The sequence below is a fragment of the Cyanistes caeruleus genome, chromosome 2, assembly GCF_971803275.1.
Source record: "Cyanistes caeruleus chromosome 2, bCyaCae1.hap1.1, whole genome shotgun sequence".
NCBI classification, from domain to species: Eukaryota; Metazoa; Chordata; class Aves; order Passeriformes; family Paridae; genus Cyanistes; species Cyanistes caeruleus.
In genome coordinates, this window is record NC_141702.1 from 13,216,329 (window position 1) to 13,288,417 (window position 72,089).

The window sequence follows — 72,089 nt, forward strand, 5'->3', positions numbered from 1 at the left end:
ATCTGATGTTAGAATATGATTCTCCATTTTGATTACACTTGTTATATGCTACTTCTTTCTCTCTAGGTGTTCTTGTTCTAAATTGAAAACAATGAGCAAAAATTCCTTCCCTTTGGGTTGTACATATGCCTGTTAATATATATTTTGACCCAGTTTTGGAGGGTTTTGTGCAGTTTAATAATATTAATTTATTTAAGTATATTTAGGAATGAGAAAATTCTTACATGAATATATGAAACTTTAAAAATTGAATAATTACTTTCAATGTTATTTATATCTGAAATAATCTTATTTTTTTATGAACAAGGCAGTAGTGCACACTTTTAATTCAGGTGTCTAATCCTTATTTTGGGAATCGGGACTTGACAACTGAAATTGTAGTAAGATATGTTTTATTCCATCAGCTGGGGGGATATCTCCTCCAAACCATGTGGACCTGGTCAAGGCTGGTTCCAGGTACAAACACACACTGATCCCACAAGTCCACACCTCCCTGCCCCCCCATCTTCACCTTCTCTTGCTTCATATTATAATTAGCTCCCTGGTGGTCATGGGCTGGGGTCTCTGGGATGAAGGCCAAATGTCTTCCTCAGTGATTGCTGTTTGGCCTTCACCTCTGGGCAGCACAGTGGAGGTTTGGCTCTCCCTCAAATCAGCTTGTCCTGCTCAAAACCCCCTGTCTGGTCTTGGCTGGTTTCTGGAGCCACGGGTTTCTGCTTTGCTGGATTTTCACAATACCTAGATCTTGCTTTGCTGAGTCTTCACAATATATCTTATCTTAATGGTTTTCCCTGGCAATTAAGTTCTTATGTGGTTACAAACTTTCTGTTATGTGTTCTGTTTCTCCTCCACTTGCTTAAGCACATTATAGGCCTCTAAAATTCCAAATTTTCAAAACCATATATGTTCCCCATCTCATTCCTATGTGTCAATGTTCACTCCATGACTCTTAAGCTGTCCCCAAGAGTCCTCTTAAAGTATCAGCTGACCCTTGTGCACCCTCTTCAGGCATAGCAGACTTTCAAGAGAATGGAAAAGGGTTTTAATTGCTAACTACTACATGGTAGAATTGCTAATAGTATTGCAAACTCCTTTTAAGTTATGCTACAGCATCAGGCAAGGCAGCATTTTCCATCTATGAAGCACGTATATACACAAAGTCATATATAACAACTAGTTTGAAAGCAAGATTGTGACTACATCAAGGCAAATAAAGTGTGACACTAGCACAAGTATCTGGAAGTAGAATTGGCTCTAGTAAATACATTTTTCCTTTGTCCTCTTGTTTTCCTTGTTTCCTTTGCACCATTGTCACCCACTGAACAGCAGTAATAAGTTTTTAACTTCTACTGTTTCATAAGAGCACATCTCATTTTCCTGTGGGGTACCCTGTGCTGCAGCACTTACTGACAGTCACTGATGTATATTGTTTGCATGATCTGATGTTACAGCAATTTGGCAAAACATACATCAGACCAACTTAATGTAACAGGCAAAGAAGCTGTTGCCAGATATTTTCCATTTATTCTGATGAAGATTAATAAAGAAAATTAAAAGATTTTTCAATCTGAGACAACTACAAGAGTTGTTTTGGTAGGACAGTTTTATTACCATGAGGTAATTTCAGTTAAGTGAGATTTCCTCCCAATATCAGCTTTGTTTCTAGACATCTGCAAATGAACAGGCTGTGCTGAGAAAGGGGAAGGTCAGTTGTTTGTGCTGGAGAAAAGCTGAACATGCAAGCTGATGCTGAGTTAGAGACACATCAGCAGTGTGTCAGCCAATGATGACACCTTTGCTAGAATAAACAAAATCAAGACAAAAAACTGTTAAAATCAAAGCAATTGTTTTAAAGTTTGCAAAAATAATTCAAGTAGCTGTTACTATATTGTTTTTCATGTGACCTAACACTCGCTCAGAAGCACTTAATACAAAATCCTCCTTGTCATGGACATGTGATAGTTTAGCACTATCTACCTAACTCTCATATAACTAATTTTCAAACATACAGTGGTTCTTAAAAATGTTTTAATTAGCTGTGATAAGCTTTGTGCATGGTGGCATGTTCTTGTGAGACAAACCTTTTGTCCTGTTTTAGACTTACTAGACAGTGATCAGATTATCAACATCATGTATACCAGGGTCTATTAACAGAACTGGATGGATTAGCATTTGATCCTGAAAAAGATTTGGAGGCTGATACAGTTTCTAATGCAACATTTAGTGGAGGATATAGTGACTCCTAGGGGCTGCCCAGAAGAATAAATATTCTGAGGTCTTAATTAAATTCTTTTTCCCTTAAAAGGAAATAAATTTCTAGTTTTGTAAAGGATGATTAAAACTTACGTGAATCCCACCACCTGGGAGATTACAAGTAGGAAGATGCAAGACACCATTCAGTAATTTCACATTCTTTAGGATGGTGAGTACTATTTAATTCCCCTTTTCTCTGGTCAATCAATATAGCATTTTCAGCCATAGTGTCACCATGAAGGAAATATAATCTAGATTCATCAAATAGAAATATGGGATATAGCTCTAGCCAAATACCATATACATTATTTAAAACTCTAGTGAACTGCTTGCAGACATTATAAGGGCATTTTAAAGATTAATAAGTCATTTTCAGTAAACAAGGAGATAAACCAAAATCACAGTGGTTGTCTTGGGTATTTGGAAGGTTTGTCTTTTTCTCTCAATTCCTTATACATGTCTCTTTCTTTTCTCTCTAACAAAGAAGAATGGTTTACACTTAAATACAAATGTAGTTTCAGATTTTGTTCTCTACAATAACACTGTCTACCCAGGAGAACATCCAGATCATGCCATTCCTCTTACATCCTTTCCACAATGAATTTTTAGAAACTGTGGAGTAACACTCACAGGAAAAAACATTTATTATTTTATTTGGTACTGGGATAACTGCAATCTGTCTCTTTTTTATTTTTTTTATTTTTTAAGGCAAGGTTGATAAGAATTGGTAAGTATTCTGTTGAGAATAGGACTGGATAAAGACATTCTTTATCACATGTTTAGAAAGGAAGAAGGAAATACAGTTCAGCTATAATGTGTGGCTGCAGCAAGTCATGGGAAACTCTGGGCTGTAGCATGCAGATTAAACTGAAGGGTGTTGGATTTTATTTTTAGATATACCAAATGTTGCTCTGATTTGGTGAATAAGTAGAGGTAGGAATTAAAACTCACAGAAGCATGACTAATGAAAGGACAGCGTACAAGATTAGTGAAAGGAATTGCTGGTGTGACATGTGAAGGCACAGTCAAAAGGCTGCACAACCATATCACTGTTGTCATGTCACATAACAGGGAAATCTAGGTGGTGACTCTGGTTGGACTCCAGGTGCCCAGCAAAGATGCTCCATTGCTCCCCTCATGGACAGGGTGGGATAGAGAGAATAGAAAAGGCTTGTGGGTCAAGATAATGACAGGGAGAGATGAATCACCAGTGACTGTCACAAGCAAAACAGACTCCACTTGGGGAAAAATATTTGATTTATGACCAGTCAAATCAGTGTACTCTAATGAGAAATAATCTTAAATCATCTTGTCTCCACTCCTCCCTTCATTCCCAGATTCTCTCCTTTCTCCCCTCCAATGACACAAGAGGATGGGGAATGATGTCTGTGATCAGTTCATTGCACTTTATCTCTGTTGCTCCTTCTTCCTCAGGGGCAGGATTTTTCACACTCTTCCCCTGCTCCAGTTTGGGGTTTCTGCTATGGGGGATAGTCTTCCATTAACTTTTCCACATGACACAGGCTGCAGGGTATGAACTGCTCCAGTGTGGATCCCTTACCATGGGGTGCAATCCTTCAGGAACAGATTGTTCCAGTGTGGGTCCCCCATGGGGTCACAAGTGCTGGCAGCACAAACCTGCTCCAGTGTGGCTCCTCTCTCCATAGGCCACAGGTCCTCCAGGAGCCTGTTCCAGGGTAGGCTTCCCACAGGGTCACAGCCCCCTTCAGGCACCCACCAGCTCCACTGTGGGTCCTCCATGGGCTGCAGGAGGATCTCTGCTCCCCCATGGTCCTTCCTGGGCTGCAGGGGCACAGCTGCCTCCCCATGGGCTGCCCCAGGGCTGCAGGGGAATCTCTGTCTGAAGCACCTCCTGCCCCCCCTCTGCACTGACCCGGGCTCTGCAGGGCTGTTCTTACATATTCTCACTCTTCTCTTCAGCTGCAGCTGCCATTGTTCAGGGTTTTTCCCCCTCCTTCTTAACATTGTTATCCCTGCAGCATTACCCCCATCTCTGATGGGTTCTGCCTTGGTCAGTGCATGTCCATCCTGGCGCCAGCTGGCGTTGACTTTGTCAGATGTGGGGGAAGCTTCTGGCAGCTACTCAGAGAAGCCCTCCTTCCCTGCATTACCAAACCCTAACCCTGCCAAACCAATACAGCTGCCCCATTTGCAGATGCTAAAAAAATGCTACACACAGAGCGTCCTTAACACTGTCCCTCATTTTATCTCTGTGATCTTATGTCTACTTTTAACAGCAAGAATTGCTTCTTATCCTCACAATTAATGAAATCCAACTGTCATCTTTTAAATCCATCTACTTAGCCAGATTATTTTCCCTGTAATTCATCTGAGTTAATTCTTTCAACTAAAGTCTTCAAAAGCATGACTAATTTTTCTTAGTGCTTTCATGGTGTTTTTCATGTTGAAAAAATTAAACAAATGTTAATTAATTAACAAATATACAGAGCTACAAATATGCAAGTCAGTCATCAACACTGTATTTTAGTTTATTAATTAAGATTTCATCATTTTTATTTTCATCACAAGCCAGTCTAAATGAATTTTTTGTTAATTTTTTGAAGGAAAATTTCAAATGTAATCATGAAGAAAAAGGAAATTGTTTCAGAGTATCGTAAAGTCAAGTGAAATTATAACATCTAAAAATGTTGAAATTATAACTACTCTATCTGGTTGTTCTATTTTTCCAGCTGATGTATCCTTCCATGCTCCTTCATGATACAATAATCCAAGCAATGAATACCATTGCATGTACAACTCACAGCTGCTGTATTTATCCCCACATTTATCTTTTTGACCTGAGTAAATATCAGTTCTTCACCTGCAGGATGGCACTGAAGCATACTGGTACTAAAAATGCAAAGCATTTCATGCAATTATAAGGGCTTTCTCATCTGTCTAAGAAAAATTACTGTGTGTGTAATTAAAAAAATGCATCAATATCTGCTCCAGTGGAGCTTCACTGCATATCTCAAGTATAGTTTGTACTTCATGGCAATTATTTGGATGAGCATTTCAGCCATATAGAGATAAGATGCTTTTTCTTTAATGGGTATAGTCTGCGTGTATCTTCGAGGTGAGCAAAGAGTTCTTAATGAAAATACCTACCCTAGGAGGTACAAATCATTCTCTATATATGTAAAGGTTTTTTTGATGGAGATTTCTGGTAACTGATAGAGATTTCTTGTAACTGACTCTTTGATGATATATTCTCAAAGTGTGAACATTAGGAGTCTTTCCAGGTTCAATTGTCTTTTCCCACCTCTTTATTATTTTGGTCCATCAGATGGAGGAGAAAAGTTATCTGACTCAGGCATGCTTTTCTGTTTATTTTTTAGGATGAAATAAGAATTTGGAACCTTGCCTTTGGGTTTGAAAATCACAATTGTGGTGTTTTCTAGTGTATGAAGCAATGTAAAATAAATAACAACTTTCTAATTAATGGCTAGTTTAGCTGTAATATTGGGAGAAGTTGTTTGCTAAGAAACATGTCTGTGTTCTGTGTGACTCTATATTAGGGTCTGATTTAGATTATTCCATCTGATCTGTATCTTGTCTAAATAAATTTCCCACCTTAACCACACTTGTTCAGAGAAATTATATTTTGATATATGAACAAAACCTGCTTGCAAAACCTTCAATTTTTTATTTTTACACCTAAATCTGTTTTGTCAAAGAGACTTCTGGATCTTGTTAGGTTAAATAACATGTAATACATGTATGACTCTTACCCAATATTGTACCAGATAACCAGCCCTCTGTAGTGGTCTCCCTGGTGTAAGCACTCCAGTGGAGGAGTTGATGGTCTTGGTCAAGTCACCCCTGCTGTATTTGGGGTTCATTAGGCTTCATTCAGGCTTGGGAAGGCTGAATTCCCCTTAGCAGAGTAGCTGGTGTATCCCCAAGCCCCAGAATGCAGCACTATAGGGCAGGTGCTGGCATGCCCCAGGCTGCTCAGTGACACTCTGGTGGACATTGCCCCACCTTTCCAGAAGATAAACACTTGTTTTAACACATAACAAAGTTTGTGAGGAATACTGAACCTCTCCACAGGTGGCCTCTGTGGAGAAAGCTGTGGGACTTCCCTTGTGCTTCACACAACTGGGGTTCCCAGCATCTGAAGGGACATAAGATTTATGTGCTAATTATATTTCTCTTATTTCTATATTTTCTTAAATCAATTTTATTACGTATTTGCTGTTGCACCTTTCTGAATAAAATACTGACAGAATTCTGCACCCTTCATTCCATTGCTTCAGAGCATCTTGTGAGTCTTTGCTTTCCTATATGTAGGTATATGGATACCTACATATAGATGCCATATAGATGGTAAACTGGCATATGTGGATTACTGCAACTTGCAAAACAGCAATTTGCATGAGGCCAGGCAAGCCAAAGAGAGACAAGTATAACTGCATTCCATATTGGTACAAACTGGCAGAGTTTCACTTAGTTTATCCTGTCTAGGGATTCTGATTATGAATATTTGAATCTGCTTAAATAAACAAGCAAACCACAAAATGCTCCTAAGCCCATATTTTGATATTTTGGAATATAAAGAAGTGTTCTCCTCAAGAAATGTCCCCTTCTAAAATAGGATTAAAGTAACCTTGCAGTTCAGAGAATCATAGAGTCATGAAATATTCTGACCTGAATATAATTCTTGAAGCCAAACTTCTGGCCCTGTACAGGACCACCCCAGAAATCACACCATTTGCCTGAGAGTTTTGCCCAAATACTCCTTGAACTTGACAGATGTGGTGCTGTGACCACTTCCCTGGGGACCCTGTTTCAATGCCTAACCACTCTCTGTTCAATGGACCTTTCCCTCTGCGGATTCTCCAGTCTCCAGACCAACCACCCCGGCTTTTTTCATTAAAGTCTTTGAAAGCCAGGAACAGGAAGGGGCAGAGGATTCTTATGTATTTTCAAGTCTTGGAAATTCCATAGCTAATTGAGTTTTTCTTCCTGCCTGCTCTCTAAAATGCAGCTCCCACAGAAGATATAACAGGATCTAAATCTAACAGGAACATTTCACTTCAGAACAATTATTTCCTGCACAAAGAACTGTGATTTCATAATACCAAGCTAGTGTGGGAGACTATATTTGAAAGCCCTTATTATATACCATCTATCAAGATTAATTATTGCACTTAGCCTAAAGCACATCAGGTTAGTCTCTGTTTTCATTTAATTATCTTCCTAGTTATCTTTTAATTATCTTGTTTCCCTACCAGTGCTAATATATGTAGCTGCTATCCTGCATATATTTCCTTTACACAGGAGAACACACATGGTTTTTGAACAGCAGCACGGCTTCTGCCAATGTTTTGTAAATGTTACCTATGTTAGGAGACCTTTTCTTTGAAACCACAGATTCCACATCGTGGTGGAATACCACCAGCACAACCACTGATTAGAATAAATAGGGTGTTTAATTATTTAGTGAGAATTATTTTGATCTGAAATGTTATCCTGATAATTGCTTTCTCTTTCATTATGTACCTTTGCATGCATTAAACAGAATATCAGTACATGGAGCAGTTGGGATTGACTTTTCAGTAACCACTCATTTCTTTGCCAGTGAATAAAAGATCATACCATCATGGATTAGCTTAGGTTGGAGGGGACCTTAAAGATCACCTAGTTGAAAACCCCTTGAACAGGGTAGGGAACCTTCAACTAGACTGGGTCCTCTCAGAGCCCTTTCCAATCTGACCTTGAACACTTTCAGGGAGGGGTACCCACAACTTCTCTGTTCAACCTGTTCCAGTGCCTCACATTAAAGAATTTCTTTCTAATATCTAATGTAAACCTACTCTCTTTTGGTTTGAAGCCATTCCTCCTTGTCCTGTCATTGTACGCTCATACAAGAATTTTCCCTTCAGCCTTCTTGTAAGCTCCTTTCAGGTACTAGAAGGCCACAATTAGGTCCCCCTGAAGCCTTATCTTCTCCAGGCTGAAAAGTCTCAACTCTCTGAGCCTTTCCTCACAAGAGAGGTGCTCCATCCCTCAGATCATCTTGGTGGCCTCCTCTGGACTCACTCCAGCAGGTCCCTGTCCTTCCTGTGCTGGGACTCCAGGGCTGGATGCAGCCCTGCAGGTGGGGCAGAGCAGAGGGGCAGAATCCCCTCCCTCACCTGCTGCCCACGCTGCTTTGGGTGCAGTCCAGGGCACATTTGGCTTTCTGGGCTGCAAGGGCACATGGCTGGGTCATGTCTAGCCTCTCACCCACAGCACCCCCAGGTCCTTCTCAGCAGGGCTGCTCTGGATCTGTTCATCCCCCAGCCTGGAGTGATACTAGGGATCAGCCCAACTCAGGTGCAGCACCTTAAACCTGGCCTTGCTGAACTTCATGTGTCTCCCATGAGCTCATTTCTTGAGCTTGTCCAGGTTCCTCTGGATGCCATCCCATCCTTCAGGTGTGTCTAACCACTGCTCAGCTTGGTGGCATCTGCAAATTTGCTGAGGGGGCACTCAATCACTTCACCTGTGCCATTAATGAAGCTATTAAATAACACTGGTCTCCATATAAACCCCTAAGGGACAACACTGGTCACTGGTGTCCATTGGGAGTCTGACCTATGGACCACTACTCTCCAGATGCAACCATTCAATAAATTTCTAATCCATCTAACAGTCTTCTCATTGAATCCATCTCTCTGATTTAGAAAGAAGAATATTGTGGGAGAGCATGTCAAAGGCCTTGCAGAAGTTCAGGTAAATGTCTGCAGCCCTTCCCTTGCTCATTGATGCATTCACTTAGGTGATCACTTCTATAAGGGCAACCCACATATTTGAGTTGTGATTGAGTGAGATGTATTGTCTTAGCACTTTTTCTTTTTTTCAACAAGAACATTCACAAACAATAAAACAAAAGAAGTCCAATTTCATAGTGAACTGCAAGAGATGGCTTCTTGGGCAGTACATGTTAAATTTTACCATTCTCTGCTACAGAAATAAATAATAATAAATAATATAAATTAGAGAAATAGGGGAAAGCTGGATAATGTTACAAAGGCTTAAACATTGGTGACTATTCAGTATGAATTATGCTAAAATAGAAATTGCAAGGAAATCAAATGTCATGCTTCATTGGACAGCTTGATAATGGAGTGTAGTGTATTGTTTGTTTACTGTTAATTTATCAAGAAAGATATGCTTCATGTAACAAAGGGAATAAAATATAAAAAATCCTCAACCCAGAAAGCTTGCATAAAGCTCAGCTAGAGCTAGAAACTTTGCTGAAGGTACATCTGTACAAAATGTGCCAGCCTGATAAACAGCAACTGTCAAAAATCTGTCAAATGTCACCCACGGACAATGAGATGATTACTATCCCCAGTTTCAACTCTCAATGTCTTGTACCAAAGCTGGAGACATTTAAGGAAAGGTGAGGCTGAAGGGACTTTGGAAAACAAAGGAGAAGAGCATTCATCTTTATGTTTTCCCATATATATACAACTTCTATGTATGGTGAGCATGTCAAAAAATGGAACATAACAAAGATATTTTTTCATTTGCCCAGAGTTTCTGAGTGTTTGGTACACTGCTGAGAACAGAAGAACTAGTGTCAATGAAGTGGGTTCATTCCCAAATGTCCACATTGATGTTGCCACACACATAAACACTGTGCTTTGCTGAGCATTCACACAGAATATAGAAGAGATGGCAAGATTTCTTCCTTTTTTTAACTTAAAGCAGTGATTTGAACTTAGGTCTTCTTACCAAAACGTGCTTGTAGTGCTAACAAAATAATTTATCAGAGACTTCTTTCTCTTGCCAGTTAAAGCAATGCTGCTCTGCTTGAAAGAATAAAATGCTCATGTTGGCTACAAGCAGCCCCATGAACAGCCCTAATCCCCCTGCCTCACCCTGCCTTTGACTATTTTGTTGCTCGTTCAGCACAGAACATCTTCAGAGCAGCCCCTGGTCAGGAGCCCTGAGCCACCTCTGGAAGAGGATGTTGTTCCCTGCTACCTGCACAGAGACCCTGGAGCAAACGACTTTGGCCTAAGGGCCCTGTGTCCTCTGTCCCACCTCGCTCTGTGGCACTGAACCCAGCACACTGGTGTCTCTGCCAGCATGCTGAGATCATTTCACACTCCCTCCTGAGAAGCGTTTACACTCTTTGTCTGCACAGCTGCCCACAGCTATGAAGGGAAAGGATCTCATTTGACCTTTTGCTCTAGAAAGGGGAAGATACCACCAAAGGATATACTGCACAGTAGTACAGTATACAAAAAGAAAACTCTGCTTCCTGCAGACATTGGTTTGGGAAGAACTTGACATCAAAACATGAGGAGAAACTTGTAGTTCAGAATGTTTTCACTTGTCCCTCTAATCATAATTGTAGATGAAATGTGTGCAGCAGTGACACTGCTTTTTGTCAATTAGTATGAGATGAAAATGTTTGTTGATTCCAATCCTGCATGTATCTATGCTAATTTCATGGTGTGTTTCCAGATTATATCCTTCAGTTTGACAGATATGTGAAATGTTATGTGGCAACATCTGATTTATTTTGTTAGAGATGCTGCCTAATGAGAAAAGTAATCAGTCCCACTAGCCTTTGCTTTCAAATATCAGTTCCCATTAGAGACATTCCTATAAAGCCTTACTGCTCTTCTTCAGTCAATTAAGTGGAGATTTTCTGACTGAGAAAACTTTCCAAATCCACACATCATAATTTAACTGAAATACAGTTATTTTCTGCGGTATATGTATTTCCTCTACTATATTTTGCTAATAGCTTTCTTTTGCTGAGATTTGAGAAAAGATTTTTTTTTCTCCCACCAGACAATTATTCTCATTTGTTTAAAGTGGCAGTGAAAGCACAATTAATCCACAATCTGTAATGATGCAGCCATTGCCATGACAATACCTTGTCACACTTCTATTATGGAATGAGCTGTTGAGCTTTGTCATAACCCAGAAAATTCTTCCATAAAATTTAATACTTTTAACAGAAATTTACAGATATTAAATAAAAAAAATCTTTCAAGCAGATTGATAGCTTATGTTCCTTTTCCTATAGATAAGTGCTATAGTACAATTTCCAGTATTATTCTTCAGTCAGCTGGAGAACTATGTAAAAAAGTAGACTCCTACTTCCTAAATTTATGTTAAATATATTATCTTTCTCATTCTTTCACTACTTGCACATTACTTATGAATGTAAACCCATTGGTGACTTAGTCTAATATTACGAGAACAAATTATTGTGTCAGTTTTCAAAGGATATTTCCCACTAGTACTACTCCTAGTGGTATGACTTTGATTCTTTTTGTTGTATTTTACCAAAGATGAGAAGTTAAGGTTTTAGCAAAAAAATACCAAAACTCACAGTGTTTAAATCCCAGAGCATCTACAAATTAAGAAATTTGCTTTCATATGAAGAGAAAATATAGAAATACACTAAAACCTAATTTATAATCTTATCTATATGGTTCACAAAGTCCAGATTACTAATTAGTACGTATCTACTGATAAGTGCAACAAATGTCTTCATTGTAGAGCAATAAAGCTTTTAGCATGAATAATTTTCAGGAGTCCTATGAAATGCCACATAGTTTTAAGACAGTTTCTTCTCAGTTCCTTAATGGAATTTTTAACATCTAGCAAAAATATCTCATTCATTTATCTGACATTTTTAACAGACTTTTGTAAATAAACTGCAGTGTTGTTTTCTTTTACAAAAAGCTCTGTAGCAGCTCATAACTTTAATTAACACTGCCTCACAAATGTCAAAAGAACCAAATGCAATGAACCTGTTATAATGTACATGACATACCTGGTATTATTAATGAAAAGTTCCTGTAATAAAATGAGACCATTTATCTTTGTTCAAATCAGATCCGCATGTCCAGATTCTAGAGGTAAACCAGCTTCTTAAGTGTACTCTTGTATATTGAATCATTAAATTTTGTGTTAAAAATGACAGAAAAATGCATTGTATAAAAAGACTATATTAAGAAAACAATAAAAAATGACTCATAGAATGTAAAAAGATCTTGAATCATCTTATATTCCAATATTGTGCAGATTAATAAAAGCTATAAATTCTAATCTAGGCAATCCAAATGTTGAGCAACTCGGAATCATAATTCTTAAAATTATTTTTCTCCTCATCTGTACTCCCTATCCTTTTAAATGAGAATTTTTTTTTTTTGTGTGAGGAGTTGAACATCTCAGTTTCTTCTAGAGCCCCCCAGCATGTGAACTCAGAGCAGAGGAAAATTTAATCCACAAGGGCATTGCTCCAAGAATTTCAGCTGCTTATTCTGCAGGAGATTTTCTTTCCCTCTCCCTTTAGAAATAATGCACAGCGGAACTTGATTTTTCAGAGCCTTGGGCTCTTGGACAGCCATAGGCCCTCTGGACCCTTACCAGGATGATTATCTAATCATCCAAGAGGAGAGCTATCTATCCTGCTGTATTTTAAGCACTTACCTGAGGTGCCTGATTTAGGAATAATATCATTAGAAGGTATCCCATCATCCCTGAAGTGCTCTTCATGACTGGTCTAGAGAAAATTTAAGACATGATCCCTCTCTGCAAAGGACTTGCTTCCTCCATCGTTACAGAAAAGTGCAGGCATCTAAGTGCTCAGTGTGAGCCTTACCTGCCTACCCAGGCACATGCTCAAGAATTAACTACTCTTTTACTTCTAAGGCTCACTCTCTAAAGAGTTACTTCTTCCACAGAACTACCATGTGAATACATAGCAGAAAGGTGGCTAATTCCTCATTGTGAAAGGGCAGATTTCAAGTAGGGAAACATTGGACATAAAACTTACATGAAAATTTCAGCAATCATGACCAATTTAATGTTCGCTTGCTAGTATATGTGTTCCTAGGAAGTTATAGTGGCACAACATCAAAAATCCAGATAAGATTTGGAAGTGGAGGAAAACTGTTTTAGAAATAAGTCACACTGTGTAAATGAATCCTTCTGGAGTGCCATGTCACCACAGGACTCTCTTTACAAGACCCAAGGTGGTGTTCTGTGCAATGGTGTGAGGCATGGGGTACATCTTCAACCATCCAGTGGTTGTTTCCACCATTGTCAGCACAGGGTTCTTACCTTGGCAGGTCTGTAAGTGTGATGCAATGGATCTGCCAGGCCCCCCCATATTTCAGTTTTGAGCATTGTCCCCCATAGCACAGCAACTTTACCTGCTTGGCCTGCTTGACTGCAGCACACGTTTCACAGTTACAATAACTTTGGAATATAGTGTCCATGGTTAGGTTCACCTCTTAATCACAAACCATCTGTATGTCACATCTCCTCCCAGGTGACCTGAGGCATCACGAGCCCACTAAGCCAGAAATTATTACCCTGGTATTTCCAGTCAAGGTCTATCTGAGACACTTTATTCTTGGCAGCTTGACCCACCTGTCCATTGTTGCAATGCCTGTTGGTAACTCAACCCTTGGCTATGTTCTCATCCTCAAGATGGACTTTTACAGCCAGCTTCTCTACCATGGCAGTGATGTCTCACCAGTCTTAGCCAGATGGGTTTTCATCTGCTGCCAATTGATTTTATGCGTCTTTCCAGACAGGCCAAAAGAGCATTTGCTACCTACACAAGTCAGATTAGAGGTTGAGTCTTGGCCACAGAGTCTTGGCCACTTCTCTCATTTGGTGATATCTAAAGCCAAGTGGACAACTTTAAGCTCTGCAACCTGATTTGATCCAATTTTTCCCTAAATAGCTTCTGTGATTCACCACAGAGGACTCTCTCCATACAGCAGCTTTCCATTTTTAATTTGCCCCTATGATATGGCAAGAAAAGTCAGTGAAGAGAGTGTATTGCTTTTTATTTTCAGGTAGGTGATTATATGGTGTGGCCTCCCCAGCACATCACCTTCCCCACCTATTCTGATGACCTCGAATTTTCACCTTAAGGTCAATTCACTATGATCTTAGAGATTGGTGGGTAACTGGGATTTCTTATCCAAGCTTGCTGTGTAATCAAAGAGATCTCTTGCTCCATGTGGCATCTGCAGCAAGATGTGTGGAAGGGACTTTACCTTTGAATATCCAGATCAGCACTGGCAGTCAGGGTGCCAAGAGGAGCTGTTCTTCAATACCAGTCACTTCTGAAATAGATCAAACCCCTTCACAAGCTGCCAAGATCTCTTTTTCAGTTGTGGTGTAACAGGCCTCAGATCCTTTTCATCTGCAGCTCCAGAACCCCACATATCACTCTCGGGTCTCCCTGGGTGCTTTTTGCCAGAGATTACAGGAAGGACCATTCTCCTCAGCTGCAGTGTAGAGCACATTTTCACAGATAAATACAAGATGGACAACATTCCTGCCCTGCTGGGTTCCTCTCCCATCCCTGAGCCTGAGAAAACAGAAGAAAAATGATCAAAAGCTAAATCATCTGCTCCACACTACACCACGCTGTGATGCCTCTCTGCTGTTGTGGGGTCAGACTCTGCTGGGGTTTTTACTCTGCACTGCGCCTTCTCTGATGAGTTCAGCAGCATTTGGTCACTTTCCTTCAGCACCACATTCTGGAGCTGCATAATTTCTTTCATTTTCATGGAGCAGGGCACACATGCTGGTGGGCTTGGTCTTTCTGCCCCTTTCTAAGAGCAGCACCTCTGGGCTGCATTCACAATCCAGCCGTGTTTGCCACCTGCAGAGCTGTATTCTCAGAGGACCAGAAGGGACATGCAGAGATGAGAAAGGGCAGGGTGTGCAAGGGCTGGTCCTGGCAACCTCTCTTAGGAGGAGATGGAAACAAAATGGTGCAGTTCCAGGAGTGTACTCACCTTTTCTTCTTCCTGAAACCATGTCCCCCAGAGATGATGTGAAAGGTAAAGAACAACAACCTGGGCATGCCCATACACTCTGCCCCCTCTCTGCAAGCAGAACACACACAGTGTCATTTACATTTAACTAAAGAATGCTAAGAAGCCAAGGAACATGCAGGAAATCTACCTAATATTTAGGAATAAGTATTTCATAATGACTATTCTAAATTCCATTCATCTACGGAAAATTTAATTCTGAAATAAACTGAAATGTGCCATTCAAAATGGTAAGCAGCCACTGTGAAATTGCTCTGAGATAGAACTATTTTAGACAAATCAAATGATGGAACATAAATGATTGTAGAAAACTGATCAGTTTTCCTGCTGTAGACCCATATCTTCCTGTTGTACAAATGGTCTTGCTGCAGGATCCAAAGTGAAAAGCCCATGTTAATGGTAAACAAAGCTATAGATGAGGAGTTGAGTATTACTATTTTGCAAAACCAAACCAAACCAAAAATAAAATAAATGAAAATCAAAAGAGAAATAAAATAACATACTAAAAAGTGCCTAAAGAGTTCTTATTCCTATTTTAGTTTCTGAGAACAATCTCAGCAGCTGTAGTAGGAGGAGTTAGCATTGTGGATAAATGAAAGCTAAGCACAAAAATCACAGAAATATCAGAGATTAAGGCACTGTTACATGGATGAGACAAGAAAGAGGCTTGGAAAATACTGAGAGCATTAGAAAAATGAAAGAGATTAAATATACAAACATTTTTCAATTTTGTTAGTGGAGACTTCCTAGCAGAAAATTTTATGGCATTGTACAATACTACTTCTGGAAAAGCAGATAACAATAAAATCTGCATAGAAAAATATTCTAAAAAATAAAGAATTATCAGGAAGATCTATTTCCATTTTCATTACTTGTTTAAATGAACAGTCAGACAATTCAACTTTTAACAGTTTTCTGGGTTTTTTCTTGCATTCGATATTTACATAAAGATATTTTCTTATACATTTCTTGTTAACAAACTATGTTAGCAGATTGAAAGTGCCATATAACAAATACTTTAGTTAGGTTTCCTGTAGCAACATTTGTCTAATGAATTACTTTGCTCAGCAGCAGCTATTCAGTCCCAAGACGGAAGGCAGTACTCACTTATGAAGAGCACTGTGGGGATGCTAACAGATAACTACACTGTCATTATTATGAATATATCCTTAGGATGCAAGGAAAAAAAAAAAAAAGGCACTCCAAACACAGAGACTGATTCAGAAAACAAAGTTTGATAGAATTGATACAAAGGCATATTGCTCTAACAGGCATCTTTATAACCAAAGTTAAAATTAATCCTAAAGCTAAGATTTTTAGTTTAGTCTTTAAAGCATTTAAAAGGGATTTATGATTCATGATGTATCATGTGTAAAATATCAACTCACAATTCCACTATTCAATTAATACTTGAATTAATTTACGTGTAAAAACTATGCAGATTCCTGTGGTGGATTGGTGAAACTGGACTCAGAGAAGATTCCCTTCTGCCTTTGCTCCAGCTTCTTGTCCAAGGGCAGAAGGAAACCCCTTGCTGAGTCTCACATCTGTCTTTAGTGTTAAATGGGCAGCAGCAGTGTAGGCAGTCAGCAAATTAACTGGACAGAATCAAGAGATGCCTCTTCTTGTCAAATAATTTAAAAAGTGTAACCCAGTGTTCAGTGCTGTGCTCTCAGAAGCTTGGAACAGAACTGAAGCAGACTTACATAGAGCTCGTGCCAGCTATTTTTAATTATTGAAAGAATTTTTCTGAATATGTTGCCTAGGAGGACTTTCATTTTACCTGGTGAGGTACTGAAAGGAAGGCAAGCTGCCAACCCAGTGCAGTGAGAGAGGACACATCCAATGTAAGTCACTGAACAACCTTTCTTCTGCTTAAAGACACTTTAAAAATGCAGAGTCATTAATTACCAACACTTTTTAATGCAGGCATCCTTAAATATAAATTCTACTTTGGCTTTATCGAATCAAGTTCTATTTCTTAACCTGACTTTTAAAGCTGCTTGACTGTATCTTAATGGAAGTGCTCTGGTTGAGTCTAACTGATAATTGAACATCATAATCTAGGTCATGGTAAGTATGGATTTCCAAAAAAATAAAATTTCCTCTTATCAACTGATAAAAACTGCTTTTTGATAGGAGTCATAGGGCATGCTGTTTACATATCTGAAGCAATGAAGTCCACTGGGTTGAATTCCAGATATGACCTGGCATACCTTCCTACTTCAAATACAAATTAAACTTTCTCATTTAAAGAAGAATCAGTAATGAGGCAGCATAATGGGTATTTTTAAGAGATATTGGAATACATACAAACACTAGAGGCCTGACAAGGATGTAACACTAAAACATATCTTGAGATGTGAAAACCTTTCTACAAGGTTTCTGTGTTACCCCAGGCAATATTGAAACTGCTACTGGGAGGAATTTGTTGATGACTTTATCTCATTTATTTATCTGACAGAGGGAAGTAATTTCATTCACTTGCATAAACATTAAGATTTTATCAAGGTCTTACAAACTTGGCAATTAAAAAACAAAGAGAAGGTGTATTTTTCTGTAAATTGAATTAAGCCATATGACCCTCAGATGATCTGCAGGCTAAGCTCTTAATTGCTTCCACCTTTATTTCCTCAGTTTTGTTTGGGTGTTTTTGTTTAATTTAACACTCCAGTGAACTATTCAATGAAAAAAAAAGTGTCAAATCTGAACTTCCACATTTTAGCTTAAAGCAACAATGTAAGACAGTCAATATAAATCAATTTATTCTTTTTGTGATGGTTCCCAGATGTAGGGTTTGATATTTCATGCATCACTAAATCTATCAAGAAACAATTGTTTTCTTGGAGCTAATAGAGATAAAACCATTCATTTTTCTTGTGTCTTTTTCCTACTGCTGATGTTAAGTTTTGCCTTAGCTGTTTCAGACAGAAATGAATGGCTCCCCCAAGGCAGAAAGAATCTGTAAATTTAGCTTTGTATTCCACCCCAAATCCAATTATTATAACAACCCTGCTACTACTGTTATAGTTACATGCCTGTCAGTGTTTCTATTATAACCCTTTCTGTGGAAGTTCATAACTCAACTGTTTTAAAAAAGTGCTCCAAGCTAAACCTTGGCTTTCAGAGTTCCAGCCCAGAATACATTAAAAAGCAAACCAAAACCATAAGCCTGCAAAGACTATTCTGCCCTGCTTTTTAAAGCATCTTTGTCTGTTTCTAATCTTTTTCAAATGAGAAAAGAAAAATAAAAAAAATCAAAAACTGAAAAAGAACATTGAAGCTGTGATTCCTCTTGTTCGCAAGTCAACATCAAAATCAGACAACATCTGGACTAAAAATGTGGGAGCAATTCATCTCTGTGCAAAAGTGTTGATTTCAGAATCTGCCTGGGTGCTGCTGAGGCTGCAGAGTGATTCATGCCTCAGTGTCTCCCATCATTGGCTGCTGTATGGGACAGCTGATACCTACTGCTCCCAATTCAAATATTGATACAGGCTAAAGAGAAAAGGACAATAGAAAAATAATCAAATGATTTTTCCCCACATTTTAAAAAAATCCCAATATGAAGCTATAGAGGATAGATCACTCATTGATACTTGATGTTTTTAAAAAATCAATAGCATCATAACATATCATACTCTGTCTCTGCTTATTAACTATAAATAAAGTCCCTTCATCTCCCTCTGCTATAGTACGATAAACTGTGAAAAACAGCACTCATTGAGCAATTCAGAAGATCAATTTTGAACATGGAGAAGTCAATACTTGGTATGGGGATAGGAATGGTCACAGATGTGCTCTTAAAACATAGCCAGGAGCAACATTTTCTAATATATATCACTTACTGAAACACTACACTGGGGAACATTAGAATGAGCTATGTTAGGAGACATACAGATTCTCTTAGGAAAAAACCTTTTCAGGAAGCTTTGATTATCAGCTTTTTTTCTGTGTTTGTGGTTTGCTGATGGTACTTTTTGTTTTGCTGCAAAGCATTATTCATCCTTTATTTTGTTGACGTTTTCTAAATTAATTCAGGAAATTAAAGAGGGTTTTTAGTTACAGAAGGTCCCCTAGGTTTGCTTGAATAGCTCAATAGGTTCTGTCCAATTTTCCTTTGAAGTTATAAGACTTTCTGTGCCATTGTTCTGTGTGTTTAAAACTCTCCATAATCTCACTCCATACTAGACTCAACTAATTAAATGTGCCATCTGCAAGCTGTCACCCCAGCATGACCTTTTACAGATCCTTAATTTATACATTAGAATCTACTAGCCTCAGTACAATATTTGCCTTCTCTTACCTAGCTTTTTTGGAATTTTGAAATAGATAATTGAAAATTCTTTCTCTCTCTTTTTTGTTTTTTGTTTGTTTGCTTGTTTTGTTTGTTTGGATTTTCTCTAGTGTTAAAATTTTATTTCCACTTCCCTTCCCAGGGCTTCCTAATATCCTTGAGAATTTTTTCTTTTTTTCATTTTTTTTTTTCTTATCTTATAGGAGGTCTAAGTATTTCAAAGCTCACTTTATAGGAAGGAAAAATATTTTATGTATGTGGATGGAGTTGAGTGGATGGGGTAGGTCCATTCAGTTCTAGGGATTGCACCAATTAACATCAAGTGAGGATTTGCCTCAATATGTTTTGTACAAGAGGTTTAGCATTCTGACATGGAGGCAGATACATATCTATGCTCCAGAGTTTTTACTTTTTATTGGACTTAAGCAGTCTGCTTGATTATTATAGCCTGTATTTTATAATTTAATTTAAGCACAGTGCTATAATGCAAACCATTCAGCTTACTCATAATTTCCTGAGGTTGCTACCTTGCTGAGAGAAGCAACATACAATATTTCAGTGATTTCATTTACAGTGTTAAATTCTTGCTCTGTGTAAATACAATTTAAATGGCATGAGCAGCTCTCAGAAATGTATGGAAACAAAACCTTTTTTTAATATTTATGTATTTTATTTTTAAATTTTTATATCTTAAAATTTATATTTAAAAATAATAAACATTTTTATATTGTTTTATATTTTAATTGATATTGTTTTGATAAGTTGTTGCATTACAGAGGCTAAATATACTTGTGATATCCTGCTTTGATATTTGCTCGTGTGAACAATGGGAGTCTCTTGGTACCAAGCTGTCACTGTTTAACTCAAGCCTGCAACTAAACTGCACAACCACTCACTTCCCTCACAGTGGGATGGGGGGATAGAACTGGAAGAGTAAAAGTGAAAAAAACTCCAATGTACAGAACACTAAAGAAGAATTTGTGCATTGTCCTACTGCAACTGACAGTTTATGGACAAAACCCTGTGAAATTTCTTGCAGTGTCAAATTTAACTTTTTGAAAGACTCCTCTTGAAAGCAAGGTCAAATTCCAATTTTAGGAGGAGAATAGGTTTTGTGAACTCTGTCATCACCTCATTTTGCCTCTATGCAAAGAAAATTGTATCTTGTGTTCCAAGTCACAGTACATTTATTCTCAGATAGTTTTACACTGCATTCACCACCAAATATTTTCTGTCAAAATGTTTATATAAACTATGGAACTGTTACAGAAGGTAACTACACATCTATGACTTGAAAGGAACATATTTTTTCTGGGGTTGGCACATCTTTTGTATAACAGCATTGCTGAAATATTTCCAAACATTTAAATACAGTGTGGTGACCAGTAGAACAGGAGTACAACTATTTATGTACTGTTTATATAAAGGTTATAAAATACATTATATTAATTGATTCATGATAAAACTGAAACCTAATAAGGTTCTTCCAACAATTTAAGTGTCATGAAACAGAAGCTCTTCAGACATATTAAAGAAAATATTTTCAAAACACAGTAGTAAATAGAACAAAAATAATTACTTCCAAATTATAAACTAGGGATTAGTGAAAATTAAGTTCATAGTAAAAATCAGATATTTCATTACAAAGGCTCAGATTTATTTTTGCATTATATATTGGAAACATCAGGGTTCAATTTAAAAATCTTCACAAGAAAAAATCAGTGCCTGGATTCTAAAGCATGACAAAGGAAAAAGCCTAAGTGTGCATTCACTGGCACTGTGAGCTGACTGGGTATATCCCACATTACTGAGTATGGCCAGAGAAGGTAGGAAAACTTGTTTATGGAATGCCTCTACAGCAAACCATAACCCAAGTGGTCACCTGTCTGTGTCTTATGGTTTGATTTTCTTTAATACCTGCTGTGTAATCTCCACTCATTCTTAAAGGAAAAAAATTCTGTTGAGCAGTGCAAGAGTATTTAACCTGGAGCCATATGAGATAAATTTCAGTATAGAGAGACATTGAGATAGTATTAATGACTCAAGGATTTATGAAGAAAATATTGGTCTTCATTAAAAGCTATGCACCTCTAAAAAGTTCTCAGAAACAGAGGACAACAGCTCAACATTACTGTTTAAAGACAATTTAAGGCAAGGGAAGAAGACAGTGAGCATATGAACAGGCAACTTGGTGGCATGCCTGCCCTATCTGTGTGTGCTCTTGACTGTGCATCTCTTCTTGTGAAGACTCTTCACACAGAGAAATAGCACCTGAACAAAGGTGTTTGTGAGGAAGGTTATATTGCCACCTCATAAGATAAAGCAATTCAGACTCTATAGATCAGCTGGATATGTCATTCTGTCAAATGAAACACAAATCAGGGGCAGGAATCACAACTTCTATCCCTTCTGCTACAGACCATATGGATCCAGCCTGGGTCACAGTCCAGAGTGAGCAAGCTTGCAGCACAGACTTAATTAAGCTGGCATCCCTTGATTGTTTTTGTAGTGGTGTTGTATCCAGCTTTCACCTTTGGGTGTCTTTGAGAATTTTGATGTGACCATGAAGCTCTTCATTGAAAATTGAAATCTATGCCTTTCTATCTCCTCATTTGTAGATTTACAGGGGAGAAATAACATTAGTTGGTAGTATCATTCATGTATGATTTTCCCCAGGAGACCAATGTAAATCTTCATGAGGCTTGAAGAGTCACTTGTATGTTCTCTGCCTTTCACCTGCAGAGGGTGATTTATAGAGGACAAGTTTATGGTTGAATATATTTTGCTTTCCCTTGTTTAAAGATGTGCAAGGAACAACTGCTGTATTTATAAAAAATGACTGGCAGTTATTTTTGATCAACTTTTTATATCCTATTGAACCATTCTGAAGGGTGCATAGGCTATATTGGGACCCATTTTTTCAATTAAAAAGAAAAATTGAGTACTTCTGTTATTTAGCATGCTGGTAATCTTTTTGTATCTTCAACAGCCTTCATCATCATAAGTCTCACTGGTTTTTAGCATGCAAATAGGTAGAGTTGCTGTTATAGAAATTGTAGGATTCATATCTAACAACCTCAAAGCTGCTGAAGTAAAGTAGAAATGCCATTTAATTCTCACTATTCGAATTCTAAGAGGCAAGATTGATCCAAGAAAGGTATCAATCTATACTCACCTTGATTAATTATTTGATTAATAAATACACTTAATTAATTAATAGTTTATAAATGAATCTTACTAATGTTGGTTCACTACAAATTGGATTCGGCTCTTTCCCATAATGCTATGAATTTCACTGCAGCATTTTAAAGGTTCCTCCCTCCCTCTGCACATATTCTGAATAATCTTTTCCTTTCCCCACCTAGAGTACTGCATACAGTTCTGGTGACCCAACATAAGAAGGACATGGAACTGCTGGATCAAGTCCAAAGGAAGGCCATGAAGTTTATAAGAGGGCTGGAGCACCTCCCCTACAAAGAGGCAGAGAAAGTTGGGGCTGTTCAGCCCAGAGAAGAGAAGGTCACATGGAGACTACTTAGCAACCTGCCAGTATCTTGAAAATACTAAGTAAGTGGAAAGTCATGACAATATTTGCTAAATTAACTATCTAATTCACATTTGAAAAGATAAAATCAAATTAAATTCAGGATCAACAAATGACAATTTTGTACGTGGATAAAACCCCCTATATTTGATTACAAGGTAAAAGTCCCAGAGTAGTTATAACAAAAGGATGTAGCAGACATAAATCAGTTACAAAACACTATTGCAGTACTTGGAAGTAGTCAAAAAACCACAATTTGATATTAACAATTTCTAGGAGCAATTTCTAGCAGATTGCATGAGATAGGACAGGACAAAAGCTCACTAAATGATTTGGTCATGACTGTAAAACAATTTTTACTCTTGAAGATTTTTGAGTTCATTGAAGATTCAGAATACTTCATAATTTTAAAGGCAGGTTGACCTTTCATAACACTATCTTCAGTTGTCTTTACACTTCCAAACTCCCTGGTACAATGAAAAAGAATAGGGTAAGAAAGTAATTAGAGAAAATACAAGCAGTAAAATATCCTAAAATGTTAATAATTTAATAAATTTAAGTAACTGCGTAGTTATTTGGGGCTGTTGGGGATAGAAATTTTAATGATTGTGTAGATTGGATTGATAGCACTAATAGAAGGCAACAGACAATATATTTAAAATTCTTTTAGAATTGTGAAAATGTTGAAGGCAGCTAGACAAAATTGGACTATAAACAGTGGATTTGTTTCAGAGTTTTATGTAATTGATATATTTTTTCCTGATGTACCTTTTTCTACTGCTATTATAATTAAATAAATGACTTTATTTTCTAAAATAGATTCCAACACAAAAGTGTTAGCTGAGCTATGCACTAACAGAAAAAATATTCCTTGCTGAAGAGCTTGTAGAGGATTTCTAACTTCCCTTGGTACATTCATCTTTAAGGCAGACACCATAAAAAAACTAATAAATAAACAAACACTGACCTATGTGAAAGGAGGATGGAAAAGAAATATTTGTAGCAAAAAGATTTGTACGGCCAAGGGGTAAGATGGGTCAAGCCAAAACTATCAGCACCACAATGAAAGAACCCTTATGTAGTCCCTTAATGCACCACTAACATCTTGCCAGAGTGGTGAACTTTGTGACCTTAGCAAGATCTGCTGCAATTTCTCAGGAGAGCTCTGTGTTAACCCATAACCTTGCTGATACACACAGGAACATATTAATGACACAGATGTGCTACCAGGGAGAAACACAAGCTTCTTTCCAAATTTTTCATATCCCATTGTTCATTGCTAAGGAACAGGAATAAATTAAATACATTTTGTATGACACAGAAGTGTCTTGGTTATAGGAAGGAGAACATCAGAAAATTTAATGAGCTGAACGTTATAAATATAATCCTGTATAAATAAGGGAATATTGTTACATAAAACATGTCATGCAGATTGTCAGCTGCACCTTTGAACACTACATCTGCAAAATCATGAAACATTTTTTTAGAATGAAGCTGTCATGAGCCATTGTGCAGACTTTGGTCTTTCAATACTCAACTTCTTGGAAAAGTTGATTTTTCAGTATTTTCTGAATCATTCCAGAACCAGACAAACTGAATTTAAAGACCCTTTACCCTTTCTATGAGAAGTTATTCTTTAGGGGTAGACAGCATCATCCCTAGTATGAATAGAATAGTATTTACATATTTACATTAATTTAGTATGAGAAAGTATATAGGAGGCTCTTATTTAGAGAGTTTAGTAGAGAAATATAAAAAAGTAAATGTACAGTATATGTTAAAGCATAATGGTCTCTCTAGAGTGGGAGTAAGATTAAGATTTTAAAATTGGCTAATTAAGAAATCATTTGTGTTCCCCTCCTGTTGGTAAGACATATATATAATGATTTTCATTAAGCAGAGAACTCAAAAAGGCCTATCAAAAAAACATAACTTGCTAGTAGGAGACAAATGTATAGGCAAGTAAAAAGAAAGAACATTCAAGGTGATAAATGAAAGGACGGTTCCTTTCTGCTGCCTCTTTCTTAGCCAAGCTTATACTTTCCTTAAAGCACAATCTCATCAATGGGAGACTTTTTCTTTGTTAAGTGTATGTAAATACAGTATTTATTAAAAAACTGCTGTATATGTATAAGTATATTTATATATATATGTATGAAATTCCATTTTCAACAGCGCTTGAAGATTTTAATCTCTACCTATTTCAAGTGGCTGTGTTCAAAACTATTAATCTGCTTCCAAACAACTTGTATAATTCACATTTTAAAATAGAAAAAAGTGCCATAAAACCTTAATACATATGCCATAAGTAAAATTAAGCATAAACAGTGTTTTCCTATATGTAGAAACTATTAATTACAGAGTGACAATAAGTTGCTTCAGGATTTTGGACTTCTTGTGATTAATGTGTTTCTTGTTTGTATCAGCTTCACTTCATGCCTCACTACACACCCAAGGTGTCCATTAATCAGCACTGCTGCACAGTCTGTCATTTCTTGTTGCTTAAATAACACAATCACTGGTGATAAGAGGTGTGTAGAACTACACCACATTTTTCCTCTTTGAGCTTTATAATTTTTTAAGTGGCTTTTGCAAGACATTTTATCATCATTCTAGCAGGTTCACAGACACATGAAAGTCTCATGTAGAATTAGAGCAAGTGAAATCTTTTTAATGTGCAGATGCCCTTGTTCTCCACTTGAGGACTTTAAGTCAGCATGCTACGTAGTGGGCTGTGGTAGCTTTACTTGACACTCTCAGATGCAGTGGAAGGATACTGAATTACACACTAGCTGTGACTTAAAATATGATATTTTTGTCACAATGAAGCCTCCAAGGATGACGATAAAATCACCAGGAACCTAATAAAAAAATGGAAGACAGACACTGAAATCTCAAATACATCCTGTCAATATTATTGGAGAAAAAAAAGATATAATTTTTTATGATGGTCCCAACTTTTTGCACAAATGCCTTCAGAACCCAAAATTTCCCAATTCATCGATTTCTCCATTTTCTAAGGGACTATTTCATGTGTTGTAGTGTCAAAAGAATGTTTCTCCCAATAAAGGAACTAAAATAAAAATAATACATTCTTTTTGACATGGGAAAAGCAATGTTTTTATCAAAACAGAAAGGTATTGGTAAAAGTAAGAGGAAAATTTAGAAGACTTCTAGTTGGAATAGAATAGAGCCATTTAATCCATTTAATTTGGAAGGAATATACAGTGATCACCCAGTTCAACTGCCTGACCACTTCAGGGCTCCTGGAAATGTAAAGCATGTTGTTAAGGACATTGTCCAAATGCCTCTTAACCACTAACAGGCTTAAGGCATTGACATACTCCCTCTTAAGACTGTTCCAGTGTTTGACCACCCTCTCAGAACACAAATACTTACTAATATACAGTTTAACTCTCCCCTGGTGCAGCTTCAAACATTACCACACATTTTATTGCTGAATGCAAGGGAGAAGTGATCAGCACCTCCCTCCACAGTTGTCCTCTTTCTGTGAATACTAGCAAAGAGAAATACAAGTATCTACATTTATGCTGCTGGCTCTACTTATCTTAAACATATAAAAGCTGAAAAAAAGGTCATGAGCATCTCCTAGGAAAATTAACTTATGTCATTTATTTCTGTTTCTAGACCCTTTAAAATTCTCTAAGTACCTCTTTGGAAATTGCAGACCTCATAGGGGCAATATATGATAGGAGCTGTTGTTGTAATGCTGGTTTTAAAACCCCACCAAACTGTACATAAGAGCAGAAAAACTTTGTATGTAATACCAGTGTTCTTCAGAACTACCAGTTCAACAAGAATTAGAATAATTAAAGCAAAAAGAGAAAAGAGGATAACCATTTCCTTGCCCTAAACCAAATCAGGGAAAAACAAGAGATTTTTTAAATTGAAGAATGATTAACTGCAATTGTGCTCTACTCAGAAGCTGAACTCTACATTCATTATCTATTTCCTAATACTAAACTGAGATTAATAAACTAGACATATGCTTCACACAAAGATATGCAAAAAATTCCTAGAGCCTGCATGTTTTTGTCTCTGGGAGGTGACTTTGAAGAGAAATTTGCACATTGAAAGGTGTTTAGCTGTGCTTTAAATAAAGAAAAAAAAATGGTTTTGCTGTTTCGTACATGAAATCACAAAACTCCACACTTGCCAACTTCTCTGGGTAAGCATTGCCCCCTATACTCAGAAGATCTTTCCATCACAACAGTCTCATGGTAACATGTTCTGTTGCTTGGTTAAGTTTTATTGATGAGGAATTGAGGCAGAAAAATATTTGAGTCCAAACTTCCTGTATTATGCTTTGTATCAACAGTTTCTTCTGACCTCCAGAGAGCAAGTAAATCAGAGAACAATTTTAATGAATGTTTTGCTCAAAATCTCTTGAAAATCTGTTGCGATTTGAAACAGAAGTTATTTCCAGCCTTCTAAATGAATTCTAAACATAAGATTGCCAAGTAGGATTTTAGTATTGTGTCTTGTCCTAAGTTGATATAAATTCCATTGTTTAACTATTTTAAAGAAATTAATACTATAAAAATCTGTTTACTGAGATGATGCTATTAATACAATGCTTGTTTTAGCATTGTATTAACAGATGTTTTAAGCATGCCCAAAACTGAAATTGGTAAAGAACCTTAAAAAATTCTATTGTCAACTAAAATTTACTTGTCTAGTACTCAGACTCCAGGGGGAATTTCTATGTCATTGTGATAGGATGTTGATTGTGTGCACAGCATGTAAATACTTCTCCTAACGCATAGGCCATGACAGATATGTAGCATGCAGTTTCTGTAAAGACTTTTCATCCAAAAATAAAAAAAAAAAATACATAGGTATGTTTTACTTAGTAAGGCACACAGAGTTGACTTAGGTAAGCACAAGCAATGGCTATGAGAAGAGCCAAGTCAACTGCTTACTCAAAGCAATTTGTTGAATATTTATGATTAAAAATACATTTTCAAGATGAGAAATTTATGCAGAGTGTTCACAGATTATTCAACTACGTTGAATAGTAAGTAACCTCTTTTTATTCTTTAGAATATGTTTCGATTCTTTATTAGTGAGAGCTGTGAGTTTTGGAGTGTTCATAGCACCTGTACTTCCATCAAACAAAAATTTTTTTAGTTGGATTGCAATGGCAGAGAAAATAAAAGGTATGAGAGCTGAAACCTGTGTATTTATTGCATGTAAGTAATAAATGCAACAAAATTACAACAAAAAAATAGGATATAGTGTGGAGAATAACACAGATTTATGACTAACATAATATATATTTACAGAATTTTTTAACAGAAGATTAATATTCTTGATTGGGCTTTTTTTTACAAATTAAAAAAAAATAAATTATATTTGCAGAAATAGACACAAATTTAACAGTCACCAGAGCATGAGAGAGATTTTACATAGTCCATAGGTGAGATCATCTGAGACCCAAGCTACCAATGCAGCAAAAAGGAAGGAGCATTCATTAGAATTTTTTTTTTTAAAAAAGTGTGCAGGATTCCAACAAAGCTGTACAAACTAGTTTGTGCCTACCTCTTTCAGCTCAATATAAAAAAAAAAAAATATTGTTTTATATCTTTAATTACAAAAATCTATATAGGTTATAATGGCTGAAAATAGGTGTCCTGGTTTGAGCTGGATTAGATTTTCTGTTAATTTTCTTCCTAGCAGCTGGTATAATTCTCTGGTTTTGATTTAGGATGAAAATAATGTTGGTAACATATTGATGTCTCAGTTGTTGCTGAGCAGTGTTTATGCTAAGTCAAGGAATTCTTTTCTCCTCATCCCACCCCAGCAGCAAGGAGGCTGGGGGTGCCCATGGATTTGGGTGGACACACAGATGATCCCAGCTGGCCTAAGGGATATCCCAGACCATGTGGTGCCACACCCAGCATGTAGAGCTGGGGCAAGAAGGAAGGAAAGGATGCTCAGAGTGCCAGTGTGGTGATGACCTCCCCTTACAGGGCAGGAAACACCTCAGATTCGTGAATGTGCACTGGTTGAAAGGACTGGCAGATGCCAGAGGATTAGATTAGATTAGAGACTGTTACTAGTAAATTACACACTTGGAATGGAAATTGGTATATTTATCCCTGGTCTACTATATATGCACATAGCAGTGCATTTTGGATAATGTGGTAGGGTGAAAGGGAAGAGAGAGTTAAAGAGGGAGAGATTAATTAAGGAACTACAGAGGGAATGAAAAAGGGAAAAAAAGGGGATGAGAGAGAGGAAAAAGGGAAGAAAAAAGAGAGAAAGAGAGTCAAAAAGAGAGAAAACAGAGACAAAAAAGGATCACTAGCCCTGGCTTCAGTATAAATCCAGCTGGTGAGATGTCCATCCTGGTTTCAGAGACAATGATAAACTGATTATCATTGATCCAGCTGTGTCAGTCTAGTCAATGAGGTGTCCAGGGGCCTGTGGGTGCTGCCTGAACTTGGCAGGGTACCTTTTCATGGAGAAGTTTCTCCACCCAAAAGACAGGTTTCATGCTTTCCATGTAAATTAGTTTTCATATGCAATCCTTACTTTCAGGTTTTTCTGGAAATGGATTTGGGAATTTTGGTGGTTTTAATTCCTCCTATTGCCCATGTCCACTTCCTACCACTAATTCCTGCACTTGCAATATTCTGAGTTGTGGATCTTTCTCACAGAAAACTGATGCCCTGTCTCCACCTGTCCCCCCTTCTTCAGCCAAATATTTTTCTTTCTCATAGCATCTTAATACCAATAGTCCATGGTTGCTACCACTCATTCTTTTCTGTTATTAGTAAGAGTCCTTTGTTGGCTCCACAGCCAGCTGGTTATCAGTGTTTGAGATATGTACATTAGCCCCTTATCTTCTGGGAACTGAGAGCTCAGATGGGTCTCACTTTGCACCACTGTTTATAGGATAGCAAGAGAGTGGGCTTTAGTTATAGAAATTATCCATCCTTGCTGCAATTCACGTCAGTAACTTTCTCTGAAGTTTTGACCAAAAAAGTATTATTCCACTTGGGTTGTTATTCAGGTGAGAAAAATAAGTTTCTCAAGGCTGTTCATTAAAAAGCAGATGCTCATTAGACAAGTTCCTGAGAGCAGAGGGTGCTTCTCACAAGCTTAAGAGGGGCTAAGTCCAGCTGCAGTTTGTCAAGGCCAAGGCCTAACAAACATTTCTCAGGTCATAGTGAGGCTGGGGAGGAGAGGGATGCAGCACCACAATCCACGCTGTGACTCAAGTCAGCTTCTCTGTGCATTTGTCTTTCCAAGACTTCCACAAGTCGTTGTTAAGCATGACGGTGCCCTGTTCTCCTGGACATGACGGAACACCTGCCTGCACACGTGAATTTGTGAATTAATTCCCTGCTTTACTTTGATGGAGTGTGTGGCTTTTGCTTTCCTTATTAAACTGTCTTTATCTTAACCCATGAGTTTTCCTGTTTTTACCCTTCTAATTCTGTCCAACATCCCACTGGGGGAGTGAGTGAGAGGCTGTGGGGAGCTAAGCTGCCAACTCAGGTAGAACACAACAGTAGGAAAATGCCAATATTTGGTGCAAGTCCTTTGGACATAAACATTATAATAACATAATGCCTGATGTTTATGCTGGCTTTAAGCCAAAGCACTCATGATTTATTCAGCATGCTACAGAATGACTTCTTGATTCATGACACTTGCTTCAGGTAAAGGAGTAAAAAGCCATCGTATGTGGTGATGGTGGAAGGAAGAATACTTATTTTTTTCTAGATATTGAGATTTACGTAGATAATAAAGCAGAACAACAAAGGAAAAATTTAAATTTCATTATTTCAGTGAATGATACCAAAAAACAAAATTCCAAAAACCAACCTCAAACAAAATAAACAAAAATCCCCCCAAAAAACTATCAGCTAAAACTTAATTTTAATTCCTGCCTCAGCTACAAATTTACTGTGGTATTCTTATGAGTTACATGACAAGCCTTTTGTCACTACTTTTTGGTTTAACTATAATTTATGACATCTTGCACAACTCAAAAACTTAATATGTGTAGTGGTAAGCATTCATACCTAAGATTGATATAAATGGGAGAGTGAGTAACTTTCCAAGGTAACAACCCACATTATCATATTGCTGGGTGGAAACAGGTCTAAGATGTTCTGCACAGCCAGGACCACATAAGAAATTATTGGTTCAGGCTTGTCCTTATTTCTGAAATGTTGTCCTACACCAAAAAGAGATATTAACTGAGATGTTAGGTCAACTACAGTTTGAAATTCCTGGCAGCAAAATAACTACCTATATACATTGTACAGAATTTCAATGAATATTAGTAAATACAGTGGGATTGCCTTGAAAAAGGTAGGAAAAACACGTCTCGGTCTCTGTTCTGAACTGACACTAGATTATTATACTGAAAGTGTCATGGATCTCATACGGTTCAGGAAATGACAGGCTATCATAAAATACTATCAAAGGTATTAGCTGATGTTTCCTGAGTAACATAAATTCTAGCATTCCTTAATTCAAGTGCTTAACCTACTTTCTTAAGAGATATTTTTTTTAAGAATCTTGTTGGTATAACCATCTACCTCATTAAACTGGTTTCATGCCAGTGTGACTGAACTCCTGTCAACAGTGTCAAAGCAAAGCAAAACTTGTGCAGTGAGGTGAAGAATCAGGAGTTACATGAATAAAATAATCAAACTGAACTTTCACCTTGTCAGAGTTTTTTCTTGTTAATTTTTATATAATTATACTGAGCTAGATACATATGAGGGAATTAAGATCTGAAAAGAATAGTGTAAACTGCTACATTTTCCTTTTCTTTTTTTTTTTTTTCTTTTCCCAGGAGAGGTGGTAGGTTTTTCCCATCTTTAAAATAACCTGCCAGCTTCTGTAACTCATTATATTCAAGTAATGAATCTAAGAAGAATAATGCCCAGTGAGCATTTCAAAGTGGAATTTACTTCCAACAAGATGATGATTAGAAACTTGGATTGGACATTTCCTTTACAGCACCAGAAAAAATCTGCAACTTTGGTCCTTGCATGATCTCATAAGCTGAATATAATTAAGAGGACATGTACTACTGAATAATATTTTTCATCTTGAACAAACGAAATTCTGAAGTTAGAAGCATATATTACCCTTTGCTTGAAACACTCAGGAAGTCAGTACTTGAAAAGGTAGCATACTGCCCTTTAATTCTCCCAACAGATCAGTTAACTCATTGGAAACTAAAGCACCAAACTGTGTTTTCACAGCTGTATTCAAATCCACATTACCTTTTTCCATCTGCTGAGGCATCACTCAGTATTATCAACATCATCAACTGCAGAACTCTGAAGCAGGCCATGCAATTCCACGTGATGGAGCTCTTCCTTTTTCCTGGAAATATTTCAATATTCTTTGGGTTAGAAAAGGAGAGGGTGTAGGTAGATGGGCAAAATGTGCCCAGGCTGTTGCTTGCACTGAGGTCAAGTAACATAGAAAGGCCCTCATGCTTGAGCTACAGCTCTCACCCTCCAAAGGGAAGCAGCTGCATGAAGACTGTCCTCTGGAAACTGTTCCCTCTCCATTATAATCCCCATCATTTATTCAGGAATTGCTTTGGGATGTTCTTGTTGGCCTGGACCAAGGCAGCATTAGTCAAATTTTAAACAAATTGATATTATAATCAGATTCCAGTACCTATCAAGTTCCTTTGATGACTTCTTTATTTTTTATCAATTTTAGCATAACCTCTGTATTAAAGTGGTACCACTCATAGATTTTTGGGTACATAAAAGACAATGAAGAAGACCTAGTGGCAGTAAATATTTAATACAGATGTACTATGTATTTTAGATACATAATCTTAAATTGTGACTTTCAACAGATCAGACATCCAAACCCTTGACTGTAAGGAGTGAAGTGACAGTAGGAAGAAAGAGTTCCCACCTGGACATACGACCATGTGCAGTATCAGCTGATGACAACCCATAAAATGTTACTAGATGGAGCCTATTCCCTTTTGTTGCTTTCCTCCTTCATTTTTTGCAGTGTGATAAAATTGCCTAAACTTCTTAGAAAATAAAATAAGGCAGTGAAGCCAGAGTAATTTTCTTTTCCTCTTAAAGAGACTTCTCAAGAGTGTTACAGTACACAACAGTCTGCATTTACTGGATGAACACCACCACACTTTTGACAATTACACACAGATAAAGGGGCAGGCAGAAGTGAGGCTCAAAGGTCCTGATTCCTGGGCAAGGCAGTATCATAACCTTTTTGTGAAACTAGCTTTTGATGTCAAAACCACACATGGATGTTTATGCACAATACAGCAAAACACTCAAATGTATGCCTGGACTTCTTTATAGTTTCCAATTATCAAAACACTTCAAAGCTAGAAAGAGAGACAGGATCCCCTCGTTAAAGAGTTTACAGTTTATTTTGTGGACATTAAATGTATCTTAATTTAATATAGCCCCCCTCATGACTAGCAGAAATTCTTTGCAATTTTGTAATCTCATTTGGGAAGATACCACAGAGCTGTGGAAATAACTGTGTCTTTTAACTTTTCTACAGTTATGTACATGATTCAAAGATGACAGCTCTATGACACCAAAATCCATTTACTAGATTTATTCAATACTTCAAACTCCTTTGCATACTAGGAGAAAATTTGGAAGATGGAAAATCTTGTAATTTTAATGTACAAAATTTCAAGCTTGAATATCTACTAAAAGACCCCTCAAGAATGACAGACTGTTACCAGCATGTGTAAGATTCTGGAAGGACAAAATGCAAAAAGGGAATTAATCAAAATCTACAAAAGAGAAATGGTCCTTAAGCCCTATTGTGCTTCTGATAAAGTTAAAATGTAAGATTGAGCTACAGATAGAGGAAAAGAAGAAAAGAGTTGTAGAGAATAATTGGACTTCATCAGATAACCTGAATCAGTGGAAAATGCTTTTGCATGAGTAAAACACATGCATAACTCAAGTGTTACTAAAAATAAAAACTAATTTTATCATCATTTTATTCCCTTGTACTTCATTTAGTTCATATTCTAACACAAAAGAAAGAAAGCTAATGCAGGCTTATACAGAACTGCTTTCATGATCCTAGTTATTATCATAACTGTATTTCTGTCAGAAGTTATTGGTAAGCAAACTGTTCCTTGCACATTTTTATTGTTTTCCTCCACTGATTTATGTATTGCCCCCATATTGCATTACTCCCACACTGCATTACTCACACAGCTTTTTCCTCTCACCTACTGAGGTTCCTATGAAATAGTCTTTATTGATCACTTTTTTTTCATCGGCCTGGTGGGTAGATATGATAGTTTTCCTGAGCTGCTGTGTTAAATGTGGTCTATTTAATTTAGACCTGTGGTAGATAGAATACTTGGAATGGCATTGTGTGGTTTTCATCAAAAATTTCTGCAAAACTAAATCAAAAGACTGTTTTTCAAAAAAGGAATTTGGGAGGGGGAAAGGGAAGTGAGGATAAAAGAGACACAGATCATGAAAAAAAAGAGTAGTCATAACACCTGTTTAAAGAATTTATTTCACCTTCTGAGTGTTCCAAGATGCCTGGTCATCAAGGGTACCTTTTCCTTTCCCAATGACAGACATCATGCTGACAAGGTCATAAGAGATGAAAATGCAAAGTGCAGTGTACTCCACAGTTAAAGCTTACTGCTTTGGGACAAGGAGACCTTGCTATTTTCTAATCTCAAGATGCCAAAAAAACATATAACATTTTAAGTTTCTGACTAGAACTCACTGGTTATTAACTACATTTCTGGGAATTATTGCCGTGATGGAAGCTGAACTGGGGTATAGAAACAAGATGAAAATTCTTTTTCTCCCAACCCTGACCCAGTCAGACACATCTATTAGAACACCAAAACCAGCATGTGATTATTTATAGACGGCACCAGACCAGAGTCTTATCTTGATTAAGCCCCTATAAATCTAGAGTAATGTGGAGGCCCAGGGGCCTGTTATCAAAATGCTTCAACTCTGGAGGGGCAGAGGCAAAAGGGGAGAGATGCCCCTCTAGAACAGAGTAAGAAAAGGCCTCCTCCCCCATATGTGCCTTTTGCAGCCACATATTTGTGCCTTTTGGGTTCTGGTGTTCTGATAGCGTGTGGGGATTGACGTCACCCTTGTTCAGCCCCTGTTTACCATTCATGTACCCTTCCTAGAATGTTCTTCCTTCCCTTAACCCCCAATGGCTCTGTTCTGCTGCGTTGTTCCACCCCTGTTATCCTCTTGGTTCTCCCAACCCTTATCCACTCCCCTGTTCCACTTTCCCCTGTCCCTATTGGGCCTTGATCCTCAGATCTGCCCCTTTTGCCCCTCATTTAAACCTGTGTCCTTATCCCAATCCTTGGTTCTCATCCCTGCACCTCTTTGAGGCTGTGTTCAATAAACCAGTTGGATTGCCATGCAAGAATCCATCCCCTGATCTTAAACCATCAACATTTTCTGCTCAGAGACTCAGGTCTCTCTCTGGGGTCTCGCTGCGGCACACGCCGTAACAGAGTGACTCTACAGAAATAATATTTTACTCCAAATAAGATGAGCATCTGGTTTCTCACATGCAATCCTTGATTTTCAGGTCATGATAGCCATGACAGTAAGCAACATTAGGAAAGTTTCAGGGTTTTGTAAATCACTGCAACACCCAGAATGTGGAGCTTGATACAGTCATTTCTGTACTTAAGCCCACTTGACCTGATACTTCTGGAAAATAAATTCCATGAGGCTACACAAAGTTAAAATCAATGAATTGTTGGATGAGCAATAGACATAACAACTTTTTTCTTGTAAAACAAACAACTTGTAAATTATTTTTCTAGACCTTCCTTCCTGTGAAATAAACTACGTTTGGTTCCTTTCTCCTTCTCCTTTTCCCCTAACATTGTCTAGTTTGTACCAATATGATAATTTCACCCTCAAATTCCACCCAGCTTTCTGGTAAACTCAGTACTGGCAATGAGAATCAGCATGTGATCCACCAGACTGCCAGCTGTTCTATATGTGTTGCTGGAGAGCCAGCAGATCAAACAGAAAATAGAACTATCTAGTCCATTTTACAGCCTTCTTTCACCAGTAGAGAGAAATTCTTCTCTAACTAGTGATTTTTTTGTTAAGAGGCTGGAAATTCAGAATTGTGAAATCTCTAGCCTTCAGCTATACTTGTCAAAACTCAAGGCTTTTATATATTATTTGAGGTAACTGGAAGAGAACAGTAATTTCTGACTTCCCTTAGTTTGTTCCTGGTTTAGGAAGTCGTAGTAACTACAGGGTTGAGATTCCTTCTGTGTGAGAGCATATGATAATTCATTAGTAAATTTTTCATTTTCCTGGTTTTATATAACATTTAGACCTATATAACATTGCATCAATTCATTAAAGGAAGTGTGAAATTATACTTCTAGGAGCCCACTTTGTTATTCTAGAGAATGATCCTACCAGCACACACCATTTATCAGCTTCTTAAAACCTTAAAAAAGGAAAAAGTATTTATAGTCAAATCTCCCTACTTTTTTCTAGACTTATTAACAACTCACAAAGAATATGAAAATACATCCAACCAAAAGCATGTCTGCCCAGCAACATCTTAAAATGGAATTAGGATAATGAATAAAATAGACCTAAAGTATTAGCTCAGTAAATTGTTGAAATTTTCCCTTAGCAGACCATTTCCCAGACATTTATTTCTCAATTAACTTCTATTTCTTTCAGGTTTAGATACTTAAATTTTGCATCTCTGGAAGAGAAGAACCTAATGAAAAAATGAAAAAATTTCTATCATTCTCCCCTTACCCCATGAAAAACTGCAAAAGCTGCAAAACTTTCTGCTTTGGAAATTTGTTGCTTTGCTTCTTCAGTGATGTCCATTCAATTTGCTGAACCACTTCTTTAAGACAGCATTATATTTGCTGTTAGTGGCATCCTCTTACTGTTTTGGCTGGACATTCAGTCTGTCTCAGTCAATGGAGACTGGAGTTCTATCATTTAATACTTTTTGATAGATTAGCAGTGGTTATGTTTAAAAAACCAAAATATTTTCAGAAGGGAGACATAAGTCTACTTCAAAACCAAATAGTGAATTTTGTTACTGTCTTATTTATGATCTCACAAATTTGAGAAATGACTGACTTCAGAAGGCTTTACTTAAATTCTCACTTATTCATTTACATAAAAGTCCAAGTGAAAATTAAGCCCTTTCTGTCAGTAGCCACGGGTGTTTTGTCTTGCCTTTTCCAAGCATTCAGGTCTTGAGAATTCAAAAATACCATATTAAAAATCATAAAAGACTTAGGCAGGCAGTGAATGCAGAGAAGCAAATGAATGAAAATCAAATTGCAGATTCTTAAAGAAACAGTCAAAGTATTTTTTGTTTCTTCATCTCTTCAGTATTCAAAAACAATCAGCTTTCCTTAGAAAGATGTATGTTTTTATATTAGAAACTAACTTGCAAGAGGGATCTTGTCTCATCTCATGTACAAATGTAACTTACAGTTATCATGTTTCATATATTTTAGTTTTGAACTGTATTGTGTTTGTGGGCTCTCAGCTGCTTTATCACAAGCAAGAAATACAATTTTTCTCATCAAAGTAACAACATTTATGAGAACTGAAGCCTCTGTCTTGCTCACTCACAACTGATCTTTCATAAGAAACTCAAGTCAAGTACAGTCAAAATTTTATTTTCTTAAGAATATGTTACTCTGCATTTCCTCCTATGAATACAGAGAAACCCAGACCTTTGCTGACACTCTGGTCTATACCAACCATGTGCAAAATTTACCCTGTGTTTCATAGAGCAGACTGTACTGGCCGCAGGAAAATAAGGCAATGTTTATTCCTTTTTACACATAGTGGTACAAGTCTATAAATACATGATACAAAACAAAGAATGATTTATTTTTTCCCATTCAATTCCAGACATTCCTCCTCAAAAAATTTCATATGTTTAAATTAACTTTGGAAAGTATCATTCAATATCTTCTATTTATTGGATAATTTTTTTTTTCCCAAAGTTTGAGAAAATGCCTTAGTTTCTAATATCAGGCCCAGCCAGCATGGGCTCATGAAAGGCATTGACTGATTAACCCATTTTAAACTGATTAATCAGTTTTATGTCCTAGTACAAGGTGATCCACTTAGTGAATGAGGAAAGGCTGCCTATGTTTTCTACCTGGACTTGAGTAAAGTCTTTAGCAGAACATTCTCCTGGAGGAGCTGGCTGCTGATGGCTTGGATGGGTGGGTGCACTCTTTGCTGGGTAAAAGAATGGACAGCTCTGCTTCATATTTTTGTTGTCAACTTGGGATGGGATCAAGTGCAAACTCTGTCCGTTTGCAAGCTGCACCAAGTTGTGCTGATCTGCAGGAGGGTAGGGAAGCTCCCTACAGAGAGATCTGGACAGGCTGGATCCATGGCCAAGGCAAACTCCATGAGTACAACGAAGTGCTCAGTCCTGCCCTCGGGTGACAGCAGCCCCATGCAGTGCTGTGGGCTGGGAAAGGGGCTGGAAAGCTGCCCAGCAGAGAAGGACCAGCTGGGGCTGCTGAACTTGTGTCTGCACCTGAGGCAGAGTGTGCCCAGGGGGCCAAGCAGGAGCCCGGCCTGTAGCAGAAACACGTGTGGCCAGCAGGACCAGGGCAGTGGCTGCTCCTGTCAGCACTGCTGAGGCAGCACCTTGAAGGACATCGAGGTTCTGGGGTGTGTCCAGAGAAGGGCAATTCAGCTGGAGTGTCACTTTAGCATTGCTGTGTCTAGGAAAAATCATGTAACTAATTCTTTTTTTCCCATAGTTTGTTGTTTGCTTTTTTTTTATTTTTTTTTTCTTTTATTTTTTTCTTTTCTTTTTTTATTTGGTTTGGGTTTTGTTGTGGTACACGTGTATATTTCAAAATTTTTACTGTTAATGTATCCTTTTATGAACACTACAGTTTTATTTTCTTGAGGTACCATTGTTTTGGACTTTAGGGTTTGATGCTACTGCAATTCCTCTGGTAATGATAGCTTATCTTGTTCAAACACAAAATTAATGTCTGGTCACGTGAGATATCACAGAAGTGTTTTGTTTACAAAATCCATAGGCAGCAACTCCTTTTTCTCTGGTTTTTTATAGTATTAGGTGAAAACTTGTTAAATTGGTGCATGAGTCTTAATCTGTTTTATTTTCCTGTTAAATAATATATTTTAGGAAAAGACACACACACGACTAAAACAGGAATTTCTAGAAGTGTACTTTAAAATTTATAAAAATCACCATTTACCTGTTAAATAATGTCTATTAAATTATCATGAACAGTTTCAAAGACTTCATTTCATTTGTGTCAGTGAAACAATTCAAATGAAGAGCATATTGTGTGTTCACTGAGTGGTTTGATTATGAATTTTACACAGCTTGCAGGAATTTCTCTCAGGCCTGAGATTCTGGAATAACACTAATTTTGGATATTAAAATTTTTATTTTAGTAGTTTTCATGGACATGAAGAAAAGCTTTACTAAGTAAGAAAAAGAAAATCAGGAAAACCAGGTAAAAAAATGCACATAATTTGAGAGTTGATAGATGCTGATTTCAATGCTGGGATAGTTTTTACAGACCTAAGCCCATGAGCTCATTTTTACCTAGAGCTCCAATTTTCCTTTAGGTCCTAAGTTTCACTTTTCTTGAAATGATTATTGATGCTCTTGCATCTCAAAGAGCCACAGGTGATCTTTATCAAGATGTTTTCATTTGCAGTGAAAGATGTACTCTTAGTGGGAAAGGCTCTTGTTTGTTTCTGGGTTTCATTTTTGTTTGTTTTCTTTTTGTTTAGGTTTTGTTGAGGTTTTGCTGTTGGTTTTTTCTTTCCCCTTCCCCACCTCACCTCCCACCAAGAGGTAGACAGGAGAGGCTGCTGCATTCTTTCATATTCTGAATTAGACAAATTTTAAGAAAAACAGAAGAATACAGATAGTACAAAACCAAGAGATGGATTAGGGATATTGAAGGGATTCAGAAGATGGGATTGTTATGTGAAAAACAAGAAAATATGGAATATACAGAAAATATATGGAATATACAGCTGAGCCTAAACTGTTAGAATAATTAAAAATATGAAAGGCATAAATCATAAATATGAAAATTTAGAAACACAATAATAGAAAAAAGCAATTAGAAGAATGTACTGAGTAGTTAGAAGCCCAATGTTCTGTATTCATGGGACATGAAGATGATCTGAAATAATGGTCAAGAGGTGATTGCTTCTTGAAGACTCAAAAGTTAAAAGGCTCATTTTTTTGGGTCCATGATTTATACCAGTCACATTTTTTTCAGGGGAAAATGGAGGGAAAGCTGTCAAGCTGTTTTTTGGCTGCTTGACTTTGGTTTGCTCTTTACACAGGAATGAATTGCACACTAAACAACCTCAGTATGATTGTCAATAAATTATTCTTACTTTTTCAGCGAGTAAGGTTCTGCTGTAAATTATGCCAAAACACATAACTGTATTAGAGGAAAAAAAAGGGGAAAGGAAATAATTAAAAATATATAGATCATATAGATTAATCAGTGGCTTTTTAAGCAAGGCAGAAATCAGGAAATTCTAATTTGTTTTTAAACTATGTAGTACAAGAAACCAGCATCCCCATCTGTTAAAAAACAATGTAGAAATCTGAATACACATTAGGAGATGGATTTTCTGTTTTATGATCAAGTCCTTTGGTTTTGTCTGAGATGGAGAAATCTTTCCTCGTGATAGCTGGCATAGTACTGTATTTTGGGATGAGAATAATGTAGGTAAATGCACTGATGGCTTAGGTTTTGCTGACCAGTCCCTACACTGAGTTAAGGATCTTCTGCCTCCTCTTCCACGCCACCACTGGAGGGGCTGGGGGTGCACAAGGAGCTGGGAGGGGTCACACTGGGCCAGTGACCCCAGCTGACCAAAGGAACTCCCCAGACCTTATGGCCTCATGCTGAATAAAACAAAAAAACATTCTCCAGGAGCTGCCAGGGAGTATTAATGACTGCTTGGGAACTGCCTGACACTTGTATTTGTTATCATTATTATTATCCCTTGGGTTGTTTGGGGTTTTAGGGTTTTTTTGGGGTTTTTTATGACTATTGTCTTACATTTAGTCTATCTATCAATCAAATATTTATCTAGGAAATATTGGGTTAGCTTTTTGATGCTATTTGGTTGAAATGAAGTTTGAAGACATCTGATTTTCAAATGTTTTCATTGGTATCTTGATATAGAGGGAACACTTCATGAACTGATATAATAATAGTTGTGGTGATGAACTCTCTGTGTAAGAGAAAATTAAAATGAATTTCAAATAATCAAAAGGAATTAAAAAAACAGTTTGATTAAATAGATTTTTTTCATCCAGGAGTGAGGATGAGGAGATGTAGTGCTGCTGTCTTAAGCACTCAGCTGCTTGCTTGCTTACACCTCCTTTCCCTGGTAGGATGGGGAAAGAATGAGAAGCCTAAAAGTGGGAAAAAATACAATAATTGAGATAAAAACAGTTAAATAATTAAAAAGATATAACAGAAACAATAACAACAACACACAATAATAATATATATATAATAATAATAATATAATAATAATAGTAGTAGTAGTATAGGAAAAAAGGAGAAAATCAATTCAAAACTTCCAAAATTGTGAGTAAAAAATGGGAGAAAATAAGGCTCAGCTTGGCACAATGAAATCATAGAGTAAAAGTTTATCTTCCTCTTTTAAACTAGTGTTTATGAAGAAGGAGAAACAAAGGAAGTAAGATAAAAAAGTAAATGACTTTTGATATCCTTTTTTAAACTTTATTATTAGATAAAAATACAACTGCATATAAATAATGCACTATTCATTGGCATAACTGGCCTTTAATTTTATGAACTATATATTTTATTTCATGGTTTTTAGGATCTAATATTTATAATTTGTTTGTACTTAAGCCCAGGAACATCCATTTTGATCATTATAACATAAGACAGTACTCTCTAGTGCGAAAAGAATGGAGTGGGTTTAAATTGCACCCTCAGTTTTCATCCTGATTATCGTCATGTATTTAAGATGCTAAATTATTATTTTGGCTGAAATCTGCTCTGTGAAAGCTTGGTGATATTTTTCAGAATGTCTTGGTTCATATTTGTTATTGGCAAAGAGCATAATGCATACTATAATACAAAAAAGATGAAGCACTTTTTTTAAACAACATTTTTATTCTTGAGACAGTAAAATTCACAACTACAACATAAGACTTGAAGATTTCAATGCTTTATTTTTTGATTTCTGGAGTTTTATGCATTAAACTCTCTTTAGTACCATGCTTCAGATTGTAGATAAAGTTGATTTCAGATTTATCCATCTACTTTAGGGAGCACTTTGTGGATAGCTTAGTGTGGATTTGGGTAATTGTAGGTTATTCCATCATGACTTATGAGTGTCTGGAGAGGACACATGTTAGATTTCACAGATTCTAGAGCTGATGTTGCGTATCATTCATTGATTTCTCAGTGTATTGGGGAAATCCTAATCTTCATTCTTTAAACAATTTGTGTATTTTTCTCCCAGGCAAGCAAACACATACATGTTAAAAATTAATTCCTTTAAAACTGAGTGAAATAAAGTCTACCTAATCACCTCCTCTTGCTACTGTCAAACTTTTTATGTCCCTTTCACATTAGATGAAAACAATTTAAAAGAGTAAAATGTCCTGGGTAACTCCTAGCCATCAGAGACAGAGGCAGGTACAAGAGAAATTAATTTCTCAGGTTCATTAATTTGTGCACTTGAGCAAATAATAAATATAGCTTGGTGTTAGCAAGAGTTTTATAGTATTAGAAAGGAAGAATATATTTATTAGAAAGAAGGATTATTAAGCCTAAAGACCACATAATATGGAAAAGAGGGAGTTTCTCGTATAAGATTTATATTCAGAGCAGAGTGTTAAAAATGCCAGACAATGATTCAATTCCCCTACACTTTAGAGTTGGACTCAATGACCCTTGTGGGGCCAATCCAGCCCAGAATATTCTGCAATTCTGTATTGGTTTGTAATAAAGTTTCTCCATTCAGTTTTCAGGTTTTGACAATATTAATAAAATTATCGCCATGTATTAGAAATGGCATGTCTGTGAAAACTGCAAAATGGTTAATGGTGAGTCTTGCTTCTGCAGTAAGATTAAGTTTCTCTCTAGAAAAAGTATTTGACTCACAAAATTTTAGTCATAGTTTAAATACTGCAAACGTATCTCATAACTTTTGCTGAAAGTTCTAATAACTCAATCTGTATATTTCTTTCAGCTTCTAAACTGAATGTCAGTTTAGTTTGTAGGACTGTATTTCAGTCAATAAAAATTTACTATGACTAAATTCACTTTAAAGTGATGAGTTAAAGAATCACCTAAACTTTGTCCTGATTCTTTTCTTTGGAAGAACAGCATTAAATGACATTTTAATTTTTTTTTTTAATATCTGCTTTGGACCTACATGCTTGGAGTCAGTCAAAAACACAGGTTTTGTTTTGGTTTCATATAAAGAAGATGAACTGCTTTTCAAAAAATGGTGCAGAAATCATGAAGGCTGCTTTGTATGCTTCAAGTTTTTATGTTAATGGATTAGCAAGCCCCTCGTTCAATTAGATCTTGATGTATGAGTTTCATTTCTTATTGCAATCCATCAGAGATTTTACAGGGTGAATAACAGAACTGATAAATATGACAAACATGTCAGTCAGTGAAGGATTATGATCTGGTATGAATATTGTAACTGTTTCATAACAGTACACTTAGAAGTGTTTGTCAACACTTTGTTATAAATTACCTACTCTTGGGGACTGTACTAGTATACCTATGTGTATGGTTCTAAAAGACCAAAATTCAAGGCTTTCCAGAGTGAGCTATCTTTAAAGTAGCTATTTATTACCCACAGTATCCTACTTCAAATTTTCAGAATTAGTAGTGAACTGAAAACTGCCAAATGAATTCAAAATTATACTCTTTAACAATATGTTTCTGTTGAAAAATATTTGCATTCTATTAACACCATAATAGCCAAAGTTCACTAGATTTACACTGAAATACTGATAAAATAATCTGGTCAGTTCTAATTGCCACTGTCACAGCAGTGTTGCTTGTACAGACAGCAGTGATGGTATCAAGGTTCATACTGGGTAAGTGATGTGTAAAGGTACATAGTATATCCAGGAAACTTCCTTGTTCCAGCATTGTACAAATGCAGCTAGAGACAGGCTTCCAAAGGAATCATATTATTAAAAAATAAAGGATACTTTTACAAGATGATTTAATTTCCATTCAGTTTGGAAAATATGAAAAAACTCTGAAGAACTGGAAGACATGAAAGAAAACATGTGTTAGTTTATAGAAGTATTTAAGTATGAGAGAAGTTTCTTAAGAAGTATATACCCGTTGCAAGTGTGTAGAATGATGGAATAATAATAGAATGAAGCTATTTTTCAAAACATTTATACTGATAGAATTGCTGGTCTATCTGTGGATGTATACTTTGTTTTCTCCAAGGTATTTGAGTAGCAGATTCTATTTTGTTAAAAAAGTGTTATACTGCAATTAATTACTGTAATGATCATATCGATGAGTAGATGTAATTTAAAAATGTTTTTTTAACTACAATTCCCTATAATCCAACAGAGAGCTACCACAGTAAGGCATATTTTTGAAAAATATCTTTTGCATTTTTCTTCTAATTTTTTTCCCATGACCTATATGCCATGGTGACTTTCTAGTATGGCTGCTAAATGACACTGGCTGATGAGGGAAGCATTGGTAAAGAAAACTAACAAAACTTTTCCCCTTTAGTATAGCTAAATCCAAGTGATTGCAAATTTTGCATTTGAGAGTAAACAATACATGTGATATACATCTATATGAATTCTTTAATTCTGTAAATCAGTAATTTAAAAGAAGACAGATTTTTGGCTTCAAAATTTGCTTCTATATAAATTCTCACTTGTACTGTTCTTGAAGAAAAAGGAAAAAAACAGTAATGAGAAACACCAGAAAGGAAGGGAATTTTAGTATAGATTGTACATAGAAAAGCTAAAATTCTACAGCTAGAATTTTAACAGCTAGAATTCTTGAATTCAAATTCAAGACAATGAGTACTGTAAAGTGTTAGAAACATCACCTGAAGTGGGGTCACAGTTCTTACAAGTATTGTGGAAATCCTGAGAGAAGCTCAGTTGCAACCACTCAGATTCCTTATAACAATTAGGACAGATGCTTGTGATCTGCTGTTTTTAAGATTTCAAATTAAATCCACATTAAGTATTGCTGGAAGACAAGCACTACAGTAGAATCCTTTATTTAAAAATGTCAAAGACAAAAAAGTTCATCAGGAAAAATAATTAAGAAAAATACCTGATAGTAGAAGTTTTTCAGGATTTTTGGTAATTACACAGTAAAATGCAATGATTGGAAGGTTTCACCAACTTGGTCTTTAAATGTAAAGATGTAGCCTCAGTTGCTTTGTGTTGGGAAAAAACTGAGAACTTCTAACACTTGAGCATATGCAATTTTTTGACAATCAAATTCTACACTGAGGGAATAAGTCCTTCAGAGTATCAGCAAGTTAACATTGCCAGAGCTAAATCTTGAAAGCTTTGGGTTCATCAAAACTTGTAGTAGTTCAGCTTAACAGGGGAAATGGAACCATATGATCCTCTTTCCTAGGACACTCTTTCCTTCTGGTTGTCAGATGCAGATCCCTGGAGAGGATGGGATTTTAGACTAGCATAGCTCAGAAGGCAGCAGACCATGACCAAGTTTCATTTTCCTTTGCATGAGGCTGTTGTCCTCACAGGTAAGTAAAGAATACTGCACTTCATTGCACACTCTTAGACTCATTGATAGCTTGACATTCTCTTTTGGCTGTCCTGTATCACCTTCTTAAAAAGGATCAGATAAGTGGCTACACCAAGAGTGGAGTGGTAGTGCAGAGCATGCTAAGAATAAAATATTCCTTATAAGATTATATTTCTCAAAAAATATTCCTCAACTTGTTTGTGGCTCTAGCTGCATGACCTTTGCCTTTCTTCCTACCCCACTCTCTACCTGGTAAGAAAGATTAGAAGACAACTAACTTCATTACCTCTGTACACCTACCTACAGCTAATGTAGCCAAATAGCAAAAATGTGAGTGAGGAGAGATGATATATTTTTAATGAGTCTTTAGACAAAATAGTCAATATTCAGCTTCTGATCTTGGGAATTATTTTTCATGATTATGATGCCTAATGATTTTTCTAAAAACTCCTGTAGGAGGATGGAATTAATGTTATTAACAATGTCATTTTCATTCTTGGTGAAAGATTTGATGGCTCTTCAGTAACAGTTGATGTCACTGAGTTACTAAAGAAAAATAAAGCAACATAAACCATTTTTTTTCATTTGAGATTTATTAAGCTTTGTAATACTTTTTAGTCTTCCATGTTCCATAATGTAGTTAGCTTTTCTATAAGGAAAAATAAATTCTCAAAGTTCAATCTGTAGTCATGACACTGACATAAACATCACTGTAAGGAAAAAGTAGGGAATCTTTGGGGAAGATTTTACTTAGATGGTGGTATCTGTGGCAGGACCTTTTACCCCTGATACAGCAAAAGCTTATCTCCCCGTACCATATGGCTAGGTTAGGCTGAAATGATTTTTCATTTGATGAATTATCTCAGCTGAGAACCTCCTTAGCTGGCAAAACACATCCTGGCTTGAATGATGAGAAAGCAAAACCTAAAATTAGTGATTGCAGAACACAAACATTTTTACAGCAATAAAAGACCACTATGATTTTCATGAAATCAGGAATCTCTTATACACTCTCTGAGTGTGTGGAGAGTTCTCAATGTTAAGATGTTGCCATAGAGTTACTTCCCTGGGATTGAGAGAACCTGGGAGATTCTCTGCATGCTGCCACCATTCATGGATAAAAGTGACACTGGCTCCTAATCTATACTATTTCTTTGTTAGCTGTAACATAAGGTACCTTTACTAATAATATCATACACACACACACAGAACTGCTCACCATTGGGCAGTATTTACAATATGCGTTTCAAATTCAAACTTTACCCATTTTTACAGACTCCACATGTATTAGCTCTCTTCTCAGTACTTATCCTTTCTCTCATGCAGTTGTACTGCTTTTTTGCCAGCTTTCAAGAACAAGTTACAAGCTCCCTCTCCATGGTGTGTTTGCAGTATGTTGCAGCTGTTCTGACTAAAACTGTTACTGGAGTGAAATGAAAAATGAGACTATGGCAGAGGATCAGACATTTCTTGAATTCTTTTAACCATGCCTTTGAATTTGTAGGGGAAATCAATACTAAAGAACTGAATCTGAAATCAATTAAAGCAAAAAAGGAAAAAAAACCCGCAACCCCTAAATCAGAAAGAGGAGATTTAACAATTTAATTAAATGTTATATTTTTTAGTACTTTTTGGTCTCTATGCTTTGTCTCAACATGACTCCTGACTTACTCAAGTGTGGAATCATACCCAAGGAAACTTTTGTGCATTGATTGTTAATAATATTTATTGACCATAAAGGATGACATAACCATGAAAAAATTATGTTTGTCATTCTTTTATTTATAAACTTATGAACTGATTTATTTTTTTTAAGCAATAAATGAATGAAAAAATTTTCATCTATTAGGAATATAAAAATATTGAGTATGCTTGTAGAGATATCAATAAGTAATTCTCAACAGTATAAAATTGAATTAAGACAGAAGTAATCATATTATAATACATCTGCAGGGTAAAACAGATCAAAGTTCTAAAAAGTAATTTAATGAAGTTCATTCATCAGATAGCTACTTCAAGTAGAATGATGGAGGTATTTGCACAAATAATAGCATTTCTGTTAAATCAGAACACTGAATTAAATGTAATCTACACAAGTGATTCATGCTTATATGAGGTCAACTGATATCATATGAGCTCAACTGATATATATTCAAATTAAAGAAGTGTCAAATTATAATTACCTACCAATTGCTTCAGACTTAGATAATAAATTAGTTAACTATCTCCATGCACATATCTCTGTATGACTGACTAGCTTCTATAATCATTTATAGTTTGTGTTTGCCCTTTGTGCTTTATAATTCATTTACTTCAGTGTAACCTTTATACCCTGTTTCATACTGCAGTTACTCAAAGGAAATCCCCCTTGTGTATGTATGTTTATTCTCTACTCCAAAATTATTTATTTTTATGTTCTTAATTCTTAGTTCATTCTGGTTAACTACTGTATTCTATGTTGACAGCCTGACATTGAAGGTTTATGATCAAGTTAAACATTCCACTTTTTACATGCATGGGATCAAATATCTACAGATAGGAATCTTTCTTAAATAATTGTGAACACTGCTGGAGTTTGGGAAGAAGACTCCAGATAACCTATGTGAGATTCTGGATATTTATGAAAGATGCAATATAGATGTCTCAGTGTGATGTTCTTCATGAGAAGATAATATACCTAAAGGACATTGCCTTCAGCGTTCTAGAAAGAACTGTGAATAAAATAAATTCTTGCTACATAAATAATTTTTTTAAATAATAATTAACAGTATCCAGTTGATAATCTGTACACTGATAGATATTTTCATATCAAGATAATAAAGATCTTTAGATCTTTCCACTTATTTGGGGCCATTTATAGTAAGAATGAACAGATACATTCAAGTAAGTCCTATTTCATGTGCTTCTGAATTACTGGAAGCATCTGGAGCAACTTTTGTACTGCCATCAGTACAAAAATAAACCAGTGCAAGTTTTTTTTTAGATAATTCTCAGACTATTCCATAGGCATAGTGTCGAACAAATAATCACTGACTAATAAAATCAGAAGTTAAAAATCTGGATTTTTCATAATACATTTCAGAGTTAAGGCTACACTATCTGATATTTAAGTGGCAATATCACTATCTCAAGGCCCAATTTCAAATTAATATTTAAACACATCCTAGCCAGCCTTGTACATCTGGATTCACAGATATTCATCACTCATAGGTGGACATCAGCTGAGACTGACATGAAAAAAAAGTGTCAAAAAAGTAAAAAGTTTGAAAACATGATAAGGAAATTTTGGCTGTGGTTTCCATAGGATGCCAGATGAAGACACTTTACTGTTATAAACTATGTCAGTCAAATGTTCTGTCTTCATAAAAAAGGGTGAAATAATTTATAAAAATTAATTAATTGATTGATTTCTCATCTTTCAAAATCATATATAAAGACCATTCTGTTCTTTACTGCAGTTATAATTTTTGAAAAAAAAAAAAAAGTTAACATAAATTTACTATTGTCTGGACAACTTAAGTTCTTCTTAAGTAACATTGTTATAATCTACTCTTTGGAAACAACTTTGCATAAACCCACAAACTTCATCTGGAAAAGCTTAGAAAACTTTTGAGTGTAGAGGTTTAGTGTCTTGCTTACAGGTTTATAGATTTATTTTTTTCCTTGACTATCTGGAAATAAAAGATTGCACATCAATAGTGGAAAGGATATGAAATAAAATATTAGGAGGATTAGAAGGATAGTGGAAGGATAAAAAATAAGCCTGGACCATTTTACAATCTGAAATAATCTTTTTTGAGACTTTAAGACTCTTTTGCTTGGTTTTGGAATGAATGATGAAACTGAACAGTAACAATTGTGTATGTGAAGAATCAGATTTTGTTCTCCATGATTGCCTTTAGCAAGAAAAGAAGAGTTGTTATATAAAAACAGATGTTGAAGTCAGGGGTCAGTGTAAGAACTACTACATAGAATGCAGAATTTTAGAGGAGATCAGCAGTGAAATAGACAACGAACTATTTTGTCAAGTGAACCACTAAACTATGATTGAAACATTTGATATCTGTATCACCTATGTTGAATAGGAGCCTAATATAAAAAGTCTAAATGCTACTACATCAGCTATAAGTTTCTACCATCAAAGAATAAGGAAAGAAATCCCTCAAACAAATCCAAAGAAAGTTTTTTTATTTGGGAATTTTGATTCTTCTTGACAGTTTTCTGATAAAACAAAACACCACCAGTTGAAACTGCAACATATTAAAAGTTTCAATCAGAAACATACCCTTAGTCTATTTAAGTACCATTGGGATATTTTTCATTTCTATGACAAAAAAAACACCATATATGTGTTAAAGGCATTGGGGTTTTGTTTTCTCTTCTGTCAAATATTCTTTTGTCATGAAAACACAATCAGTATATTTAGTAGTACATTTGCTAATAAAACCTAATTTTAACCCATTAGAATAAAAATAATAAGAGGTTTAGATTTTTAAAAACATATAACTTTGATTGGAACTCTTTTTATATGATGTAATAAGACAATAATAAAGTGTCTTGTCAATTAAAATAAATAAAAATACTAAACTGCTGTTGATTAAAAAGCACTAATGAAAATCACAAATAATTCTCTCACCACCTAGAGTTCTCAATAATATAATTTGCAAATTAGCAGTTCTTGTAAGAGAACATTGATATATCTAACTTTGTGCATGAAAGGTGTTGCAAGATATCACACTGAGAATGACTCAATAATTAATGGGCATAATAAATAAATAAATAAAATGATTGTCAGGATCTAGTCACAGAAACTGTCAATGCAATGGAAGTGTCTCTGTTTCATCTCTCACCTCCTGGCTTTCAATTATGATCAAACAAAGTCTAGATTACTATACTTCCCTTTTTTTCAGAGCTCAGTCATTATTTTAAAATCCTCATATTGTCATTGTGTCATGCATATTTAATAATTTAGGACTTTTAGAAACTTTTCATTGAAATGCTATAGTTAAAAGGTGGTTTATCTCACAGTAAGCACTTCTGCCACAAGAACCCAAAATTTACCAAGTCCCAGTTCACATAGGGAAGAGTTAGGCCCTTCAGTGGTCAGTTGCAAATAGTAATTCATATCTACTTAAAAATAATCTTCATTATTGTCAAGAAAGAGGAATTTCCATTTATTTCTTCTCTGTCTTGGTGGTTTTTTATTCTATTTCATGTTTGAACCACAATCAATTGAAAATCAAACTCCAGCTTCCTAAAAGTAAGAGTAGTTCATATTATCCTGCAGTGGCCCAGGAAGTTTTTCATAATGTAAGCATGGAAGTAATTTGGAAGGCTATTAGAATATCAGGAATGAAGAGCCATATAAATATGATGACCAGAGTAACAGAAAATCAGATAAATTATAGAGGCAAGATCACTGCCCTTGGGGTTTAAGAACAAATTGTGGTACCAGCCTACTAATTACAACTGACTATTATTAAAAGATTCTGTTTTTTTTCCATCATCTTATTGTAGGTTATAAAATTACTATTAATTCAGCAATGAAATAGCAAATGTTATCTCAGAATATACAAATGAGCATTCCAGCCACAGCTGCAATGTCCAGTGTCCAGTACAGGACACCAGAAAATTATTAATCAGAAAATTGTTCACTTTATCTTAAATAGCTCTGCTGAGATTTTAGCCATATGACAAATAAATAAGTAAATAAAATAATAAAAAAGGAAATTTATTTGTCCTGTACATGCCTGTGAACTAGGAAAATTTGGTATGACAGTGGAATAAACAGTGTACTGCCAAATATGGTAAAAGTTTTTGTCTAAAGTATTCAAACTCTATGGTTAATAAATATGGAGAGGAGAACAAGAAGGAAAGGAGGGAGCACAATCTGAGCTGACATAATAAATTACTGGATGTTAGTATACTTAAACCAGAAATTAGAAGATTATCTAAAATAATAAAATACTGATAGAAGCCTTTTAGTAGGGGCATCAAGGAAAAAAATCAAACCAAGAAATATGAATCTAAATCACTGTAAAAGGAGTTTGATGACTGAACTTGAAAACATTTCAAGTCTTTTAAAATCCTGTTTAAAAAAAACCTGAAAAAACAAAAAAACCCCAACAACTAAAACCATATTTCAATACAAACTTCTGGAAGAAAAAATTAAAACCATGACTTAGAAATAATTAGATTGTCATTTTTAAAGCAAAGAGGAAGCCACCTCATGCACAGCCTAAAGAGGACATCTGCCATCCTGGAGCATCTTGTGTTATTCATGCTTTGTTTTTCACAATGGCTGTAAGTGCCATCATTATCCTGGAGCCATCACTCCATCTTCAACCTGCTTTGAAAAAACTTGTGTCTATACAAATCCTGTGCTATTGTGCTCTCCACCTGATTCTTACTTCTGTATGTCCCTCTCTGCCCCTTTTGTTTTTCAAGTTTGAGTGGCCTAATCAAGAAAGTGTCTCAATAGTGAAAACAGTAAGAGACTAAACATTTACAGATACATCTGATGCATTTTACTGTCACAAGATTAACACATTTTTAATCTGATTAAGAGACCAGATACTACTCCATGTTTTTTCAGCAATGAGATCATACAATAACAAAAATAGAAAGCTTGCAAATATTTGTTACTCTTCATGTTTCTCTTGTACAAATTTGCTGTTATCTCTTCTGTGCTGTTTAAAAATGTCCCTTCATGATAAAAAATATGTTTGTCTCTGCATAAGAAAAAGTAGGCAACATCTCATCATCAAGAGAATCATGACAAACAGGGTGTTTTTGGTGCAACATAATAAGAAGAAGAAAAGGAGAACTGTGACTCCTGATATATGCAGTATTAACAACTTTGTTTTTATAAATATTTCACCTGACTCATTACGAATTGTCTTTCCACAAACAAATTAAATGGGACTGTCACAATAACATCGCCAGCAGTAATAGAACATAAAGCCCCAAACCACATTAGCTGTTCAATGTTCTAAGAACTCACAAGCACTTTTAATTTTCTGGGCTTTTTCTGAGCCCAGAGGACTCCTCTGAACATGGTTGTTCTCAGCAAAGTAAACCAGAATGATCTATTAGTAATGTTGACTCCAGGCAAAACTGTCCAAGAACTTCCAGCAGTACTTGCTTTATTTTCAGAAATCAGTTGGATTGTTAAACTTCAGGAATAGTGGTTAACATGCCCAGATATTGCCATGTAAAGACAACTAAAAATAATAACAGGGCACTGCTTATACAAGTGATGGTTTTTCAGGTGGAAATAACCTAAGATTGCTTTCTTTATAAATAGAACAAGAGCAAAATATCCTACGTATTACTTAAAACCCCACCCTGTAAAAAAAAATAATATCTATTTTTGGTTTTTTGTATAGGCCTACAAAAGGCATGGTATGAAGTGTGTATGAAGAATGGTCAGAATCATAGGTAGGAAAGCAATAACAGTGCTGTGCCCTGAGCACATCTCACCTTCTAGGAGTTCAGCTGGCTGAATACAAATGGAATCCAGGTGATGGCCTTCATTGATAGGACCTATCATGAAAAAAGTTGTAAGGTTGTCCCTCCTTTCCTTAGGACCTGTTTTTAAATATTCTGAAGCATGATCAATGCCCTCCATAGCAAGGAGCTTTGGTGTGGGCTTAGAATGTTGGACACAGGATCCAGTGTAGAGACAATGATCAGGGTCGGCCCTGGAGTGATGCTGCTCTGCCATGATGACATATTTCTAAGGTCAAGTTAACCAATGGAACAACATCAATTGAGAAGATATAACCAGGGCAGTCATAGATACAACCAGCTGAGTTTCTTAGTTTAGGCAAAATCCTGGAAGCGAGATTAGGAACTTGATGTTGAGCAGCAATTTGGTGACAAAAACCAAGATCAGGTGATGAATGAAGAGGAGAAGCAAAAGTTTGTGTACACCTTGAAACAGAAAAATTGGAAGATGCTGTCAGTGTAATCAATGTAGAGATACTTTTTTTCTTGCCATGGTCAGTCAAGAATGCTCTCTAATATTTAGCTGTTCAGATTGCCTTCTGTTTCATCAATAACTAGCCACTGGGACTAACATCCTGCTAGTACCAGTGACATCATCAATATCAATATAAATAACTAGTCCCATGATTTCAGATAAATATAATTGTATATTACTGCTTCAAATATTAATTCATAGATAGAAGTGAGTTTAGTGAGATCAGGCAGAAGAAAGCTCAGTGCAATTACCTTCTTTTTTTTTCATTTTTTTTTTTTTGTGAGCAGTTTTGGCAAGGTTAATGAGATAAAAGAAATATGAAAATGAGTGAAATAACAAAGCCAATCTTTAATTTCAGCATTAAGCATTTCAGTAAACAGCTGCCATTCAAGATTACAGAGTTTAAAGGATTTTCATCCATTTCTCAGTTTTAGACTTTTCTTGTAGTTGTTACAGATTCTGTATATTTTGCTCTGCAAACTCTTACTGAAGTAGGTTAGTACTGGGAAATTTTCCCTTATAAATGTTAGATAATAGTTTCTAAGTTCATTTTAACAGTGAATGCTTTTACAGCCTACACTTACCCAATTCAATGTGATCCTATTTACTGCAGAGGTTCTTAAAACTAAGATTGATCATAAATAGAAGAGTGATGGGTGAAATGTATGAGAACTGGGAAGATCTATTCTTGTAAAAATTTGCAACAACTTAGCTGTTTGGATCATGAAATATGAACAATAATTTCTCTTTCTGATTTGATTTAAGGTTTCTCAAATTTACGGGGGTTGTATTTGCAATGTGAAGCATTTGATCAGCTGCTGACAATTTGAGGTGATATCTTTATCACACAGTTATCACTTCTGTTGAGTTATTATTAAGCATAAATAATATACTGATCATAGCCTTTGTCAGTTTGATTTCCCAAAGACTGCAGTTAATACACTTGTTAGACTTAAAAAAGTCACCAAACCTTTGTAGGTAAAGGGAAGAGATGAATGACTCAGTTATCTTTGGAAGATGCCAATGGCATTGAGGCAGCAAGGGCAGGTGAGCTGCTATCAGCTCTTTCAGATAAGGTCCTAGCATTAGTCTAGGAAAGGTGAACAGCAGAAACCTGTCCCTAAATTGTTAACTGGTTGGGTAAGGCACTTCAATAAAGAATCCTTAATTACCAATATCCCTATTCCCAAGCTGGGATAATTAGGAAATTTTAATGAATAGTTTATTGCTTACATACCTCTGTGTGGACAGACAGAAACAGCACAAGAAAAGAAAACATCAAATTTAATTACAAGAAAAATCTACCTGAAAATTTGCTCCTGTGAAAGCAACCTCAACCAAATATAAGTGAATAAAAATATAATCATACTGTGTTGATATATAATATTTATATAACTGTATAATAATATTTGTGGGGATTCAAAGAGTAAGTCCCCTTTAGGATAGACAATTTGACCACAACATCTTTTTAAATTTATTCTTTTACACAGATAATGATGTTGCTGACTTTTTGTGTGAGTCTAGAAGGTGAGTCTGCATTATTGAAGGGTCCAGGACTTACGTCATCTTCTTAGTCATAATACTCACGCCAATAGGTCACTATTTAGTGACTCTAGTATTTCCTTCTACAGTTTTTTTCTCCCTTTTTTTTTAATGAAAGGAATTATGGTCAAAGCAATTTCATATATGACAAACATTCCTTTTCAGTGTACTTGCTTCATCTACTCAGGCAACATGCTGCCCAATACCTACTTTCACTTTATCCTGTTAGGCTTCAGAGGTACAAATATGTTCATATTCTGCTAAATAACAGAAATTACCAAGAGGTTGTGTCAAGAGTACGAATAAATCCATCTGAGGTACCTAAAATAAGTAGAGTGTATGGCTAAAATCACTAGAATTGATGCAGGATTCTTCAACAGCCTATGACAGACAAGAACTTAAATCTCACTCATAAATTATTGTTATGTATGGATTTATGAAAACCATAAATCATAAATTTACTATAAATCACATATATAAATCATAATATAACAAAAAGAAATTTTTAAAATAGCATTTTCTTTTTTTCAACATGTTCAATACCAGGCTTGCAATCACATTTATCCATTCTTATGCAAACTCTGGGTTTTACTCTCCTATCTACTGCACAGAGCATAAAGCAGTTTACTAGCAAAGAGGGTCTCTTATTTGATCATAAATCAAAGAAAGACAGAATCAAATTACAGACTAAATAATTATTTAAAGGGCCAAGAAAGATTCTTATTGGGGATCAGATTGAAGTTTACACAGCTACCACAAGAAAAATATCTTCTTTTTTTTTTTTTAACTCCTTATCAAGGAAATATGACATATTTCTTATTAAAAATAAATTAGTGCATAATTCCATAATACTGTTATTAGTTTCACTTCTTGCAATCACATTTTGGCTATATTTGTTCCGTCTTGCAAAATGAAGGCTATTTAATAGAATGAGAAAATACATTTCTCTCTATCTCCTGTTGTTTTCATAGTAACATAACTCCAGATTCAAGGAAATCCAGTTTCTTTAATCTTTCTAACTAATGAAATAAAAGTATTCAATATGCCTATTACTATTCCCACATCTATCACAATTTTATATTGAGATATTCCCTTTTTCCTCAATCATCTACAGCATTTCCCTAAATATATCATTCTAGTTATTTACTTACCAGCCTAATATAACCAGTCAGCTCAATTTCACATCTAAATCTGTTATCCAACATCATGTTTAGTCTATTCTTTACAAGGGACATAAGGAAAATCCAGTTTCCCAGACTTTATAAGTTTTGAGGTTTTTCAAAAATGATTCCTACTTTATTGAATTTGATTTTTTTCGAGAGCCAATATAAGTAGAAGTGCTGAAGCAGAAGTCTAGTTCTGTAACAGAAATAGTCTTTCCAATTTCAGGTAGTTTTTTCATATCACACATATGAGCTAAGACTTGAAAATCACCAAAGCACACAAGAAATTGTTTAAGCTGTATATATTGGCTGTAAGTTTTCTGATAGATTCCTCAAATATTTTGTTCTCAAATACCTTACATAATTACACTTTACATTTTAATATTTATCCCTATTTTTTCACTCAGACCTTTGAAAAATATGTAATAAAATCCTCCAGAAGACAAACAGCAATAGAGAATGATAACCTCAAACTGATCTGCAGTAACTAGCATCGGTTTGAATTAAGTTTTCTTTTTTTCAAGGCAATCTCTCTCCAGACCCCACTGCACTTTGCTATTGAAAAAATTTTTGCTATTCCTACAAATGTCATGAGGCTATAAGATTCTGATTTCATTTGCCATTAAAAGAAGAACATAAGTTTCATGTGGACACTGCAGTTTTGGGAAATGAAAATGGTGAAGAAGAATCAGGAAAAAAAATAAAATAATTAGCATTTCACTTTCTAGACACAGCCAGATACAGTGAACTCTGCCCTGAGGGACACAGCTGAGCTGATCCACAAAGATTTTACTACTTTAAAAGAAACATGGTTCCATCCTCTCTGAAAGGAACACTCTCAGCTCACAACCACCATATCTAGAACTACAAGTCGAGAATTTTCTTAAAAGTTTTCTCTTCAAGTGACATGAACTATTAAAATGTATAAGCAGGCAAGTATTTATGGATAACACCTCAGCTCCACAGGACCAAGAAAACATTGTAATTGCTCATGATGAACAGAAGAATATCACACATGGAAAAGAAATAACCCATGAAACTGTATTTTTGGATGTTACTTAATATATAATAATATGTAAAATATGCAGTATTATTATCTTAAGGAAAAGTATGAAAGAGAGAGGATCTGGAGTTCCAAGCACCTCTTTTGAAATATTTTTCTCCAGGCAGTTCAACCAGATGCTGAAAGTTCTGATGAAAATGAGAATCTGAGCAATAAAACAATACAACCTTTGTGTGTTTATAGGTACTTCTGTCCAGAAATACCAAGCTGTGTCACAACTACACTGAACAGAGAATAGGATGAACATGTCATAAGGCCCATGCTGACCACAGGACAGCAGAGAATAAATCAGACAGAATGAACAGTTGACACTATGCTATGGTGTTGAAGCGGCATGGCAGTAGTAAGGGTACATAGGAGAACTAGGTGCTTGTACTGCTTAAACCCTTAAATTTCACATGACAAAATCAGCTTTACCTCACTTCGTTATCAATTGCAGCATTATGCAAATATACCTCAACTATTAAACCCTACATCTTATGTATTGGAAGGTTTATGGTGTATAATCCCTCATTCCCAGAAACATGAGGCTTATTCCTACCTGCTGTGAAGACATAAAATCCAGAAACTGCTGAAGAAAACAAATCAGTAGTTATATCAAGAGCCAGTGAACTGGGCAGTGACAAGAGATGAGCATGTCTTGGGAGATTTAATTCCTCAAGTGAAGATTAATCTAATCGGTCTGGGGAAGTTTTGGAAACACACTCCTCTCCCCAGAAACCTTGCTGGTTAAGGCACATTTATGGACTCACCTTGCCTCTATATTTTCAATATTCAGCCCTTAGTCTCCATGCCTTCTGAAAGAGTGGAGATTTCAGTAGGTGATTTAACATTAAAAATTAAAGTCAGAGCCTTATGGATCCAGTCTTTTATTTAAGACCACTGAAGTGAAATACCTTTTGTCTCATTTTCCTAGCAGCTCCCATACTTCTGGGTAACCAGGATTTCAGTAGCTCAATTTGAGTCTGAACACTTTGATAAGGCAATAAGGACTGTGTAATAGCTTTAACAGTGAGATTATAGCTTATAGCTACATCTTTAAAATCCCACCTCCATACTTCAGTAACCACAGGAAAATTTTTTTTGAGACTGTTTTCCATTCGTATGTAGAAGCAGGGGACACGAAGGAAAATGGGACATCAGATACTTCCATTTAGTAGCTTACAAACTATAATGCATTGAAAGCATATAGAAGATTAATTTCTCTGGGAAGACTTTTTGAAAGGTTCTTTTGCCCTCAAGACATAATGAAATATTATATTTTGTTTTCCTAACACATAAAAGTCTTTAAGCTCTGTCAAAATCCCAGCACACATCTGGGGTGGGTAAGGGCAAACCACACAACAACACAAAGTGCTCTCCACTGACCAGCAAAAGCTAACTTGGCTGGGAACTGAGATGAATAGTTTCTCAATCTGAAACTCACATACCAGCAGTAAATTTCTTTTTAACAAGGGAATTGTCTGAGGGCCATTTACTGATTTCCTGTTCTCTGCTTGGACGTTCAAAGGTCCATAAAACTGACCCAAGATCCCTGCTTTGAATATTTGAAGAGGTTTCTTGCTGTTACATCTGGACTTTGAATAATTTAGCTAACATTGCCAGCTCTGTGTGTTCAGAATTCATGAACTGAATCCCACTAAGCATAACAGGCTATTAAAAATCATAAGAATTAAGTATAACAGCACAGCAAGTTTGGTGCTGTGTGTAGACTTAGCAGTTCACACTGCTATTTTCTCCAATGCAACAGTTAGAAAGTGTAACTTCAGCTGGGCCACTGAACTTGTCATGAATTTCAAGGAAAAATCTTTGCATGATTCTGCACGAGAGTGTCAGTCATCACTGAAAGGTAAATGCACTTTTCTCCAGAAGATTAGAAAAGCTAATACTCTTTTCCATTGTAGTACCAAAATGGATTTTTAGTTTCAGTCCCTGTGAGGATTACTTTCTGAAAACCACTTCAGAACAGTTTGTCCCTCACTTAGCTAATTTCATCGGTGATCCATACTAAGATTCACAATTTGAAAAGCAAGGAAGAATATGGTACACTCTAATTGCCTCTTGACTGCAGGTAGTTTATTGAATAGGCAAAATCAATTTTACTATACAGTGAGCAGGTTTGGAATTAAGGCAGTCTTATTGAAGACCTGGTCAAAAGTAATTTCCAGTTGAAGAGTTTTGCATCAGAAAATGCTTATTTGCCCATTTCACCTTAACTGCCAGTCAGGACTGTCCAGTTTTCTGAAAACCTACCCAAAAAGAAGCTGCATAACTGGTCTAACTTAAATTCTATAACTGAACAACTAGGGGGAATTAAAATTTTAATTATTTCAGTGTACTTTTTTTTTTACTACTTTGTTAAATTCTTTTGAATGAAAGGTGACGAGTGCACTTTTGGGTCTTTGTCAGTAGTACTTGCCTTCTTGCTATGTTCTTATTGCAAAGAAACATATACAATTGTTCTATGTATTCAGACATATATGTTCCAGAAAACCTGTTAAAACTATCAGTTTTATTTATATGGCTCACAAGAAAAGTGATTCTTCTCTCCCCCTCCCCTCCACCAAAACCAAAGACAAAACCAGGAAAAAATTCACAGGACTTCCTTAATGAGGCAGAAAAAGATTTAAGATGGAGACACTTATGTGAGATTCACGTCCTGCCTTAAAAGATTATCTTTTTAATTCTCTATGACACTGTTTGTTCTTTTTCAATCTATTCCCCTGCATCTTCAAATAGGGAATATGCTATATATACTATTCCATATTTGAGAAGTTAAATTAATTTTGGGGATTTCAGACCAGTATTTGAAGTTTCAATAAAATTTTAATAAAAGTCATGTTCTGAAAATTCACTTCATGTTTTTTTACTGAATATTAAGTGATTATCCTATTTGTAATATTTAAACTTTGTGTATCCCATGTGTGTAAGGCTTCCCAAAAGGCTTTGTAATCTCAGGTAAGCAAATGGAATAATAAAAAGGTTCATTTCTATGACATATTTATGAAGAGTTTTTCAGCTTTCTGAAGATTTTGTGTTTCTTCATAATCTTTACCATTTTTATATGCATGTGTCTGTTGTTTATGAAAGAAAAAAGTGTCTGCTATTATCTGATACCATATAATTTATGCTATAACTTATGCATTTATTAATACAAGTTAGTACACTTTCCTAAGATTTTTTTTTTTTAAAATTGTTCCTGTAAGACAATAAACTCTTCTAATGTATAAAATACTGTGTACAAAGAGCAGCATACATGTTAACACCAAGATATTTTTATCCAAGATAGTTTGGAATTAGTAGAATTCTCAAAACTACTTCATCTATATAATTAAATTAATATAATTATACGTATATAAAATATAATTTTAAACTTCATCTATATAATTTAAAAAAAGAAAAATCTGATTTTCAGGCAAACCTATTTTCCACAAGGAAAATCCTCTTGAGTTCATATCTTATGGCAGGTATTGTTGCAAGAAGATACCAAATAGTGTAATTATCAGTCCACACGTGTCTGTGATGGCATAACCACATGGCATGAGATAAAGTTAAATTTCATGCTTCTACATGGTTAGACATATTTTATATTACATGTAATAGGGACTCATTTTATACATCTCAAGCAGAGATTCCCCAGACCAATGAGATGGTGTGCCTCAACAAATTTGCAAATAACAAGTCCTGTCGTGAACTCAAGTAGTTTCCTATAATAAATATGGCTGCTACATGGTTTAGGGACATAAACCCAAGGTTTTCCTACTTTTGTGAAAGACTGAAAAAATTTGATTCTATTTTAAAACATCAATAAAAGGAGAAATTGATTTTCATCACAAATTCTGTTACAAGAAAGATGCTATTATCTTTTTTTGTAATAAAGATGTTGATTTTGTAGCATGGATACTTTTATTCAAAATAAACCCAAACAATATGAATCCTAGTGATATTAATTATTAAAAAGTGTGTGCTGTATTAAGAAAAGCTCAGTGTTTATCAGTGGCTTAATTTTTAATGTTGCTTCTCATGAACCAAAAATAATTAAATATTCTGAAGCAAACCCTTAAAAGAATTTCTCAAGACAGATATTTTCAGAGATATTTGTGAAGCCATGAAAGTCTTTTGTTGCAAAAAATATGTTTCATTAAGACCTATGATGAGCTGCATACATTTTCTACCCTTTAATCTCTACTGATGTAGTAATGACAATGGTTTCTTTCAGGACTGGTAGGATGTAGTTATCCAATAATTAACCTATCAAAGTCCCCAAGAATCTCATTTATGAAATACACTCCAATTATTAGAGGCTAATTAATTATCTGGGGATATACCAGGGGAGAAGACTCAAGCCTACATTAGCCCTGAATAAGTCACTGCTGCCTACTGGAAAAACTGCATTTTAAGGAAGTCTTTCATATATTTATCTAAGGAGATGGTATTCCAGAGGGAAGTCATCCACATTTTCTGGCAGCCACACTTACTGTGATTAGTACTTTTATTCCATCATTCCAGAGGGGTTATTGCCAGAGGACGGTTATAATTAAGACTAAACCAGGACGCTACAGCTGTAAATTATTAAAACATGTTTAGGTGAGTTTATACTACTTGCTAGGTCCCTAAGCAAAATTTTACTTAAATTTTACCAGTAGCATTTGTCTCTGAAAAATCATTTCCTAGTATCTTTCTTTTTTGCTGTGAAGAGATAATAAATTTCAGTATGAATCTGGACAAATATTCAATGTGGTGAAGGGAAAGATTCGTGCTTGACAGACTTGGTGGCCTTCTCCAAAGAGTTGGAGTGCTGGTGGAAAAAGGAACAGCAGCTGATGTCTTCTCCCTGGAATTGTGCAGAGCTTTTGTCACTGTCCCACATGACAGCCTCATCTTTAAAGAGACAGACATGCATTTGATGAACAAAACACTCAGTGGATGAGGAATTGGCTAGATGTTTGTACTCACAGAGTTGTGGTCAATGTCTCAATGTCCATGTGGAGAACAATTATAAGTCAACTATATAAAAAAAAATTGCCTTGCATCTTCAAAATACATATTTTAAAAAAAAGGTACCATTGTGAATGGCTTAATAATAAACCATGCATAACATCTCAAGACACCTATGTGCAGGAGAAGGGGAACAAAATGCATAGAATTGCTTCACATATAATTTTCTAAGAAAAAATGAAGGCAGAAATTTAAATTGTTAGTATTTTATGTTCAGCTATTGTGTCTTATACCCATCAACACCAAAACAAAAAGAATGTATCTGTTTTGCTGACATTCTGAATTCAGTCACCCATTAGAAAAATAAAACATCTTTTCATTTGTTTATTTCTATTCTTGTCTCTAGATTTCTGTTAATTGCAAATTGTTACTCCATGAATGTGGTAGTATAGGATCTTGGAATCACTTTCTGTTAAAAACATTTTGCAGATTAGTACAAAATTCAATTTTTGTGTATTTGATTATGTCAATTGCAACTTGATTTGAAAAAAAGTACACATAACTCTTTAAGGGAGACATATAACTTTTTAAAATGCTGATAGAAAAATAACAAGACGGTTATTAAAGAAAGAGATTTAAAAGCAGGCTTTATAAAATGGAAATTTCAAAAAAAAATTCCAACATGAAAAAAAAAATAAAACAATTCAAGTTTTCTTCCATTCTCTGAACATCCTTTCTATCAGTTGGCAGCTTCTTTAGTAAAAAACTTCTTCTGACTCCACGGATGATAAGATTGCTTTCACTTTCCAAGCATGGAAGAAGAAGGTAATAGATCTCTCAAGTGGTGTGGGTTTGTATTGCAATCTAACACTGCTCTTGAAAACAAACACCTGTTATTTGTCAGTTCTATGTGCTATGTGACATCCTGTAAATTTTATTTGTCATTTGGGAAAAAAGTTTTGCCCATCAGTTGCTGAGAAGATAAAAAAGATCTACTTGGACTTTGAAGACTAGGAAAGCCACTACTGTTCTGATCCAAAGTGGCATATTTTTAGTGATCTATTTTAGATTTATGATACCTCTTCCTTTGAAGGAAATGTTACATCTTCACAAAACACTGCAATCTTTCTACAGACTGTCAGTACAAACCACTGTGCCATATTTAGTGCCAGCAGACCTCATGTATCCACAGCAGAGATTTATCAGCAAAGGCTGTTGTCTTTAGGAGTACTTATTAATTAATAAATAGACAAACATCATGAAATACAGGGTAATAAAATGGTGGTACATGGCATTCATAACTTCTTTTGTCTTGTGGGGGTTTTTTAATTTGGTTTTTTGTTGTTGTTGTTTTTGTGGTTTTTTTTTGTTGTTGTTGTTGTTGTTGTTGTTGTTGTTTTTGGTATCTTTTTGGGGGGTGTTTTTGCCAGTAGCTATTCTTATAGCAGCAGATATTCATATTTATCCAGAGCAGTTTAAATAGAGTTTTTGGTTTCCCAAAAGAAAATTATGGCATCTGGTATGGTATTTGAAAGAGGCTTGAGCAGTCAAAGAGTAAATGCCTGAAGTGCAGTCAAAATAGAGACACCCTGCTCTTTTTAGAAGGAAGGAATAGTTAAAGAAGTTATTCATGATTATGCCAAACTGAGTTTTAACAGATTATCTTTTTAATTAAAGATGATTAGAACTGGACTCCATATAGCAACAGCCCCAAATTACTTTCATGGCATTTATCCTAAGGCAGAAGTGTGAAAATGTGGCAGAATTTCTACAGATTTCAACATGGTCAGAATTATATCTCACAGACAGTATGTGAGAGCTACATAACTTTCTTATGTGAGGCAGCTACTCACACCACAAAGCACAGGAGGCTCATTGCTCTGCTAAGGAAACGTGTAGGTGCAAACAGTGCCTTGAATTGTCATGTACAGAGTAATGTTGTGAATTTCCCAACCACCCAAAAGACACTTTCAAAGATTGAAGGTCTTTTTGACAAGGACCATTAAAAGACTTTCAAGAATTATATCAAAGTCCATAACCTCTGATTTCCCAGAAATAATTTTTGATACTGACATCAGATTAGGCCTTTTGTGTGTTTATTCCTAAGCTATGCACCCAAAATGGAAATACAAAAAATGGTTACTTCTGAAAATGTTGTTTGGTTTATTTCCCACAATTTCTGTCATGTACATAAACCTGAGGTGAGTGAGATTTTTTTTGTAGGGTAGGGTCTTTTTTAACACATGAGATTATGTTGCAGCCGATGAATAGATGTGTTTTTATCTCATTTAAAAAAACAATGAAAGCTTGCATCTCATGCAAATAAAATTTTGTGCAGGTCAGTGTATAAATGGATGACCTATTCATCCTTGAGCTGTTGCAGCTCATCATGCGGTGTACTACTCAAAATCTCCGTCTGTTTCATTTTATATTAATTTATTGGGCTAAGAAGCATGACATTTAAAGCCTCTGATGCACATATCTTATCAGAATTAACTTCAGTGGCTCAAGAGGTCACTGGCTGCCCAGCAGGAAAAAGCAACCTGCTCAGACACCACAATGAAAGCTGACAGAAACCATGCATCATTTTACCCACTTGTCAACCCTGTTTCATTTTCTGAAATGGCCTGGAGGCATTCTCACAATACAGCACAGCAAAGATGCTGCCTTCTAGGTGAATCTGTTACAGCAAAGTCAAACTCCTAGTTTGTACCCCTGGTGAAGGTGATCTCAAGTGAACAACTTTCTCTTGAAAGTCTGATAGAATTCCTCTCTTTCCAGATACAAGAGTTTTACAACTTAGAAAGTCCCAACAGGTTGTGCTGTGGTGATAGTTTGAGCCCTCAACTGAGATAGTTTTCCTTTTGCATGGTTGAAATATAGCCCACAACAGAACAGAGTGTCCTTCAATAGGTGGTAGTTAACAATATTCAGAGGCAGCTAGAAAATCAGGAAATCAGAAGCACTGGATGCTTAAAAATACTATTCTTAACCAACACCATGCAAGAAAGCTCCTCAAAATTTTGTATATGATCCTACCAATCTGTGTAGTCATTTTTCATCAATGACATCTTCCAGTCCTTGTATCATCAAAACTGTCACTAGCTGAGAGAAACTGAATTTCAAAATCATGTTGACCATGGTGTAAGCTATTTAATTTATTGTCTTGATTCAGTACACTTTAGATTGATGAATCAGTGTATATATCCGATTAAAGGCAATGTTGTAACTTGCTAAAATGGAATTTAAAGAAAAAATCCTATTTTCCTTTTAATTTTTCTAGGGATTTTTTTGTTCGTTCTTCCTTTCTTTCTTCCTTTCTTTCTTCCTTCCTTTCATTTTTCCTTCCTTTCCTTTTTAAAGTAATGTCTTGAACAAGAAACAAAAGAAGAGACATATGCACACCATTCAGCATCAGGTTAAACAGCCAAAAAGTTTTTCAGCTACTCTTCATAATGCTTCACTGGTGGTACTTCACTGGCTCTGCCAGTGAATGTGTCCTTTCTCTGGACACATTCCAGCCTTTTTTCTTGAAGTGAGGAGACCAAAACAGAATAATAGAATTAAATCACACATGCTTTAAAATGAAATCAGTACATTGAAAGAAGGAGAAAATAAATTGACTGCAATGCTTATTTTAATGTATTTTATGTTTACTCTATTTTAAATAAGAGGCTTAAAACAAGATTATATATAGTATGGATGTTTTCCTTGGAAAGCATTTTTCCAATTTAAATATTTTACAATTGTTTTAAGACAAGAGACATTGTACTTTATACATGCTAAAAAGAGAAATAATATGCAGCTCAAAGCCATTTCTGAGTGCTTTCTTTTTCTTAATGTGCTATCCTGAAACATACTGCAATACTTTAATTGTGTATGAGGAGGAGACTGAGTGCCCAGAGAGGTTTTGGTAACTATATTTCATATTTCTTGAATTTTAGTGGGAAAAACACCTAAATGTCTGTTTTGTGAACCCTTAAATTTTTGTTAAATTAGTCATAAAATCTCAGAGGTGAAGATTTAAAATTTCTCTCATTTTTACCCTCTCAGCACTACTGAATTGTAAAGTGCAATCTTAACTCTTATTTGCATCAATTAACAAACATAACAGAAAACAAATATTCCACTGTGTGTGCTTTGGGCACTGCTCTGTGGCAGAAGAGCAGCTACAGTCACTGGGTTTATGGTTGTAATATGCCCTTGGAAGAAATATCACTGTTTTTTGACCTCATATCTCAGGAATACAGCAGAATTTAGGAACTGTAAACAAGTCACTGTCTTTACTGTGGTTCTTTCCAATACCTCACTAATAACCCACCAGAAGCATCTTGTCTAGAAGGCTAATTTTCATGTTATGATTTCTTTCTACCTCCCAACTCTTTCACTGATATATTTTCCCAGGTCTGGATTTGTGCAAATTGGCTATTTCAGAGATGCAGTTTCCTATGACTGATAGTTAAGACTTGTGGCTTCAAGGGTTGTCACTGTGTGGAATGAAATGAGGAGATGGAGCTAGGAATGGAGAATAAAGCTGCTGTGGTAACATTATTTATCACCTGATTTATTTGTTTCTAGTAATCTTAATAACCAATAACAGCCTCTGTCTTTCATCTGTACCTTGAGAAAGTAGATGTGCTGTGACATGGAGTGAACAGGAGAGTTAGATCTCTCATTTCTCTTTTCTCTATGGAACATCCGTATAAAGACAATCCTCCTCAACACCGAGGTTCAGCCAGCGTTATCCTAAGTTGAAAAATTTTAGAGTTTTGAATTTCAGTGTACAATGAAAGTAAATGAACTGCTTCTCCTGAGAACAAAGGGATCTCTTTTTTTTTTTAATCAACATTCCCTCATGGCAAATGCCTTATGGTTCTTTATAAATGACAAAGGGTCAAGATTATGTTTTCAGGCCAAAGACTGGATAATATAGCAATGGGTTAAAGAATGATTTCTGAAAAAAATGAGTTCTCAATAGGCTTCTGCAAAACTGTACACAAAATGTCACACAAGGCTAAATGGTGATAAAGTTCATAGTGTGATGAACTATCAGAATTATGTATTCCTGGTGAGATGTTTTGCTTGATAAGGAAGATTCTAACTGCATTATGAACTTGCTGCTACTCTTCTAAAATAGTAAAGTATTACATTATCAGTATCTCATATTTGAATAATAAAAACATGGTTCATACAAATAAAGTTACTATCTAGGGTGAAGATAAAATAATTCCACCTCTGGAACCAACTCTGTCACTCAACTGTCTATCAAATTTTACAGCTGTAAACCCCATTTACAGGGTTTCAACTCTCTGAAATAAGGCCCTGTGAACAAAGGAGTGTAGTGGGCAGACATCACTGAAGTGAGCACTAAATAGCCCTTTGTTCACTTTAGACCCTTCAAAAGATGAGGGAATGAAAAAGAAAAACATCATTCCAAAAATGTATGGAAGAAGAAGGAAAAAAATCTATCAAAATAAAGCAATGCAAATTTATTGACTTCAACAAGAAGACTGATGCCCAGCTAATCTCTGAACAATGCTTTCTACCCCAAAATCCCAATCTCCTCAGTTTGTGTTGCTCAGCATGAGGTTAATGATGCAGAATAAGGGGTGAAGATTATTCTAGGTCTGTCTGGGAAAGAGCTATTTTTCCTCATAGGAGCCTAGATGGTGCTGTCTTTGGGACTTATGGCTAAAACAGTCTTTATAGCATACCAGAAGTGAAATAAAAAAATCATAAAATAATAGAACAATAGATTGGTTTTGGTTGGAAAAGACCTTAAAATAATCTAATTCCAACCCCCCTGCCACGGCCAGGGACTCCTCCCATTAAACCAGGCTGCTCAAAGTCCCATCTTGAGCACTGCCAGAGATGGGGCATTCACAACTTCTCTGAGCAAATTGTTCCATCCCTCATCACCCTCAAAGCTAAGGCATATCTTCCTCATAGCTAATCTAAGTCTACCCCCTTTCAGTTTAAAGCCCTTAACCCTTGTGTTGTCACTACTCACCCATGGAAAAAGTCCCTCTCCAGGTACTGGAAGATTGACAGGAGGTCAGCCTGGAGCTTTCTCTTCTCCAGAGTGGTTACACCAACTGTCTCAGCACATCTTCATAGATAAAGTGACCATCTTCTGCCCCTATCAGGATAGAAAGGGTGAGAGAGAAACTAGGTGGGCATTTAGGTTCCAGACAGGGTCAATCCACTGCAGGGAGCCAATAATTTGTTTTATTACCCTGTAAAGTGTTAATTCATCTCCTTCTCTTGTATAGAACTCTGTTCTGCAAAATTTCTAATATATCCATCCTCCTGTTTCCACTTCCTTGTTTTGCTTATGAAAATTAAAATACTTAAATGAAATCATTCATATAAACCTATTAATAGTCATCTAGCACTTCAAGCACTTCTTTTATGGCAGAACTGTTTCATATCTTTTCCCTTTTGTTTTTTTTGCCATATAATATTTCATTAGTCACAAAGGGATAAAGAAGTAAAAGAATCTATCCCAAACCCCCTTTCAGAATCTGTCAAAAGTATTTTTTAGATAAACATCTTTCCATTTATTACTTTTTTCATTTCTCTTCTCTATATTATTAAACTCCTGCATCATAGGAATCTATCATGTGGTCTGTCACTTGGTCACTTTGGCACAGATCTTGACAGTTTAGATTTAAACTGGCTTTAGGTTTCTTACATTTCATACTTTTCAATAGCTTCTTCATTGTTCCATGTATCTTTTGTTATTAATATATAATTTCACTAATTTTGCACTCTTAGTATCTCCTAAACTTTTTCATTCAATTCCTACTCTATGTTTTAATTGAAATGGAGCATGTGTTGTTATATAGTTTATTTATATTGTTCTTTCTATGTTCAGTACAGATTTTCCTAAATATGGTGGGTATGTTTTGAGTCACCAGCATATTCCGGAACATGCACTAATCTGTCATCTTGAATCTTATCAAAATCAATAAACACAGATAATTCTCTGAGTACTTAATTAGCAAAGATATTATGAGAGAAATTTGATATATTGTTGGGAAAGCATTTGAGGCTGAGGCACATAGAGTCTATTTTCCTTGTAAATTATACTTTAGATCACCAGTGTGGAAAATATCATTTCACACTTGATTTGCTACTTTGGGGAAAAGAATGCTAAGGTTCACATTTCCTTCCCAACCTTCACCTTCCAGGACTCCTTTGACATGTTACCATTAGTATGGTATGTAGTATGTAGTGCAATGGAGCTTCACAGGTTTGCTAAAAGGCCTAATTTTTCTCTTCTGTGTCTATCTGCCCTGTCATGTTGTCTTTTCTTTTGAGAACTAGAATGTTGATGAAATCTATTTCCTTAGTCCTTTAATGCTTTCATATTTTTTTCAGCTCATTTGTTGAACATTGGTTATAAGATCAGCTCAGGGCAAAGCAGAAATGTGGGCGGTCGGAAGGGGAAGGATAGGTTTTATTTAGATGTGAAGAACTTCTGGGGTGAAGGGTTCAGAAAGGGACCCCAAAAGTTAATAATAAGATTAAATAGTTTTATAGAGACAGCCGTCTTGTGAGAGAAAATCAAATGAGAATTAATCCTTTCTTTGAGGTGTGGAATTGCCACTTCCTAGTGTAAAAAGAATTAATCTGACAAGACTTCACTGCAGATGTAAATGTTCTACAGCTGAAGAATTGAGTGCAGGAAATGTTCAGCACAACTATCTCTACTAGGGGAATTCTGACAGCTGTCACAAACTCTCCAGTCATTGTCAAATGACTCTGTCAGTCCCATTATTTACCTTTTTACCTGCCAAAGGAACACTACAAGCTTCAAGCAAAGGAAAAGGTAAAGTTTGAGGACCAATCACAGACTGCCCTAGCGGTTTTATCAAATTAATATAGAAAGCTCATTTTTAGAAGTAAATCATATGCAGAAAAATCCAACACATGAATCAAAACAACCAGGAATCATCTATGTAAGCTACAAACGGTCTTTCAAAATATTGGTAACCAACCTGTTTGTTTCATATCAGCCATAAATGATGCCAGTTTGGGTAGCAAAGAACCATTTAGCCTATGTTAGGATTAAGTAGTGAAATGCACTGAGAAATGTCTGGAATGATGCAAATTTAAGCACTGATAGTAGAAGAGAGGCTTGAGCTGTGTCAAAGTTAATTTAGTAAGTTAAAGAAATTATGAATGCCAACAGTGCAGAGCCTTGGTATTATGCAATAAGAAAGCAAAAGACAGATAGGCCATTCCAGAGAACTGAATTCCAGAAGTCCTTTTAAATTAGATTAAGCCAGGAGGAAAATTCTGTTTTGAATTTTAAAATGTCACAATGAACACAAAATGTAAAACATCTTCTATAATGTTCTTTGCAATCTGTGCTTCACTTTCCAGTAGAAACATGAAAAATGATCTATTATAGCCAAATACTGATAAAAGGGCATTTTGATAGGGTCTGCATATATATATATTTCATCTATTAATAAAGAAATTAAATATTAATGGACTATGTGAACAATGTATATTGCTGAATAGAAAGAAGGTCATGAGACCTCTTCTATTTCTGCTTGAGGCCCAAAGTAACATTTAGATGTTCACAATATTTTCAAGCTTTATGAATGTTATATCATTAGCTATTCTCTCCCTGGAAATAGAAAAACTGATAGGCTTCAGGAGTGAATATATAAATAATACAATACTAAGTAACGTTTAATTTGAAAAATTATTTTATATTCAGTTAGTTCTGAAATTACATAATTTCTGGTATGTTATATTCTGTAGAAAATGGAAATGTTGTGCTTATAAGAAGACAAAAAAACAAACTACACTATTTTTATAATATTTCTATATTAGCATCTGTCTAGGGTTTGCCAATATCAACTCTAGTATCACTTAGATTATTTAATGATACATAACAAAATGAACAAAGTCTGGAATCCTTAATGAGAACAAATGGAAATAACTGAAGTTCATTCTCTACATAGTCATAAGTAGTGCATTTGGCAAAAGAAATTGAAAGCGTGAGCTTAACCAAAAATGATTCGTTCACTTTCCTGTCATGAAAGAGTCAGTGGATAGTGTATGGATAAATGAGGCAAAGTGCACAACTGAAAATCTAACAGAGGTTTGAAAAGGTTAAAAGAAGTCATGCTTGCAAAAATTTCTTTGAAATATGATGAATTCTTTTCTTAGAAGTATTTTCCAAGAATAAAATGCTGGCCCTGGAGAAAAATTTCAATTAAAAGAGAAAAAAAACCCCTATTGTAGAGATTACTATAGGAGAATATATGGAGTTTACTGCAAATCTGTTTATTGTCAGCCCTGAATTTTCTTTCAAAAATGAATTAATATTATATGGCAGATGTACTGGAAATGAATCATGCATTCCTTATAAAGCATCCACATCTAATCTTATTTTTAGGTGAGCATATGATCAAGTAATATGATCAGAGAGTGAGAGAAACCCAAAATGAGAGAATAGTTGACACCAGGTTCCTTTGGAGTGAGAGACTTCCAGAGCAGTTCAATCCAGGCTGTCTGCTCAACCACCACTGTGTTCAGATGGCTTTTGATTATCCCCAAGGTGGAAGACTCCACCAGCTCTCTGGGCAATCTGTGCCAGT

General features: G+C 35.7%; 1 long non-coding RNA gene across 1 annotated transcript; it reads left to right on the forward strand.

Annotated features, from left to right (window-relative positions):
- The first annotated feature begins 8,815 nt into the window (after positions 1–8,815).
- On the forward strand, positions 8,816–10,882 carry LOC147654617 (uncharacterized). Its single transcript, XR_015282509.1, has 2 exons — positions 8,816–8,994; positions 10,180–10,882. It is a non-coding gene; the product is annotated as an uncharacterized LOC147654617 (long non-coding RNA).
- Positions 10,883–72,089: the final 61,207 nt, after the last annotated feature.